This window comes from Castanea sativa, chromosome 3, assembly GCF_040712315.1.
Source record: "Castanea sativa cultivar Marrone di Chiusa Pesio chromosome 3, ASM4071231v1".
Lineage (NCBI taxonomy): Eukaryota > Viridiplantae > Streptophyta > Magnoliopsida > Fagales > Fagaceae > Castanea > Castanea sativa.
In genome coordinates this window covers 26,378,486-26,450,574 of record NC_134015.1, presented here as the reverse complement: position 1 = coordinate 26,450,574, position 72,089 = coordinate 26,378,486, and the positions used below count along the sequence as shown (strand labels likewise).

General features: G+C 36.8%; 4 protein-coding genes and 2 pseudogenes across 5 annotated transcripts in view; 3 read left to right on the top strand and 3 right to left on the bottom strand.

The window, feature by feature from the left end:
• LOC142627117 (transmembrane 9 superfamily member 2-like) overlaps nucleotides 1–5,933 on the top strand; it is a 7,554-nt pseudogene extending 1,621 nt beyond the window's left edge.
• A 9,657-nt stretch (nucleotides 5,934–15,590) lies between these two features.
• Nucleotides 15,591–16,244, bottom strand: LOC142628754 (uncharacterized). The gene has a single exon (XM_075802795.1). It carries the CDS (start codon nucleotides 16,242–16,244, stop codon nucleotides 15,591–15,593), a length of 654 nt encoding a protein of 217 aa, XP_075658910.1.
• A 10,323-nt stretch (nucleotides 16,245–26,567) lies between these two features.
• LOC142627432 (transmembrane 9 superfamily member 3) lies at nucleotides 26,568–35,847 on the top strand. Of its 2 annotated transcripts, none has more exons than XM_075801296.1 (7): nucleotides 26,568–26,857; nucleotides 27,099–27,139; nucleotides 28,509–29,094; nucleotides 29,189–29,326; nucleotides 29,428–29,584; nucleotides 29,688–30,172; nucleotides 35,191–35,847. In XM_075801296.1, the coding sequence occupies exons 1-7, from the start codon at nucleotides 26,706–26,708 to the stop codon at nucleotides 35,408–35,410; spliced, it is 1,779 nt and encodes a 592-aa protein (XP_075657411.1). In that variant the 5' UTR covers nucleotides 26,568–26,705; the 3' UTR covers nucleotides 35,411–35,847. The 2 variants fall into 2 exon arrangements, 1 of the variants encoding a protein (XP_075657411.1); XR_012842841.1 differs by lacking the exon at nucleotides 35,191–35,847 and adding an exon at nucleotides 30,756–30,909 and having other exon boundaries at nucleotides 26,579–26,857; nucleotides 29,688–30,457.
• Nucleotides 35,848–39,440: 3,593 nt separating this feature from the next.
• On the bottom strand, nucleotides 39,441–42,352 carry LOC142626658 (D-galacturonate reductase-like; annotated as a pseudogene).
• A 17,638-nt stretch (nucleotides 42,353–59,990) lies between these two features.
• Nucleotides 59,991–60,746, top strand: LOC142628753 (uncharacterized). The gene has a single exon (XM_075802794.1). It carries the CDS (start codon nucleotides 59,991–59,993, stop codon nucleotides 60,744–60,746), a length of 756 nt encoding a protein of 251 aa, XP_075658909.1.
• Nucleotides 60,747–66,213: 5,467 nt separating this feature from the next.
• The window catches only part of LOC142629613 (D-galacturonate reductase-like), a 5,941-nt gene continuing 65 nt past the window's right edge, over nucleotides 66,214–72,089 (bottom strand). The window contains exons 1-4 of the mRNA XM_075803625.1: nucleotides 71,691–72,089; nucleotides 71,303–71,546; nucleotides 67,018–67,197; nucleotides 66,214–66,606 (exon numbers count right to left, since the gene is read on the bottom strand). The exon at nucleotides 71,691–72,089 is cut by the window's right edge and continues 65 nt beyond it. Of these exons, the coding sequence (XP_075659740.1) occupies nucleotides 66,394–66,606; nucleotides 67,018–67,197; nucleotides 71,303–71,546; nucleotides 71,691–72,010 (957 nt within the window). The 5' untranslated portion in view covers nucleotides 72,011–72,089 and the 3' untranslated portion in view covers nucleotides 66,214–66,393. The remainder of the gene's footprint in view (nucleotides 66,607–67,017; nucleotides 67,198–71,302; nucleotides 71,547–71,690) is intronic.

Sequence of the window (72,089 nt, the reverse complement as noted above, 5' to 3'; positions counted from 1 at the left end):
ATATGGAGGATTCCCATTCAGGATTTTATGGGTTATATCGGTTGGAGTTTTGCTTATGTTATGCATATATGAGTATTGAATCAAGAAAACTATTTTTGTATCAATACTTGAAATCTGTAGGTTTTTATTTTTTTATACCAAAAATAAACCTCATATGCATTTGTGTGGGCTGTTTGGGTGGGTTGTGTTCACGATGATATGTGTATATTTGATTCTGTACACTGTTTTGAATTTGGCGTGGTTGAATCTTATACGTAGAAATAATAAATTTAATCATCTAATCATTATTCTAACGACTATAAACTTTAAGTTTATATACTAGATCTTTGCTTGCAAATTTTTGAGACAGAGAGAGCTTCTTACCATAAATTAGCTAATGCAACATAAAATAGATTGACCCCGGTTAATTAATTCAATTACCAAAGTTGATTAATTAGGTCCAATTACATGCAAATCATGGAGGCACTAACAAATCACCAAATAAACTAAATGCAGCTGAAATTAAATTGACACGGTGATTTGTTAACAAATGGGAAAAACTTTTCGCAAAGAAAAAACTTCATCAGGTGAATTTAATGTCACTACTTCCAAGAATCCACTAATCAATAATCAAGCGGTTATAAGAATGAGAAATCTTATCACTACCCTAGCCTATCACAAAATACCAACCTTCAATTGAACTTTCACTACAATACCCAATTGGACTTGATCTTGTAGTAGCATTCTTTCCTTTGTTGCACAAATCTCCAATCTGTGACTAACTCCATTGCACGGATCCTAGTACATGACTAACTCTAGCAACTTGAATGGTTGTTGTTGGCTGCAAAGTTCTTCACTTCATCAATAATGAAGATTAAGAAGTAATTGGTTACAAAATCCTATAGCGTACAAATGCAGTAGCTTCACATAGAGGAAGTATGAGTTTTAGGTCTCTGTATCTGTATATGATGGCTTTTAAAATCTGCCTTATATATGTCTAGGGTTGTGAGAAAAGAAACCCTAATATAATAAGACAGCATGGTCCAAATTTCATATCTGGATTCTGAAATCATAATCCTTGATAGATCGAGCTTGTGTCGAGCTACTTCATTTAACCTTGATAGCAGTATCTGTCGAGTTTCTATCAAGACTTAATGAATCAGCTTTTCTTCACTTGTTTCTTGGATCAATCTGTTATATATATATATATATATATATATATATATATATATATATATATATATATATATAGGTATATACAAGGATAGGTTGTAATAATGATGTTTGAGTTTAGAGAATATGGTTTCATAAAGTGAAAATTCAAGTTCTGGAATTTTCTAAGTGAAAATTCGAAAATCAGTATTTTCGATCAGTTGAAGCTTTGGCTTGATCGATCAAAAATGGTAAAGAAAAAATCCTGGAGTCACTGGATGTCTCGATCATTGTTCGATTCTTATTTGATCGATCGAAAAGAGTACTCAATTGATCGAAAGGAACTGTCGACCGATTGAAACTCGAAAAACAGAATTTTCTATAGAATTTTCTAGTGACTGTTCAGAAAGGTTGAAGATGTTTCAAGCTTTGTAAACGGCCTTATGAAACATTTAACTCTCCATATGTGCCTTTTGATGAAATATAATCTTATGGGTATAAATAAAGGTTTATATTCACTTGAAAGTTAGAGAGAAACACAAGAAATCCTGGGGTCATTCTCCAGAATTGCTATCTATAGAACCCAACATCTTGTTTGTATCTTGGGGACAAATTTGTGATAACCCTTTAGCAACAATAGTGTAGGGGCAAATATTGTCTAAGAAAAATGATATTGTGCTTTCAAGTTATTTATTTTCTGTTTATCTTTTGTGTTAACCTTGTTTTTCCATTATTACTTTATGTAATATCCCCAATACAATCTTTATGTCTTGAAAGATACCACTTGATATTTTTGAGCAACATACCTCTTGATATTTTTGAGCAACATACCTCTTGAGATATTAAACCCAACTTAGATCTACCCAATTACAAGTAGAGTGCGTTTTGTCAAATAGTTAACCAATTACATAGAAAATATGACCCTACCCCTTTTTCAAATACAATGAAACTTATTGTTACTTCGATCTTCCTTTCTGCTTCTCAGGTTTTCATCTTCACTTATGTTTTATGTTAACTAATCTATATTTTTACTACTTGTTCTTATATGTTATTTTTCCCTATACTTGGATTGATTATACTAACAGATTATGTAGAGGAGAAGAAGGAAACTCTAGGTGAGGTATTGAATGGAGATCGTCTTGTTAGTGCTCCATATTGACTTGAATTCCTGACAAAAAAAGATTATCAAGTTGTTTGTAGGAAGAAGTTGACAAAGGAAGAAGTTTCTCAATTCCGAAATGTTGTCAAAGGACATTATTACTACAAATTTTATATTGATGACATGCTAGTCTGGGGATTCATTGGATGGATCAAAATGCTAGACTCAAGTGGTCAAAATGAGAGATAGTTTCTTTGCAATCATCTTCATTTTGAGGTTCATTTTAATAAGGACCGTGTAATTTAGATCAATCTCACTACAGAGATTGTGATGGACTTGCCTGAGGACAGGGGATTACTTGTGGACTTCAATTCCGATATGATATGGAAGGAAACTGACACTAAATCACAGAAAAGGATGAAAATATACTTGCCGTATTTTTCATTACTAGACCACTTACATATCTGCTGGAATTCGGCCGAGAATACATTTGTTATGATTCTCATCCTAACTAGTGGCCTTGTAACATTTTACATGAGAATCCTTAAGAAAATTTTTATGGAATATGTATGAATGTATAAGTATTCATTTCAATTGGATGATTTTCCTTCTTTACTTTTAATTTATGTTATTTACTCATTCCTTGAAAGACATGCATACGATGAAGTATTAGCTGATGACCAAGAGGAGAAGGGATGGAAGAATATCCTTGGTGATGTGTTTCGGTACCTAAATCACAAGTCTTTGTTTGCTGCAGTCCTTGGTTCTAACACTCAATTGTTTACTCTGTAAGTATTTAAGTAACAAAGTCTTGTCTTGTAAGTATTTAAGTATTTAACTATGTCCTTAAGTTAAGATGAGTACAGTGATAATTTTTTTGTAACTTTTTTCTGTTTGCATTTTCAGATTTCAGTATTGTACTAATTTTGATACTCAGATTGGTTGGTATATTTTATCAATATGACTGAGGAAACCTATTGCAGCATTGGTGTCATATATGAAATTACATATGGAGTTGCAACATACACATCAACCTTTTCTTATTGTCAACTTGAAGGAACAAATTGGGTCTGTATTGATATTTTTTTTTAATGAAATTGCCGAAGGTACTTGCACCTCCTAAAGTATAACCTGCTGAATTGATTAGTTTTTATGAATTTTGACCTGACAGACAAGGAATCTATTGCTTATGGGATGCCTTTCTTATGGTCCTCTGCTGTTTACATTCTTTTTAATTAATATGGTTGTAATTTCTTACAGAGTAAGTGCAGCACTTCCCTGTGGAACAATCTTGCTAATAGTTGTTTTATGGATGTTTGTTGCATTTCTATTGTTCATTTTGGGTAAGAGTGTTGGAAAAAATTGGAAAGTTGAGTTTCAGGATCCTTGCCACACCACAAAGTGCCCAAGAGAAATTCCATCATCCTGCTGGTACAGTACAAAGGTGTTCTATGTTGAGCTTTACCACATATATTCTAGTATTTGGGATTACAAGTTCAACATCATAAACAACATCATCGTTGTTGTCTTCATTAATCTTTTGATTGTCATTGCTTTGGTTACTATGGCTTTGACCTACTTTTAGCTTGCTGCTGAAGATCATCAATGGTGGTGGAGGTACACATACATTTTTATCATATAGTCATTTGTTACTGCTGCAATTTTTTTTTTATTGAAACGAAAGTATAGATCCAAACAAGAACTTATCTTATTCATCAGTCCATGTATCTCTTTGGGGATACAACAACAGATGTAGCAAGGATCATGAAGAAATCGATAACTTAAAACAAATCTGCCCAAAATTTCTAGACCAATTAGCTAGATTTCGTGTACTTCTTGTGACACAGTAAAATGTAAATTCTTTTTAATGAATACGGTTTTATTCAAAACACTAAAAGTACAACTGTGGAAGTCATGCAGTTGCAAACTATTGTAAGTGGTAGATCCTTTGCCTCTTGAAATCTGTACGGTGAAGCATTTGTTTGCTCTTTCATAAGGGAATGCTAAGAATTGCACTTTGGTGTATAGGTTCCAATTTTTTTTACATTGCATTAGAAGAAATCTTATCATTGTAATAGTGTCAGCTAAACTGATATATAAATTATGAATGAGTGTCGATTCTGTTGTATCACTGATCTTTTTCAATTGAAGTCCCTCAATGCCTAGCTTAGTTTATATTTATAACTAGTAGTTCCTTATCATGTTTTGATTTTATGAAGTCTTTTGTGCACCCCTTATATTGATTAGTCACTAGATTATTGTTGGTATTTAATTGTACTAGGCCTACTGATGTTGTAAGTGATACTGATTTCTGCTAAAATAGTGTAAATGCCTAATTGAAATGGTCTTTTGTCGTACCATCAAATGTTGTCTCAACTATTAATATTGGTATTCTTCCTGTATCCAACTTAATTAATTAACCTAATTAATTAACCAAGTTGATTATTAGGTTTATTATTAATATCTAAGTTAAACAAGCATATATCACATAATGCACAAATGCAGAAAAGCTAAAAAACTGATGAAACAAACCATTTCAAGGTAAAAACCTGGGGAGGATTTGACCTAGCTATCCTTAAAGTAAAGTAAATCCACTATAAGAAAATCGAAATTTTTACAAAAGGTTTAACCCTAAATCTACTACTACCTCATGTAGTAACTTACTGACACGACCATGTGCAAGCCCCGAATCTACAGACTCCTTCTCTTCTTGGACTTACTGCAACACAAGTACCCATGCTTATGACTTTGAGATCCCAATCAAAGGTTTAGCAACACAAACTCTCCAGTTTGTGACTCCAATACCACCCTTGAAGGTTTAAATCATTAGCTATGTATGATCTTGTTGTAGCAACATCAGATCTACCGGATCTAATGATATGAGAATGATTTCCGGTAGTGACTTTGAAAAAGGAGGAACAATACCTTTTAGATCTCACAAGAACACCTCCAAAGTCTCTTCAAAACGTGCCTAAGGGTTTCCTTTATATACTATGTGAAATAGATCTGAAACCCTAATCAGATAATGGGCCAATGGGCTGTTGGGCTTAATTAAAATTCTGCAGAATCTGATTTCCTACAATTTTCAATCGGTTGGATCTAATTTTCAATAGGTCGGATTTCACAGAATTTGAATTCTTCTTTCTGCAGCTTATATGTTCTTGTATTCTGACTTGTAACACCTTGAGCATTGTCTAATAAACTCTATAGACTCTAAGATCCATACCTAGACAAGTTTGTGCTCACGGTTTGCCAATTGTTCTAGACTTTTAGAACCTAACATAACCTATCTCACATTTTGTTAATCTGGAAGTTGCATCTTTGGACCATAGGTTTATCTACTAATCTATTGCTTATGCTTTAGTAGAACCTTTAACATTTTAAAATCTTTTATGTCTATCTAGGAAATTTCTTGAGCTTGAAGGAGAGCTTTCAGTGCTAGTTTTATTAACTAATTAGAGTATGCATATGAATCTTTCTAAGGTCCTTTCTTTGTGGTGGATCAATAGGTTTGTACGTTTTTGGATACTGCATTTATTATTAATATGCACTAACAAATATGTCCATTTTGTTGCAAACCTCGTTCTTCTTTGGATACATGGCCTGCATCTGCTATAGTGTCTTCCTAATGCTTGGAATTGTGGGTTTTCTTGCCTCTTTGCTCTTTGTCCAACACATTTATGGGTCTATTAAGTTTGATTAGTGGGTCTATTAGTACTTGTGGGACTATGAGTAATTTAAGTATGGTTCAGCTGTGCCTCAAACTTCAAAGAATGATATGTATAATGGGTGAAAATAGCCAAATACCACGTTTTGGAAAAGTTTGTGACAATCTAGCACTGTTTGGAAAGTATTTAGCAATCTACCACTTTTCTAGTACTTGAGTTTTATTTCAACGAGTTTTATTTGGTACTCAAGTTCAGTGAACTCAAGTTCCTAGTGAGTCTGCCAGCATGGCACTAGTTGAGCTGGATTTTGGGCATTAAAAATTGCCATTTGGTACTCGAGGTTCTCAAACCTGAGTACTGTGTGTCTTGTACTCAATTTCAAAGGACTCGAGTACCGTGTAATTTTACATACACAATACCTGAATTACCCAAAGGTGAGTATGGCTCAGGCATCGTAGTTCCACATTCCAAACTCATACTCGAGTTCATTGAACTTGGGTTTGGCTCGGGTTGCAGTTCCACCATACTCGAGTTCAATGAACCCAAGTTTGGCTCATCGTTAATACGCATCTTTTCACTATTCTCAATCTCCCTTTCTCTCTCACTCAGTACTCTCTCAATCTCCCTCTCCCTCTCACTTTCTCAATCTCGCTCTCAGTCTCCCTTTCTCTCACTCAGACTTACTCTCTCAATCTCCCTCTCACTGTCTCAATCTCTCTCTCAGTCTCCTTCAAAATGACTCTCACCTCCGATCCAAAGCTTCCCTTCAAAGTGATCATTCAAATCAAACAATTACTTCATTCATTCTAATTCATCACCTTCTGAAATTAACTCTCTCTCTCTCTCTTAGCGTTCTAGAGGCAACACCTTTCACCACCGTTCTCAAATTTGCTGCCGAAGAGTTCAAAATGCCTCCTCAGACCTCTATTATCATCACCAACAATACTTCTTTATCTCTCTCTCTCTCTCGCTCTCTCTCTCTCTCTCTCTCTCTCTCTCTCTAGGGTTTGTCTTGCATTTCATTTATGATCTTAATTTTCGTTTTTTTTTTGGTATCTCGTAATCCAATTAATCAATTAGATTGTAAAATTTACACAATATGCAAAACCCATTCACTACGTATTTCATTATTTCTTGATCGGGTCATCATTACAGTGTTGCCTATTCCTAATTACTTTATGAAAGCTCGGATTTTTGTTAAAAACACAAGAGCTGCTTAGACCCGAAAATAAAAGATTACGGCTCGGTTGATTTTACTCTAACTTAAACAAAGTGCGGAATAGAGTAAATGCGAGCGAACAAACAATACAACTACTCTAAGCCATATTCAATAAAACACAGCAGTAAAATGAAATCTAAAAGAGTAGGAAAGAGAGATGCAAACACAAGATAACACACCGATGTGTTATCGAAGAGGAAACCGAAGAACTCGGAGAAAAACCTCTCCGTCGCCCTCCAAGTGGTAAATCGATCCACTAGACAATAAGTTGGGATACACGAATAGCAAAAGACCCTCCAAGCCTAGTCTACCCAATGCACCTAAGCCCTCCAAGCTCCTACTCCAACAAGGCTTCTTAGAACCGTGTTTTATCTAGCTTTCCGGATCTCGAAATACGCCCGATTGCATCCACCAAAGCTTGGCTTCTTCCAAAGCTTCCAAGCAGCACCAAAAACTCACTGAACACTCAATATGGGTGTGGTAAGTGTTTGGGCTAGCAACCTCTCACGGATTTGGAAATGGAGAGGTAGGAGTAGAGGAAAACCACAATGGATGTTGTGTAGAATTGTGGGTATGACAATCTCACACTCTTAAGGGTTTGAGGCTAGGGTTTTCTCTTCTGAAAAGCTCTCTACTCAATATGTGGGTAATGATGGTATATATAGTGTGTATGAGGATGTAGTGGAGTAGATAGGACAAAATAGCAAAACAGACTGTTTCGTGGGTATCTCGCGGGAAGGCCTTACCCGCGAGACACTTGCGAAAACCAGCTATCAGCATCTGTCATGACTCTTTGCATTCCAGTCATATGCAAGGCATATGCATCACTTCGCGGGATGCTTAGTTGCGAGCTACCCGCGAAAACTCTTCTGTCTTCAAATGCTTGAGTCTTCATACTCTCTCTCTCTATCACACAACTCTTACAATAAAATCCCACAATAAAAATACAGGGTATAAAAGATTGAATAAAATTACAATCAAATTTGGCACGGAATTAAAGCCAACACAAAATAATTGTAAATTACAACTTTACACTTTCTATTTTAAAAAACATGATTGAACTAATGCACATCATATACTTTCAACTTCTAATTGCGAACTGCCATATCAATTTCAAAGATCATGCTTGTAGTTTAGACACCCTACCCATTGTAATGCCATGACTCTGTTCACCTACCAGGCATAAACACATCCAAAACAAATGGCTTCACTTTACTCTAATGCAATTCTCTTTGAATCTTGTCCTAGTTCTTGGTGTAGAGTATGTGTGTGTGTGTCTATATATATATAGAAAACCACACTGCCAAAAATTCTCCTATTTCTCTATAGCCAAATCTTATAGATGGTAGCAACAAACACCACCTTTTTTATGGTATTTTTCTATCCTTTACCTTTTAGGTCATGTAAACCTCACTCCATGACTTCATCCTAGCTGTAAATCTGGTTCTTTCACAAACCCATCCTTAAAATATGCAGCCAAATTCTTTTAGAGTTCCCTTTTATCATTGAACTGAGTCATATTTCTAGAAATGAGTGCCTCCAATCCACTTAAACAGAGTTTTATTGGTAAGAAGACTAGTTAGTGACATACTCCCTCACTTTATTTATTAAACATACATTTACTATATCCCTAGCGTATTTGCTCAATTTTATGGCTGGCTGATTTTGGTCGGCACAGTTAAATTACTGCGCAATTTAGCTTGTTCATGGCATATAAGTATTGCTTTTCCAGATGGTTCATCTTTAATGCTTGCTAGGAAGCTTGCATTATTAGTGATGATGACGAAAAATCACCAGTTAGTCACACGGTCCTCACAAGCTTGAAACAACACCTGCACAACAAAAAGAAAAGACCTAACAGAGAGCACCGGTGTGGTGCCGGCCAAAAACCCTCTAAAAGTCAAGTTAGAACTTTTCGCAACCCTAGAGTGCCAGAGTTGGGTGAATTATGCGGACCTTGTATTCTGAGGGTTCATGGGTTTTTATAGTAGAGTCGGCCTCCGTTTCTTGCACATCAAGACGTTTCCTTCTTGGGAAGATCCTCCTTTACGAGCGTATATTACAGAATCCTTTTGTAATTAGAATTCTTCTCGTATTGGGATTCTTTAAAGTTAATCGTGATACACAAGTTAATTCCATTTAGGAATCCTTAGAGCCAAATCAAAGCAAATGAATGCCATGTTACTTACATCCGTCCACTGTGTATTCGTGCACCTTGGATCCGTCGACTATTATCCCATCAGCTTTACATCGTCATGTTTACTTAAATGGATCCGTCACCTACATCTTTCACTCCTCTTTAGTTGCCCCCTCATTCCATGGATCCGTCACCTATTTTACATGGACCCATGGAATGACGGTTTGCTTCTACCCTTGGTAAGCATGTTTTGGTTTGATAGTCTACCACAGAGTTATAAATACATTAGGGACACGAGGTGAATTTTGATTGACTATTTGCTGGGATCCAGGCGTCCCTTCGTCTTTCACATTGTTCCCTCTATATATACTATCCATTCCTTTCATTTTTACGTTTTGGAAAAAAATTTGGCTGATCTAAGCACGACCATCCACTCTACCCGATCCGTTGCTTCAGCAAATCATTATTACCATTCTTTTCGTTCGCATGTCGCTATCATCGTACCGTCAAGCTGTGAGTTTTCTTTTCTCTCAATTTTTTCTTTTTATCGCATATGTTGGTCCGTCGTCAATGTAGATCTAGAGTCTTAGGTTTCCTTTATCTGTCATTTGTAGGTGTCAGATGTCTAATGAGGCATCAAGTGGTCAGTTGTTTATCCATGAGGGAGCGGGCTACAATGAGGTGTTTTCGTCAGGTCGAGCAGACCCGGGCACCTCCAGCGAGGAGAGGGAACCGCTAGCCAACTCTCCTTCCAATGTGAAGGATGAGGGGCAGGATGAGGACGGGTCAGAGTATGACTCGACTGACGACTTAGACCCTCCCATCCAGTCCGTCATAGGTCCTGATGGATTCAGAGAATTCATCATGCTCCCTTTGTGGATGATGAATGACTTCATCACTTCCATCAAGCAACCACACTTCAATACACTTAGGCAGAAGTATCAGATACTTGATAACATACCCATCCGTCTACCCTTCAAGTTTGAGAAATGCTATTACAAGGGCCTTGAAGACGTCGGTGTATATGAGCAGATGCTCAAAGCGGGCCTGCGATTCCCTTTAAGTGCCTTATACCATCGTCTTCTCTAATACCTGGGTTTGGTCATCACCCAAATTTCACCAAACTCCTGGAGGGTTTTCTTGGGTGTTGAAGTCTTATATGGCGTGATATCTGACGGTGCGCGGCGGTTAACAGTGGAGGAGTTCTTTCACTGTTACCGTCCGTCTGAGACTGCCCAATCAAAGGGTATGTACAGCTTTGTGCCGAGGAGTCCAGTGCTTAGGTTGGTATGCGAGACCCCGGACTCCAACCAGAATTGGAAGGGTCGATATTTTTTCCTTCAAGGTGACAACTGGATGTGTTACCCTAACGACCAAGAATATATGCCTGTAGATAAGACCTAGGGCATTATGCCCCCGTCCGGTATGTGTCCATCTGCCTTAACTATTTTGTGTGTTTCATTGAAGTTACTCTAACCGTTACCTTTTGCAGCTCGGGACCGTCCGCTAGTTACTATCGAACAGCTTGGTTTCTTGGAGAAGATCTTCCAGACTACCAGGCTGTCGGAGAGAACGTGGGTCAAGCTAGTTACCTTGGATACTTTATATTGGTACTGTGACAGTCCTAAGCCAACCCATGCTGCCCGTCATTACGACAATCGAATCCGTCGTCGTAAGTCCCTTGCCTTTCTATTTATTTTTTTATTACTAATTACTGTCATTTTTACTCGACCTCTTTTTGTAGAAATGGAAGATGCGAGGAGAAAGGCAGTGATCAAGCAGCAGGCTGCTGCGAATAAAAAACAAGGTGGTGATCTTGCCCCCAAGACGGGCATAAATGTTCTGTTCGCTAAGAGACAACCGTCCGAAAAAATTGATCATCACAACAAGAAACAAAAAATGGTGACAAGGTTACCTGCCGGTCAAGGGTCCGACGCATTAAAGTTGCCTCCCAAGCTGGGGTTAGGTAAGGGCAAAGGTTTGATGGTAAATCTAGACCTTGTCAAGGAGAAACCTCCCGTCTTGCTCCGAGAAGACTCGTAGTATGCCCTTAATCAAGTGACCTCCATCATCAAAGAGGAGGACTACGAGGATCTGGGCAATCATGCTACGGAAGCAATGGGGGAGACGGCTCTCTTTAGCCTCACTCAGGTTGGTACCCATCACTATATGTTCCATTGTGTTTTTAGCACTTCATACATACTCTTTGATATTGGTGTAGGGGGTCCTCATGGCTAAAGGATTAATGGACCGTTGCCTTGCCCAAGAGAAGACATTGGAGCGTGTCCGTGCAAAGTCAAAGACGACGTTGGAAGAACTAGATGAATTGAAGGTCTGGAAGCTTCGTCATGAAGAGAAGCTAAAGTTGTCCGAGCAAATTCGTGAAAATTTGGAGAAAGAGGTGGAGTTATTGAGGGAAGCCTTGAAAGCTAAAGATGATAGTCTCCGTCAGGCAAAGGTTGAGGCTATCCAGGAAGATTGAGACTCCGATGCTCTTCTGGGAGAATTGGGTACCTCCTTTGCCGACGGTTTCGATGACTGTCTTCATCAAGTCAAGACTTCGTATTCTGACCTGAACCTTGCACATATCACCATCGATCCCGAAGGTTAGACTCCAGCTCGCCCCGTTGACACTGAGGGTACGGACGAGCTCTTTGGTGAAGACCAAAGCGACGACGAGGCCCAAAAAGTGGACACTAAAGGATTCGTCGAAGATGATGCCCATCAACCCTTAGCTACGGAGCTTGAGGGCAAGGAAACACCATTGTAGCCCTAGAGTAGTATATTCCCGGTTTTTTTTTTTTTTGAGTTATAAAATGTATGGGAGAACATCATATTTAACCGTCATCTTTTGTAGACATTTGTTGTGTTTATATATTTTCAAGTTGGACTCTTCTCTTCCTATATTAATCCGTTGATTCAAATTTATTCTTCAATCAACTAACCGTCCAATTTTTACTTGATAAACTCCTTAATGGGATGATTCATCCAATCTATGTGGACTTAGTAGATTTCATCCTGATCTGTCCAATCTATGGACTTAATAAATTCATCCTTCATGGGATGATCCGTCCACTTTGTGGACTTAAATAAATTTCATCCTTCATAGGATGATCCGTCCAATCCATGGACTTAATAAATTCATCCTTCATGGGATGATCCGTCCACTTTGTGGACTTAGATAAATTTCATCCTTTATAGGATGATCCGTCCAATCCATGGACTTAATAAATTCATCCTTCATAGGATGATCTGTCCAATCCATGGACTTAATAAATTCATCCTTCATGGGATGATTCATCCAATCTATGTGGACTTAGTAGATTTCATCCTTCATAGGATTATCCATCCAATCTATGGACTTAATAAATTCATCCTTCATGGGATAATCCGTCCACTTTGTGGACTTAAATAAATTCATCCTTCATAGACCTCCCTTATAACGTAGTCTGACTCTTTAGAGGCGAGGCATCTCAGGTAGGGTCGGGAGAAGCCCCTCTTGTATAGAATGTTTTTAATCAGGACGAATCGGGCCGCTTTAACCTTTAACTTCCTTGCGGCCTCCTTGTCGTTTGGTAGCTTGCCGTCCTTTAGGTATGCGGCTATTGGAGTCATCCAACCATGTTCATTGCTTACCTCCTGCACCCCTATACTGACTATAAGTGATGAGAGTTGAATGAAGGATAATACCTGGTTGGGGACGATCATAGGTTCTGCGGAAGCTGCTTTTGCAAGTCGATCGGCATCTTGGTTCTCTTCCTTTAGGATTTGAACCAACTTAATCTGGAGGTTACTTGTTCGACCATTCACTTCCTCGAGATACCTCTTCATTCATTCATTCTTGCACTTATAGCTGCCATTAACCTGACTAGTTAGGATTTGGGAACCAGAGTAAACAACCACACTCCTAGCTCCTGCTGCTATTGCTAGGTCTAGTCTTGCTATCAAGGCTTCGTATTCTACTTCGTTATTGGTTGCGGAAAAGTTCAGACGGATCATGCACTCAATCTTATCTCCCTCTAGGGTATGGAGTACTACGCCGGCCCCGCCTGCGTGTCTATTGGAAGATCCGTCTGTGTAGATGTTCCACATGGGAGTTTCCTCTGCCCCTTGCTCCATCATGAGAGTGAACTCAGCTATGAAGTCTGCTACTACCTATCCCTTCACAACAGTTCGTGGTTGGTACCAATGTTGAACTCACCCAGCTCGACCGCCCATAATGCCATCCGTCCCGCAGCTTCAGGGCTACTCATCGCTTTTCATAGGGGCTTATCCGTCATGACATTTATGGTGTGCGCTTGAAAGTATGGCTTGAGTTTTCGTGTCGCGGTCACTAATGCGAAGGCTAGCTTTTCCATCTGAGGGTACCTCTCTTCTTCTCCTCTGAGCGCTCGGCTTATGAAATAAACAGGCCTTTGCACGTTATCTTCTTCTCTAATAAGAGTCGCACTGACGGCCGCTGGGGAGACGGCTAGGTATAGGAACAACTTTTCTCCCGACTTGGATGGGCTGAGTAACGGTGGAGAAGAGAGATACGTCTTCAAATCTTCAAATGCCTTTTGACATTCGTCCGTCCATTCAAACGATCTCCTTAGAATGCGAAAGAAAGGGAGACACTTGTCCGTCGCCCTTAATACAAACCTATTCAGGGCTGCTATTTTGCCATTCAAGCTTTGTACCTCCTTTACCGTCTTTGGGGGAGCCAATTCCATTATCGCCTTCACCTTCTTCGAGTTGACCTTAATACCCTTTGGGACACCATAAACCCCAAAAAATTTCTTGCGGTTACTCCAAACACACATTTGCTCGAATTTAGTTTCATGTTGTAAAACCGAAGAGTGTTGAAAGTCTCTTGGAGGTCGCTTAAGTGGTTGGACTCTTGAACGCTCTTCACCAGCATGTCGTCTACGTAAACTTGCACATTTCTTCCAATTTGGTGCGCGAACATCCTGTTCATCAATCTCTGATATGTGTCTCTTGCATTCTTGAGTCCGAAGGGCATTAATTTGTAGTAGAAGAGCCCTTGACTTGTAACAAATGAGGTTTTCTCTTGATCAACTTCATCCAACTTGGTCTGGTTGTAGCTGGAGAACGCATCGATGAAGCTTAAAAGTTCATGTCTTGCGGTCAAGTCTACCAAGGTATCAATACGCGGGAGCGGGTAACTATCCTTAGGGCAAGCCCTATTTAGATCTGTGAAGTCTACACACATTCTCCACTTTCCATTTGCTTTCTTGACCATTACCACGTTTGCCAACCAATCTGAATAGTATACTTCACGTATGAAATCTGCTTGCTGTAACTTCTGTACTTCCTCGACTATGGCTCGATCTTGCTCAGGGGCAAACACACATTTTTTCTATCGGACGGGAGAGAATGAGGGTGATACATTCAACCTGTGGACTATGACTAACGGGTCGATCCCCGGCATGTCTTCGTGACTCCATGCAAACACATCCTTGTTTTCTTTTAGGAACGTTGCAAGTGCTTGCCGTGCTAACTGGCTGGCTAAAGCACCAATTCTCGTGGTTTGTTCGGGCCTATAGTCATCGAGGGGTACTTCTTCTAACTCTTCCACCGGTTTTGCTACCGTTCGCTGTTCTTCTATGTTCATTGTTTATAGGTGGACGTCCATCTCCATCATGGCCACGTAGCATTCACACGCGACTACCTGATTTTCGCGCAACTCTCCAACTCCATACTCGGTTGGGAACTTGATCATCAGATGGTAGGTCGAGGTTACAGCTTTCCATGCATTGAGAGTAGGTCGTCCGAGGATAGCATTGTAGGCAGATGAGCAATCGACCACAAGAAAAGCCACATCCTTAGTGATCTGCTGGGGGTAATCTCCTACCGTCATAGACAATGTGACAACGCCAAGGGAGTAGACCCTTGTCCCTTCGAAGCTAACAAGTGCAGCGTTTGTCAAAACCAGTCGCTCTTTGCTAATCCCCATCTGCTGGAATGCGGGGTAGCAGAGGATATCAGCCGAGCTTCCGTTATCAACCAAAACTCGATGCATAATGTAGTCTCCTGCTCGTATGTGGACGATAAGCGTGTCGTCGGATGGTGAAGGTGTCATGCATCCTCTTCCGAAAACCCAATGATTGGGTTATCAATTCGTGCCATTTTGGGTGCAGAACCCATCAGCTGAACGCTCTGAACCACCTATAAATAAGTTTTGCGAGCTTTTTTGGACGATCCTGCAGTAGCGGTGCCCCCAGCAATCATTCTTATGTCTCCTATTGGTGGTTTGGTACGCTCGTTCTCCTGTCGAGGGGCCTGGTCTTGTGGTGAATTCATCTTTTCTTTGCTAATGAACCTTTGCAGCTTTCCTTATCTGATAAGAGCTTCAATATGTTGCTTCAGGTCGTAGCAGTCAGCCGTATCGTGGCTGTGGTCACGATGGAAACGGCAATATTTGTCCCTTGACCTTTTGTTAGGATCCCCTCTCAATTTGTCGGGAAAGGTCAGGGCTTCTTTATCCTTTATCTGCATTAGCACTTGGTCGATCAAAGCCGTCAGAGGGGTGAAGCCCGTGAATTTCCCTGTAGGTGGTTTGGAACGTCTGTCCTCCCGTCGTTCTCCAGTCCTGGCTATCTTCCTTCCTCTGTCTAGTCGTGTATCTTCCTGTCTCTCCCTTTTCCTAGGCTTCTCTTCCCTGGCCAGTAACGCGTCTTCCACGTTCATGTACTTGGTTACCCTGTAAAGTATGTCGGACATAGTCTTTGGGTCGTTCTTATACAGAGAAAATAGGAATTTACCCTTCTGCAGCTTGTTGGTGAATGCTGCCTCGAGTATCTTGTCGTCCGCTTCGTCTATCGAGAGAGCCTCTTTGTTAAAGCGAGCTATGTACAATCTTAGCGTCTCGTCTTCCCGTTGCCTAATGCTCATCAGACACGCGATGGATTTCTTATACCGGTGACCCTCGATAAATTGTGACACGAATTGAGCGCCTAACTCCTTGAAAGTGCTAATGGAGTTGGACATCAGCTTGTTGTACTAGATCCTCGCAGGTCCCTTCAGTATAGTGGGGAAGGCCCTGCACATGATCTCATCTAGTACCCCTTGAAGATGCATTATGGTCTTGAAAGATTCCAAGTGGTCTAAGGGGTCCTTGGACCCGTCATAACTCTCCACCTGAGGCATGCGAAATTTTGGTGGAAGGGGGCATGAACTGATGGGCGCTGTGAAAGGCGAATCAGTTTGCTGGACCAGGTCATCGAGGTCGCTGGATACTCGACCTCTAAGGGCGTTCGTCACCACGTCTATCCGTTCCTTCATCATTTGCATCTCAGCGGCTATGTGAGGTGGGAGAGTGTCAGAGACAGATGGCCGGCTGGTGTCCTGCCGTTCCGGTCTGCTCGGAGCGTTGCTACCCTCAGGTCCTTCTTGGTTCCTCCTCTCAGAGCTTGTCCTTTCCTGGTCTTCCTCCTGTGTGCCGAGGTATGCATTCTTTTGACGCAATTGCTCCTCTAAATCATGATTCTGCTTGGTTAGGCATTCAACTGCCACCACGAGCGTTTGGACTTGTCTCTCCAAGGCCGTAGTGTGTGGTTCATTGCCCTGATTGTTGGTTGTTGCCATCGAACGAGTGAGTACCATGCAATTTTTTGTCTGAGGGATAAAGCAAAGGCTGATTACTCTTTCCCACAGATGGCACCAATTGATGATGATGAAAAATCACCAGTTAGTCACACGATCCTCACAAGCTTGAAACAACACTTGCACAACAAAAAGAAAAGACTTAACAGAGAGCACCGGTGTGGTGCTGGCCAAAAACTCTCCGAAGGTCAAGTTAAAACTTTTTGCAACCCTAGAGTGCCAGAGTTGGGTGAATTATGCGTACCTTGTATTTTGAGGGTTCATGGGTTTTTATAGTAGAGTTGGCCTCCGTTTCTTGCGCATCAAGACGTTTCCTTCTAGGGAAGATCCTCCTTAACGAGCGTATATTACTAAATCCTTTTGTAATTAGAATTAATCGTATTGGCATTCATCTTCTCGTATTGGGATTCTTTAAAGTTAATCGTGATACGCAAATTAATTCCATTTAGGAATCCTTGGAGCCAAATCAAAGCAGATGAATGCCATGTTACTTACATCCGTCCACTGTGTATCCATGCACCTTGGATCCGTCGACTATTATCCCGTCAACTTTACATCGTCATGTTTACTTAAATGGATCCGTCACCTACATCTTTCACTCCTCTTCAATTAGTATATTTTATTTGCATTCCTTCGTTTAAGCAAAGACTGATATTGACATATTCAGCTCCTTACCTCTTGCCCCGTTTTAGAAACATGATGCTTCTTTTGTAAAATTCGTTACTGACTGTTTGATTATATTCCTTTTACTATGTTTACAGAAGTTCTCTTTACGAAGATTACTCCATTGAAGGCGAAAGTGGAAGTGATTGAAGGAGGAGATGCAATGGAAGAGTGAAATCCATCACACAGGAGCAATTCAAATGAGTAAGCCGTGAGCAGTACAAAAGACCGTGTCAGTTGCATTGTTTTTCACAACTTCCATTATAATTGTTGTATTAAGCAGAATGCTGATGTAGTTTTCAGTATTCAGCTTCAATATCTCAATGTCTCGACATTAACTTGTTATGGATTATACTTTCCAAACTCACATGTCGGCTGGCAAGATAATTTGGTCATTTGTTCTATATGTGTCTTGTATCCTGATTTAAGATCCTGATTGCTTAAATCGTACCTTAGATTCACACTTGGTAGAAACTCAATTTTATTGAGTAATCTCTATTTTAAACTGTTGTGTTTTCCTTAAAATGTGATTTTCATTGATTGAACGCAAAAGCAGAGATTAAACTATGAAGGTCTATGGCTGGGTGATTTTTATTATATAACATTACAACCTAATAATTTAAATCATGATTTCATCAGTTTGGGTTCACTGATAAAACCATGACAGCTATGCCAATTGGAAAAATAGGCCCAGACTGTGATTCCTGCATTCCTTTTAATCTTGGTATGATGATTATCTTAAAGCAAAGCAACTAGGGCCATTTTGAGGGAGTTTACTCAAATTGTGTTGTTAATTTGTTATAGAACATGGAATCAAACTGATATTGAAGAAAACAATGTTAAACTAATACTGGAAACAAATATTTTAATAAGGAGACTGATCACGATGGATTTCATCAGGTCATCTCTTGGTTCCTGTTGCTACATTATCCTTTTTATAATTTTTTTTTTCTTAAAAAAGAGAGTAATGTAGGTGGGATATGATTTTATGGTCAAACCTAAAGTGATAAACATATAGTAATTGTTAACATTTGCAATTTGCATATCAAATTACAAAAACCACCAATGGAAATCCTACTACAATACTGCTAGTGCTAGTATTGTTTCAAATTATGTTTTTATTCACAAAGAAACTATTACAGTGGATTCATAAAAGATAAAATTATAAAGATAAAGATAAAGATAAAGATAATCTGAATTAACTAGTCTTCCAAAAGTTATTTTCTATGATTCTTAAAAAAAAAAAAAACAAAAAAGAAGTTACTTTCTCTCATACATTTCTTCTCCCTCATGTAAACAGAAACACATGCGTACGATATCCTCTGTACATTTTGCTCAAACATTCAAATTAAAAGTCCCAAAAGAAGGATAGGCCTTTGTTTGAAGGACAAAGATCCATTTCAGCAACTAACAATAAAGGCAAATGTAGAGAGGTGAGAGACAGTACACTACTTGAGTTCATAGAAATCGAGTATCGCGGAACCCGATCCAAACCTGAGTTCAATGAACTTGAGTATGAGTTTGGATCTTAAAACTACGATATCCGAGCCATACTCGCATTTGGGGAACTCGGGTAGTGTGTATGTAAAATTACATGGTACTTGAGTCCTGGGAAATCAAGTACAGGACACACAGTACTTGAGTTTGAGAACCTTGAGTACCAGGTGGCATTTTTTAATGCCCAAAATCCAGCTCAGCCAGTGCCACACTGGCAGACTCACTAGGAATTCGAGTTCACTGAACTCAATTATCATTTAAAACTTGAGTTTGTGAAACTCGAGTACTAAAAAAGTGGTAGATTACTAAATATTTCCGAAATAATGCTAGATTGCCACAGACTTTGCCAAAACGTGATATTTGGCTATTTTCACCATGTATAATGAGTATGCTTCAAGAATGCCCCAGATTTCAAAGCATGATATGTACTATGGATATTATTAGTTGGTCATTGATGCTCCCTGCATCAGTCATATGTCAAAAACCAAACAGCAAAAACGGAAAAAAAGAAAAAGAAAAAAAAAGAGGTTGTTTATTGAGCCTTGGCCTTGTTAAGGATTCTGCTGATAACTCCTATGCTAATTTACACAATATATATCAATACAATAATAGCAATTAAAGACAATGTTTTTGTGCATCTCATTGGAGGGTTGAAATGGGGAAGGAGAGAGGGTGACTTGGAGAATATCCACCCAGACAAAACTACCCATAACTTGTGAATTATTCCTGGAAGACGCACACTGACTCTACAGAATGAATTTTGAGATTGACCAAGTTAGGAAGTAGCAACTAGCAACAAACCAAGCTACCATCTAAATGGCCTTACACTCCCTATCCCCTTCTCTTTCTCTTGTCACAGGGTTGATCCCACCTCCTCCTATTAAAATTAGCAACACAAATGAATAAATAACACAATCTTACATGACTGCAATGACTGTCAAGGTCCTCAAGGATATGGATAAGGTTGTCATGGGCAAACAAGGTACTTGGCAAGAGAACTTTGGGTTCAAAATTCATGGTTTAATGAATTTATCACATAATTCATTAAATAGGTTACATTTTTTTTTGAGTCACATTAAATAGGTTACATGAAAGTATATTTTGATGGTTTTATTAATTTTCATGAAGTGGGTTGGAGGGCAAACATGGTAATTGGCAAGCGAACTTTGGGTTCAAAATTCTTAATTTCATAGATTTATCACATGATTCATTAAATTGGTCATATAATTAAAAGTACTTTTTTATTTTTTATTATAGTTTTATTAATTGTCATTAGTAGGTTGAAAGAAATCTTCTTCCAAACCATTTTGAAGGTAATTTTTTCCAATTGGATATTCTTCCAAAACTTAAATCTACTGAAAATTAAAGACTAAATTTGTATACACAACCTATTACACAAGTCTTTTTAGGTATGAACGTTGGAAAGTAAAGCTTCTGAAATTTAAATCTACTAAAAATGAAAAAGAATAAATCTATGAATTTTAGATAGTAGGCAGCCATGGACGTTATAAAGTAGAGCAGGTTTAGGTGTGTTCCTGAGTTATTTTGTTTTTGCCCTATTTTCTTTTATATCAAATCTTTCACGTCAAATAACGGAGAAGGTATTTGGTGCCCATATTGTACATGTTTTCAGAGTCGTGATCATGGAGATTGATGTAAGCGTGATAGAAATTAATATTCTAATTTCTTGTGGATTGGTTTGTTGATTGGTGTAAGTAATTTATGATTTCTATTCATTTGTTTTTAATAAAAAAAAAAAAGTAACTTATAATCTGGCTCCATTTACATCAAGGTCAGGACCTCGGTATATAACATCAAATTGGTTAGTTAGTTTTACAATCGTAACAATTAAGATCAATTTGCATCAAGTCAGTTCTTATAACCTCAGGCTATTATTATAAATGTTGGGTCATTTTATAGTGGTACTTTGGTTATATAATGTTTATAAGTCTATTTAAAAAATTCTATGTATCCGTTTGAATACGGATTAAATTTGCTACGTCTAGCGTTTTCACTTCTTTTTTTTTTTTTTTCTCTGCTGCTACACGCGTCAGGGACAGATGCTACTGTTCATGCTACGTACTGTAGCATGAACAGTAGCCGCATATGTGGACTTTTCAACCCTTTTCATTTTTTTTTTCTTCAAGATTTTCAGCTTTTAACCGACAAATGGCATTGTATATTACTGTTCAATACTGTTCATGTACTGTTTATGGGACCCACAAACACTTTATTCAAAAAAAATATTAAAAATGGGACCTACAATACTATTCACACATTAAAAAATTATTTTGCTACAGTATTTTCAGTTTTCAGCAATAAGTTCTATCCAAACGGACCCTATATATTACTTTCGTTTTTGTATGTTCTAATAAGTATTACTGTTTCCTAAAAAAAAAAAATTTGCATCAAGTCTTTCACCTTGTTAGTTGGTACTGCATAAGTCAATCTAGTCAATATAGACTATAGCTTTGGGGTTTAAGACTATAACTTTAAAGTTAATCTTTTATATAATAATTTTTTAATATTTAAAATTCATAGTTCTTAGTTTTTAATATAATTAATTTACTTACTAGATCTGCTCAAAAAAAAAAAAAAATCTACTTAATAGTTGTGGCAAGCAAAAAGTGTTGCTAACCGTTGTTAACATATTGCTTCTTACTCACACAATAGATTCTAGAGGTGGGGTGTAAGATCACCTTCTTAGTACCCACACTTTAATAATTAATGACAATTAGATGAGTTTATACGGTAAAAGTATATATTGAATTAAGAAAAAACCTTGAAATAGCTAAGTGTTTGTCCTCGAGTTTAGTTCAGTCTGAGGATTTGGTTACAATGATATACTCTCTCTTTTATACAAAAAATTTCTCCCCTTTGATTTAGGTGCTTCTTGGCTTTATATAGTTAGCCACAATACATCTGGGCTCTACATTTGGAGAGTTCAGATCACACTGCCTTGATATTTGTCCCATCAAGGCCTTGCTAGTAGGTTCTACACCAAAGGATGAGCTGTGTGGCATTGTTTATGATTATTTCTCCATTAATGCAGCCAGTTAAGTGGTTGCAGTACATTAAATGCGGAGGAGATGACTGTTTTGCCCTTCCTTCTTCTTCCCTCTCTTGTTCAATGCCAAGTTGTTCCTTTCCTCCCTCGGGTTGTGTTATGCTCCCTGCACCCCTGATTCTTGTCCCTCCTAGTTTAGGCAGGAGTCCTCAGTGCTCTTATCTGTTGTATTAGTTCAACCTCTTCATAAGTTATATAAGCTCTTTTTAAAGACACTTCACAGAGTTCACCTCCTTAGAATTGCCCTTGCCCATTTCATTAAATATTTTGGGTCTTCATCACCCCACAATAGTGATTGGGTTGGATTTACATCAAACATATATATATATATATATATATATATATATATATATATATATATATTGTGTGTGTGTGTGTATGTATGTATGTATGTATGTATGTGTGTAATTTTTTATTTAGAAAATGCTAAAGTTACTATATAAAATTTACAAACTAATGTGGTTATAAATGTGATTAAAGACACTTCAACAAAAAAGTATTTAAATTACTTATCATGATTGATAACATATTAATTTATAAGACCTATGTAATAAAATTTGTAACTGTTTTAGCATCACTTAATTTTTGGGCTTTCTTAAGAGTAGAGGTAAAATGTACAACTCACATGTTTTTCTCTAGTACGAAGCCCAATTTCATGGCCTAAGTGACACAGACTTAGAGCTGAACTTAATAGGGCGTAATTTAGGTGCAGTCTTTTAGTTACTTTAAATTAGGTTCTTCAAATAATTTTGAACACATGATATATTGCTTATATCTAATGATGTATTGATTTGATCGGTAGATTTACCTTCAAATTTTTGTGCTGCCTTGGCAACTAAGGTAATATATTATACTTTTCTTTATTATTTTATTGTTTATTTTTATTTTTATAGAAGAGTAATATCTTGAAGTTAATTCAATAAAATTTCTCATCTTCAACTCCAAAAAAAAAAAAAAATACAAACAATATTATCTTTTTCAAGAGTAATTAAATTTAATGCAGTTTTTATGTTTAAATTTAATTAGAAAATCTAATGTATTGCGCCTAAAGAACTATACAAACATTTGCCTTATATATATATAATATCCAATTGTTACAAGGAGGGGATTTGAACCTATATCCTTATAAAGAAGATCATGCAATATCACTAAACTACAAGACTCTTGATCAGTACAAACATATCTAATTAACTTAGAAGTGGTTGTTTAGGACTATAAGTGTTGCATCCTGTGCATGTTAGTTTAATGTCATTGGATAGAGTTGATGCCACTATATGGACTCAATGCTGCTAGGAAATTTGGAGACATATATATGAGTGGATAACATTTTTTTTTAAAATTTTTTTTACATGATTTCCTATATGGAAAAAGAGAATATGGCGCTATTAGGATCGTAGAATAATCCTGAGTCCTCTTTTATACGTAAAAATTTTATATGCAGTAGATGCATGAGATACCATCTCTTTTTATACATGCTTGAAGACATTAGATTAGGATGGTGAAGCCATGTCATGGATAGGGATTAGGACTTTACATTTTATGATTAGCATTTCATGTTAAGGAAATGACGTGATGATAATGACTTAGAGGGATTATGGAAACAAAGGATGTGTGTAGAATGAGAAATATTTATGGACATGTGCCTTAAGTTAAGACCCTAACATAGACTTGCTTGCAATATAGCTTGACCATGGATAGGGATTAGGACGTTTACATTTTATGATTAGCGTGTCATGTTAAGGAAATGACATGATGATAATGACTTAGAGGGATTTTGGAAACAAAGGATGTGTGTAGAATGATAAACATTTATGGACATGTGCCTTAAACGATGACCTAAAGTGAGGTCACATTTGTGACTATTCATGCCTAAAGTGAAAATCTTCGATTTTAGGGGGCAAGTTGTGGGGAGAAAGAGGAAAATGTGTAAGGAATTTAATTGAAAATCTTCGATTTTAGGGCAAGTGGGGGAGAAAAGGGAAAAATGTGAAAGGAATTTAATCTAGGCACAAAGGTGGAAAAAATTATTCATGCATGCAAGGGAGGTATCTCCCACTCTTGTCATGTTGGACTTCTAACTCGACTTAATGTCTTTTTTTTCTTTTTTTTTTTTTGAGAAACTTTTTTTTTTGTTAGAATAACTCAACATGGGTGGTTCAACAAATTTGGAGGCCTAAGGTGATATATTTAAATGAGACATTTTTTTATAACTTAATTAATATTTAACTAGTGTTTAATATCATAATTTTTTTATAACAAAAATTCATTCTTTTTATTTTGTAATATGCATTTTTTTTTTGTGTAGAAAAAAATGCTAAAGTTATAACAAATTTTATTACAAAAAAACTTACAAACGATGTAGCAATTAATGTAATTAGTGACACTTTAAGAAGATAATAAACAAGTATTTGAATAAATGATGTTAAATATATTATAAATTTTATAACATTTGGGTTACAAAGATATATCACCAATCACAAAAAAAGTAATTCAAAAATGCATTTAATAGGTTGTTGACATCCACAAATCATATTAATTGTTAATTTGTAAAGGTTTTGAAGTAAAATTTATAATATTTTTAGCATTTTCCTATCTGAATTATTTCTTGTGAGTGACACATATATTTGTAGAACTCATGTATTTAAAGTTGTATTATCTCTAGCATTATTCAATTCTTTGGGACCTCTTAAAAATAGAAAAAAATTGTAAAATTAAATTTTTTTTCCTATATCACCCAAAAAAAAAAATTCAAATATATCAATTTTTTTCCCCAAATTTGGGGGTCTTTCTCTAGTAGAGAGCCTAGGCGATTGCCTAAGTGGCTTAGGCCTAGGGCTAGCCTTGCTCGACATAATGTCACAACTTAGTTTTCTTTTCGTGTATCATTCTTGTTTGGCGTTATTTGTCTTGTTTTTCTTCTTAGCGTCATTCTCTTGACATGCTTTTACTATATAAAAAATTATATCATGTATTTTGTGTATGTTTCATCCTTCTTTTAGAGCATCCACAGCAGTGGAGCTAAAATTTTAGCAATTTAGCTCCACAAAAAGTTACTTTATTTATTTTACCTATTCACTTTACAAAACATGCTACAGCAGTGGATCTATTTTAGCTTTCAACACAATAAAATAACATAAACATCACAATAAAATAATATTTCTACTACAATAAAATAATACATCTCACAAAACAAAAAAACACCACAAACCGATCCACCACCACTGCCAACCAACCAAGATCAACCGCCCACAACCATCCAACAAAAACTAACAAGCCAACAACCACCCACAACCACTGCCAAAAATCCAAATTAGCCAAAAACCACTACACAAATTACAAAGAAACCCACACCAACAAACCCACACAAATCACAGAGAAAAACCACCACACCAACACAGCCATAGAGAAACCCACGAACAGGTCGGGGGTGAGACGGACTGGGCGAGATGGGTCGGCGGCGTGGGACAGTGACGTGGGCGATGAGAATGAGAATCGGCGGCGAAATGGAGGACTGGGCGAGATGGGTCGGCGATGAAGGTCGACGATCCAGAACTTATTGGCGGCGAGGCTCGACGATCCAGACCTTATCGGCAGCGAGGCTCGACGATCCATACCTTATCGGCGGCGAAACTCAACGATCCAGACCTTATCGGCGGCGAGGCTCGACGATTTAGACCTTATCGGCGGCGAGGCTCAACGATTTAGCAAGAATCGACGGCGAAGTAGAGAGTAGATGAGGGGGAAAAAAAAAAAGAAAGGAAAAACTATGAAAGAAGAGAAGCCAGAGAACGAAAAAGAAAGAAGAAAAATATTTTTTAAAAGATAGAAGAGAGAGAAATTTAATAAAATAATATATATTTTTTTACCTTTGAGCTACAGTACACATCTATCTTTAGATGTGTACTGTAGCTGGAAGCAAAATTTTTTTTGCTATAGCTCCACTGCTGGAGTACACTTTTTGGTGGTTGAGAAGCTAAAATATAGCAATATAACAATATACCACCACTGCTGTGAGTGCTCTAATAGAGGTAGATGGAGGTGGACTCAATATGTGAGGTCTACCTCCATGTGAGGGGATGAACATACACACTAGATGCATGAGTAGCCAGTACTGCTATGACACTATCAAGATGGGGCTAGGAAGAGAGTGCGAGAAGCTTGCCGTCACCCATTTAGGACAAAATGCGTCAAAAATTCACAAATTTTGTGCAAAGAAGCAAAAGGGTGAAGTTTTTACTTTGTTTGAATTTTTCATTTATGCGTGGGTCCCACGACTATAAAGTATTTCCTTGAATCTTTAGAATAAGATAAATAATTTATTCTAACTTTTGTAAAAAAAAAAAGAAGTAATTTAATAAATCAATAGGGGCGTGAACTGTAGTGAATGTCATGGGCCCAAGTCATTCACCATACCTTATTAAAAAAAAAAAAAAACTCTATAATAATAAACTACATTTAAAAAACATTTTGTCAAATTCTCTCTCTCTCTCTCAAACAAAAAAGAAAAAAAAGAAAAAAGCTGGTACAATAACAATAAAAGCTGGTTGGTTTCAGTTTTCTCTTATCATCGAAACCCACAGAACAGAAAGAAAGAAAAGAAAAAAGAAAAAAGAAGAAGCATGAAGAAAACGATTGTTATCGTAGCGGTTTTAGTAATAATCAGCTGTTATGGAATTACCGAGGTGAGATCCGACGCTTCCGATCACCGATACAACGAAGGTGACCCAGTTCCTCTCTACGCCAACAAGGTCGGCCCCTTTCACAACCCCAGGTTCGTCACTTTATCATTTCCCTTCCCCCCCTTTTAGATCTGATCTAATTTTAGAAACAGAAAAATGAAAATCCAAAATTGAATTGCGAATTTAAATCCAATTTTATCTTTTTCTTATCTGAAACCTAATCATGTGTTAGTTTGGAAAATAGTGGGGTTTTTTTATTTTTTATTTTATTTTATTTTAATAGAATGTGCTAATTCATTTTTTTTTTTGATTGATTTGATTACAATTTTGCAGTGAAACGTACCGCTATTTCGATCTGCCCTTCTGCTCTTCAGGTTTTTCTTTCTTTCTTTCCTTATGCTTTTCCACTCTTTTTTTTTTTTTATAATTTCTTTTACGACAGACAGTTGAGTTGACAAGCTTTTACCGGGATCTTATCTCGATCCACCACTAACAATCTGTCACATTGTGTGTACGCGCGAACTAATAAACAAATACCCCTTTAATTGAATGTTGTATGACGCGCCCAAAAAGAGTTGATCCATGCACTTTGGTACTTGCAATCTGGATATATAGAATTCTATGCTATGCACTTTATATTTTTAATGTACAATAAATGCCTAATCTTAACTATTAATGTAGGATTTTGCCTTTTTTGATAAATATCTTATTATAATAGATGAACGGTTACAATTAAGTATAATAATCCATGTACATACATATATGTACATGGTTTGCTGAAAAGTTCTACCAAATGTTCATATTTGGAGCCGAGAAATGCGAAAAAAATTCCTTTTTAACTGAAGTTTATGCAACTTTTGATATGCATTCATTTGAAGCTAATGCCAATGTGGGGTTTTTCTTTTATTCCCTTTTAAGGAAAAAAAAAATCCTTTTAAGAATTGGTGGAGGGTGAGGTCTCACTGATTCAAAACCCGTTGTGTCCGTGTTTAGGCTAGAAAACCAAGATGGGGCTAATCTAACTTTTTATCTTAACTGCATTTAGTTACTTATCAAAAAAAAAAAAAAAAAAATCATACCCGCATTTAGTTATTGTATGCTTTGGAAGCCAATGTTACCGAAATTATAAGATCTGATAGTTCTTCATTTTTTTTTTTCTTTTCATTTAGTTATTGACCAAACATATTGTTGCCCTTTATTTGTTTCAATTGTGATAATTGTTATTGGGCTTATTCTTGAGAAAAATGTAAAAGAGTTTAGGTATTAGGACGTGTCCATTTTTATTTTCAGTCTAAATTACTAATTATACTCTCAAACTTTGATCTGTCTTCAAGTCAGTTCTTTAAGTTCCATTACTTATTAATTTCAGTCCTTTTATTTCCATTGGTTTTCAATATGGTCCTTCCATTCAATCTGCACAGTTAAGCACACTAAAGACTGAATTGAGAATAAGCCAAAGTTAGAGGCTGTAATTTGTAGGTAAGCCTTATTTTTATTTTTCTGATAAGTGGACTAAAAGACATTGTTAAATTTTTATAAATTTATGAGAAAATTTTCATTGAGATAGTAGCTCATCTGATCCATATGTTTTGGTGTTTCTAATAGAGATGTCCAGGGTTCAAATTCCTCTTCTCCCATAATTATTGAATTATCAAAAAAAATTTACATTGAGATAATTGACCCCAAAAGAATTGTTTCTTTATTATCTCAAATTCTCAATGGTTGAGCGAATGCCAATGTCAGGTCATGTGACGGAGAAGAAGGAAGCGCTAGGTGAGGTCTTGAATGGAGATCGACTTGTTAGTGCTCCCTATAAACTTGACTTTAAGAAAGACAAAGACACTGAAGTGGCCTGTAAAAGGAAGCTGTCTAAGGATGATGTCGCTCATTTCCGGAATGCAGTGCAGAAGGACTATTACTTCCAAATGTATTATGATGACTTGCCAATCTGGGGTTTCATTGGAAAGGTTGAAAAGGAAGGCAAAGTTGACCCCAGTGAATACAAATATTTTCTTTTCAAGCATATCCAATTCGAAGTTTCCTACAATAAAGACCGTGTGATTGAAATCATGGCTCATATGGATCCTCAGTCTCTGGTGGACCTGACTGAGGACAAGGAAGTGGAAGCTGAGTTCATGTACACTGTGAAGTGGAAGGAAACAGAAATTCCTTTTGAGAAGAGAATGGAGAAGTACTCACAGTCTTCTTCTTTACCGCATCACTTGGAAATTCATTGGTTTTCAATTATTAACTCATGTGTGACTGTTCTGCTTTTGACTGGTTTTCTTGCAACCATTCTCATGCGAGTCTTGAAGAATGATTTCATGAAGTAAGAGTTATGTTGTTAGATGTTGATACTAATAATAAAGCTTTGATGTTCTATTAATTTTTTTAAACTTTTGTACTGCTTAATTTCTGAAAAGGTATGCTCAAGATGAAGAAGCAGCTGATGACCAAGAAGAGACAGGATGGAAATACATTCATGGTGATGTTTTCCGGTTCCCAAAGTACAAATCCTTATTTGCTGCTGCCCTTGGTTCTGGCAGCCAATTGTTCACTCTGTAAGGATCTTTTTATTTTTATATTTTGTTCAGATCCGTGAAGCTTAGTTTATAGCATTACTGTCCTAAATGCCCTCTTCATTCTTTGTTTGTAATTCCAGCACGGTCTTCATTTTTATGCTTGCGTTGGTTGGTGTATTTTATCCTTACAACCGAGGAGCTTTGTTTACTGCACTGGTAGTTATATATGCACTCACGTCTGGGATTGCAGGATACACAGCATCCTCTTTCTATTGTCAGCTTGAAGGAAAGAACTGGGTTAGTCTAGATGAATTCTGTCTGTGAATTTAGCTTAGGCCTTGGTGCTTCTTAGGGTAAGACCTGGTGAACTTAACTGATTTTTTTCCATTCTCTGGTTCAGGTCAGGAATCTTCTGCTGACAGGTTGCCTGTTTTGTGGGCCTCTGTTCCTCACATTCTGTTTTCTCAACACTGTTGCAATTGCCTACAGTGCAACTGCAGCACTTCCTTTTGGCACCATTGTGGTGATAGTTCTCATATGGACATTGGTAACATCACCATTGCTTGTGTTGGGTGGTATTGCTGGGAAAAATAGCAAGGCTGAGTTCCAAGCTCCTTGCCGCACCACAAAATATCCTCGTGAGATTCCACCGCTGCCTTGGTACAGGAGCACCCTTCCTCAGATGGCAATGGCAGGGTTTCTCCCTTTCAGTGCTATTTACATTGAGCTTTACTACATTTTTGCCAGTGTCTGGGGTCACAGGATTTATACCATCTACAGCATCTTGTTTATTGTCTTCATTATTCTTTTGATTGTCACTGCTTTCATCACTGTGGCTTTGACTTACTTCCAACTTGCTGCTGAAGATCATGAATGGTGGTGGAGGTAAGATTTTTCTCGCGTTAAGTGTTTTCGTCACTTTGTTGCTGACCTTTTGCTTCACCATGTTCTGGTTTTCTGTGTTACATTCTTGCTTAAAGTTTGATAGTGAAGAATCAAGAATGTTTCAAGCTATTTGATATGTTAATCTCAGCATTAGTTTCTTTTTTTTGATAAGATTGATCTTTCCTGTAGTTCTAATATAAAAAACTATCTGATAACAATCAATAAGGAAGCAAGAAAAAATGTTTATAGGAGGGGGGGGGGGGGTGTGAGCAGTATTGTTAATTAGTGTAAATATGGAGGCAAAGATCTCAAATATTTAGGGCTCGTTTGGTTTGGTCATGACTCAGTTTTCATTACTTATAACTCAAACTCAAAACTCATAATCCAAACCTCACTTTATCTCAAAGACTCTAAAATTCTTGTTTGGTCACATAACTCAATTACATAACTTACCTTTTGCCACCATAACTCATATTTTAAAAACTGAAAACACCAAAATTCTTTTTTCAGTTTCCATCATCCATCACTCAAATTTTTGATTTTTAAGCGATGGAAACGGCACCCAAAAACCAAGCCAAACAAGATTTTTTCGGTGGGACCCATGCGTTTTTGTTTTTGATAGGTAATAAAGATATATATTCAAGAACACTACTTTATGCAAAAAAACATAAGGCCGAGAGAAAAATACAAAAGGAATAGCAAAAGAAAAAAGAAAAAAAAAGAAAAAAGAAAAGAAACTAAGTACACAGAAGAAAGCTGAGGAACATAGGGAGAAAATCACTAAAGGTGAGTCCCCAAGCCCTAGACCAGTCAAATGAAGTGCCACTGAAAGAGGCCAAAAGCTGGTCATCAGAACTTTCCATGTCCTCAAACGTCTTCCTATTACGCTCCCTCCAAAGACACCACATCAAGCATAATGGAGCTAAATTCCAAATGCTAGACAAATGCTTTCCAGGCCAATTCTACCAACCAAATAGAGTATCCGCAACCGAACCAGACAAGACCCAACAAAATCCAAAAGATCTAAACACCAAACTTCACAGCCGATGAGCCTTCCCACAATGAAGTAACAAATGATCCACTGTTTCCTCATTACTACGGCACATGATACACCAGTCTACAAAATCCAACCCTCTACCCCTCAAATTATCACCTGTAAGGATCCTATCCCATACAGCAGTCCACACGAAGAAGAAAACACGCCGAAGAGCCTTAACCTTCCAAACACCTTTCGAAGGAAACATAATGGGAACGGGGCTTCTCAACTTATTGTAAAACGAACGAATATCAAAGTCCCCATTCTTTGTCAACTTCCATCGCATACGATCTCCGTTTTTAGTAGGAGGAAGATTAGAGCCCAAGGTACGGAGAAAATCATCCGTTTTCAGTGGGACCCATGCGTTTTGGAAACTCAGTGATGAAAACTGAGTGATATCACTCAAAATCATGGTAATCCCAACAAGCCCTTAATTAGTGTAAATTTTAGATCTGCTGTAGTAATTGGTAAAGAGGGTAAATATCTTAAAATATCATGGAATTTATGATATGTATTATCTTGTGGAGATATTAGCCATGAAGGCACCAGTCACTGATTAGATCAATAAATATCTAATATCCTGGTATGCATCTTGATATTATTGATTATTGCCTAGACCTCGACATTTGCATCTTTAACAACAAATAAGGTGTTGCAACCCTTGTGTGGCTAGAGTGAAAATATCCTATTTGGAAGCCTAAGATTAAGGAAAGTCCAAGAATAAGTATCTGTGATTGTTAATTATGTTATTAGTATTTTATTTCATTTCATGCCTTTTTTGGTTTTCTCTAGAGTCTAGGTAATTTCATAATTCTGTAATTTGCAGTTGTGGGTCATAGTTGTGAGCCTTGGGTTTTATAATAGATAAATCTTATTGACTTTATGGGATTTTATGTGTATTTTGGTCCAGTTCAATTCTGAATTTTTTTATTGGTCAAAATAGGAGTTTTAATCCTTTTAGGAAGAGTTAAGAACTAGAGTCTATTTTTTTATTATATGTATATATAAGCACATGTCTGGAAACCACAACCATTCTCCACTTAGCTCATACTAGGGGAGAATGTGCCATTTGAGTCAAAGTTCATTGGAAGAATGTGCCATTTGACTCAAAGTTCATTGGAAGATCTAGAGTCTATATAAGAATGTCATTGTAGTTAAATAAGAGAAAGGAAGGGGTGGGGGGAGTTGATTAATGAAAAGGGCAAAACTTAGGTACAGTATTTTAGATGCAATATCTTTGGTTCCCTTTTTATAAAAAACTGTGCCACGTGTCTCGTTAACATTTTCATTAAACCGCGTTAGAGACCAACTATCTCCTGTTAGAAAATTCATCTAAAGCACAAACCAATTTGCACAGGACCCAGCATAAACCCATTGAATTATTGAAACCCAAACATAGACGGTAGACCCATTGAATTATTGAAAGAAAATTTAGCATAGAAAAGATAGATCAAAGAGAGAGATTACAGGATCTAAGAGGGTTAGAGAGAGAGAGAGAGAGAGAGAGAGAGAGAGAAGTGGAGATAGATCAGGATGAGAGAATGAAAGAGCCACTGATCCACCATGGCTAGCTCCCTCAAGCTTCTCTCTTAGCCTAGACCCAAAATCGAGACCATCCTTCACTGCCACAGCCGCTCGCCATCGCCACCCCAAAGTTTCTCTTTCATTTTCTCTCATCTCGATTTGTCTCTGCTTCTTTCTCTCTTAAAGATAGATCAAAGAGAGAGATTACAGGATCTAAGAGGGTTAGAGAGAGAGAGAGAGAGAGAGAGAGAGAGAGAGAAGTGGAGATAGATCAAGATGAGAGAATGAAAGAGCCACTGATCCGCCATGGCTAGCTCCCTCAAGCTTCTCTCTTAGCCCAGACCCAAAATCGAGACCATCCTTCACTGCCACAGCCGCTTGCCATCGCCACCCCAAAGTTTCTCTTTCATTTTCTCTCATCTCGATTTGTCTCTGCTTCTTTCTCTCTAAAACCCCCTTGAGTTCTTTGATTTTTCTCTCTTTAATCTACCCAAATCTCTCTTCGATCCAACTCATAAAATAAAATAAAACAAACTCAAAACAAATCAACCTCAAAAGCCAAGAATATCACACAAAACTGAACCTTGGGCTTGAGATTGGACATGTCACCAAAGATAGTAAGGAAATGAAGGGGGAGTGCTACAAGGGTGAGAGGGAGGAGGTTCGCTAGTGGTGGGACCCTGGTGGGGCTTAGCTGGTGGTGGGCCATTGGAGGACAGGAGCCAAGGCTGCCAAAGTGAGAGGGAGGTCGCCGGAAACCCTCTCTCTGACTCCAGTGCTGCCGTTGCTCAGTTGTGGTGATTTGGTTTGCAGAGAGGAGCGTGAGAAGCTGTCCATGGTGGGCTGAAAGAGCTTTGGCATTCTGCGTTTCTTTGATTTCAGGGGAATAGAGTGTTTTTTTTTTTTTGGTGTAATTAAAGCCATGATTATTAAATAGCCATGTGTCAGAATTTTAAGAGGAGAACCTAAGGTACTATACCTAAGTTTTTCCCTAATGAAAATATTGAGTGTTTTAGTTTAGAGGCATGTTGGCCTTATTGTGTGTACATGTGTGCTTTTTATATCTTTTTCTAGTCTTTAATATTCTGTCAATATTCATATAATTAGGTAGACTTAATATTTATTTCCCACAAATTGATTGTAGTTTCAATAAAATGTAGATAAACTAGTACATATTCACATAGTTTGGCACACTTACCATTTACTGCCCAAAAATTGATTGTAGTTTCAATAAAATGTAGATACACTACTACATACAAGCACGAGATAATCCATCATGAATCTGAAGATAATTAACTTTTTCATCTGAATATGATTCCTAGTTGCTGTTGCCATGGGAATACTGTGATGTGCCTTGACCTATTGGCTGAAGGTCAAAGTCTTCTATGAAATCCACCTTCAATGTTGATTTCGTTGGGGGTTTTTTAAACAACAGGAGGGTTTTTTTTTTTTTTTGGGGGCTCAAAGGGCATTATGGATCACTAGTGTTTTGATCTTACCTGCATCTTAAGCCCTCTGCTTGTAATTTTGTAAAGCATCCATTCAACAAGTGAAATCAAGTTTAAAGCCTTTAAATCCATATGTTTCCCGAACTCACAAGTTTCTTTACTTGTGTATGACCCATTTTTACTTTGCATCTTGTAGTTTCAAAAGTGTTACCTCTAAGAGTGTATTTTGTTGCATTTTTCTGTCAAGATAGGTGGCTGATATTTTTGCCTTCTCAACCAATGCAGTGTTTATTTTGTATTTTACAAATTGTTGTCTTTGCATAAGTCCTCAACTATTTGATTCCTTTCACCCATCCCCACTGTCCTCGTTTAGAACTTTCTTTAGAGGTATGATTTTCACATTGACCGAGACCAAATTTGTTGCTTTAGCTGAGCTCTAAGGGGTTTTTGTCTACAGTGATATGTGTCTTTGAGCCAGCTTTTAGTGCCTCCTATAATTGCTGTTTTTTAATTCAACAATTGGCCAAATTTTGGATGGTTGAGGATTCAGGAGATGATTTTATTCTTTGGTGCCATTAGTAGCATGGGTGACTGTATTTTGTAGAGGTCATATTTAGGACCGTCTTCATTTCCTTGGCCATATGTTTACTTTTGATCAGTTATAAAGTGGACTTGGTTAATTTGTGGTTAGTCTTCCTCTAGTTTGGTTGCTGGCCTGCATTGAGGTTAGTGACTTGGCTATTAAGGTAGGTTCTTTCTTCATTTTCTGTTTAATTTTTTTTGGAGGGGGAAGGGGAGGGGGTGGGCCTTCATAAGCTAATGAAAATAAAAGTGAAAGAGAATCTGTATACGGATAGTAGTTTCCTTCCTTTTAATTATATATATTTGCATGTCCTTCTCCATGAGACATGATATGTCTTGTCATTTCAAGTTAAAAAAACTCCCTAAAATGAGCTTCATTGCATATTTATTTTCCATTTTCATATACTAATCATAGTTAAGTGCAACAGGTCTTTTCTTTGTGGTGGATCTACCGGCCTGTTTATCTATGGCTACTGCTTGTATTATTACTATGCACGATCAGATATGTCCGGTTTTATGCAGACCTCATTTTTCTTCGGTTACATGGCTTGCATCTGCTATGGCTTCTTTCTCATGCTTGGGGCTGTGGGTTTTCGTGCCTCTTTGCTCTTTGTCCGTCACATTTACCGGTCAATCAAGTGTGAATAGTGGCTTGATTGGTCTTGTAGGTAAATTCTTTCTTGCCTCTTGTTTGTCATAGAGAAAGGTCTATGAATTTTGTGATAAGTAGGTTTGTTAGTGCCTCCAGAAGCAAAGGAAGCAAGCCTTAGACTAATTCCCGAAATTCAGTTACTTCAGATTCTGCTGTGTTCACTCATGCCTAGGGAAATTATGGGTATTCTGGGATTTATTGATATTTGGCATATGTATCTATGAGACAGATGTATCTGGGGAAGCTGCTTGCTACATTCACCTTTGCTCTTTGGAAATAACTTCTTTTTATATGATAATACTGAGAGTGACCCAGTATGTAAGTTCTTACTGTTCTGTACTCAAATGTGTCTTTGCATCCCTAGTTGAGCTTATAATCGTGTTCACCTCTTGAACAGTGGGTTAAGTCTTAAATGCCATTATTTATTTTCAGATTTTGTTTCTTTTACACAAATATTGAAAGATGCTATCACACATACAATCATACTCAATTTGATGGAATTGTTTGATCTAAAGTTTTAAAAACTACATGTGGCTCAGTGATATTATTATCTCTCTTCATGGAGAACTTGAGTTCAAATCCCCTAAGTATATAAAAATCCTTTTAGGCCTTGGGGACCAGTTCCTTTATACATGACCATGTCTGTAATCTGTCCCCCTTTAATTTATTTTATCCTGCCTACAACAAACGGTATAAGCTGATGGCTGTGTGAGCTAAACATGATTCCTTCCCATAATTTTATGAAATCAGGTAAACTTTTAAATTTGTTGGGATATAGTTGATGAAAAGCTCTGAGCTGTGGCTATCGCCACATGTTTGAAATGAATAAGGTACTCGTTGGTGTCAGTAGGTATATCTGAACGGTCGAGGTATCATGCGGCTAATGGTTGAGTATAACAGGGTTGGACTTGAGTCACTTGAGTAGCTGGGTAGTGTGGTATCTGAGGTTACAAGTAGTTCCCTAGAAGGTGCTAATGTTGGGAGGTCCTGGACTCCTGTAGTGAATTTTGAAAGGTTTGCATCACAATAATGTCTTAAACAATGTGCATAACAGGGTCTAGTCATCCAAAAGAAAGGGGTAGATCTTCCTATTTTTATTTATATTTCTTGAACTGACTAGTAATCCATAATGTACTAAAAATAAGTCGCAATAGTGAGATCACAATAATACCAATCCAATGATAGGAATAGGATGAGCATCTAAATAATATAAAAAAGAGACGCACCAGCAATTGGTTTGTCGTTTCTGCTGGTAGCCTGGTGTCAAGAAGTCTTCATTGGAAATTCTAAGAGGTGACAATGGCAATCCTCCGTTTCTATTTCGGAGGAGTTTGGTCTACCAAAAGGTCATTCGGAGGAGTTTGGTCTACTAAAAGGTTAAAGTGACTGGAGCTCCTCGTTCAGTTCATAGTATTATCACCTGGATGGCCCTCCACTTGAAGCTTCTTACAGCAAATCGAGTTAGCAGATTATATCCCGACACCATAAGTGTATGATGTATCTAAATAATAATAAACGGTGAAAATTAAGTACAATATTTTATGTGCTGTACTCTGGGTTCTCTACTTAAATTTTAGCCATGTGACCAATTAATTAAGTCAGCAAATACCATTAATCCCTTTCGTCAGGCGGAGAAAAATTTCTTTTTTTTTTTAATTATTTTTTTAACCATTGCAGAAAACTCCACCTGGGGTGTTGCCAATCTTGTTGTGGTGTTAAACCCATCCGTTAGGCTGAGAAAAATATCCTTTTCTTTTTGGCAAAACACCATGGCAGAGAGACACAGTTGAGGGCGCCTTTGATCTTGTCGCAGTGTTTGATCACAACCTACAAAGGACTCAACAGCGCTTCCACCTTTGCTGGAGTCTCTGATGATGACAATCTGATTGACGGCGACTTGGTTGAGAATGAATTGAGTCAGAGGATGTACAAAAAACAAAAAAACAAAAAAACAAAAAAATAGTAGCTTTAGTGCTTTACCTAATGGGCCGCAGCTGTATACTGCAGTGAAGTTTCCATATAGTAATAGGTTGTTATGTTTCAGTCTTTGTCTTGGAAGTCATTTCATCACCGCACCGCACCTTTAACTAATCAAATGCGTCCTCATTTTTTTATTGAAGCTTCTACTGACCTTGAAGTTGTATTATATGTATATATATATGTGTGTGTGTGTTAACTAATCAAATGCAAGTCCTCATTTTGTTATTGAAGCTTCTACTGACCTTGAAGTTGTATTATATATATGGGTGTGTGTGTAGAAATGTGCTAGATAGACGAAAAAGTTTCAGTTGGCTTGGTGTAAAGTTTGATTGACAACTGAAATAATAAAGCTATATATACCATCTCCTCAAACTTTTCAGTATTCCTCCTTGCTATTTCTTTTATGGGTCTGGTTAATGTGTGTCCTAATGGCATATATTAAACTATCTATTTTTAGAAATATTTTCTTGAAAATTGAAAAAACTATCAATAATTTTTCAATTCTTGAGAAAATATTTCTAAAAGTAGTTAATTATTGTGTGCCCTAAGGCACACATTAACAAAATTCTTCTTTTATTTTACAACAAGTTTATGCTTTTAACTTTCTATCTTCTATTTCTCCAAAATCAACTTTGATGCCTATAGCTTTTTTGCCAAACCATTTACGATGCCTAAAAGAGCCCCATTATCAAGCTACAATTGTGACTATTTAGATTTTAGAGCATCTTTGGAGGATAAAAACTGGAAGTTGCTTCGCCCCAAAAGCAACAAACTAGCTGACGACACAGTTATTGCAAAATCAGTGAGCTTTTAGGCCCCGTCCATTTGGAGTGAAAATTGGGAGGATATAAAACTGAGGGAGGAAAATAGGCATTTTTCACTGTTCGTTTGGAGAGAAAAAATAGGAAGGATAGAAAACCGGAAGGAAAATTTTCCTCCCGGGCTCGCATATATTTTCCTCCCAAATTGGGAGGAAAAAATTGGGGAGAAAAGTGTCATTGGATGAGGGCTTTTGCACTTTTACTAAAAAGCCCCATTCCACTTGATGCTTCTCATCTCCTTCTCATCCCCCTTTTTTTTTTCAACGTTACTGAACGCTTTTTTTTTCAACATTACTGAACGTTTTTTTTTTTTTCAACATTATCTGAATGTTTTTTTTAATCGTGACCTAATCTAATTTTTACATTATAATAATAAAAATAAAAATAAAAATTTATATATATGATGTGATAAATTTTATATTATGTAATGAGTACAAATAAATCTATTTCTTACATATTATGTAACAAGGGTATAATAGTTAATTTATATAAATTACATTTTTCACCCTCCCACTTTTCCACCCCTCCAACCGGACACACAAGAGGGAAAACTAAATATTTTCCATCCTCCCACTTTTCCATTCTCCCATAATTTTCCATCCTCCCACTTTTCCACTCCTCTAACCGAACAGACCCTTAGGAATTTAGGGCTCTAAGAACACTATTGAGTGGCAGTGTTTCTCGGCCGAACTGCAAGTTTGCTTCGCCCAAAAAATAAAAAGGTTTTTTCTCAACCTCACAGATGGGATTAACAGTGTTTGCTCACTTAATTAATTAGCCATGTGGCTAAAATTTAAGTACAGAACTTAAGGTATAACACATAATAAGGTACTATATCTATAAGGTTTACCCAAAACAAAATCACATTATTGAAAAAACTAGTCGCATTCATGTTTATTTTCTAACTCATGTATCCATGTGAGAACATGTTGAATAGCGGTATATAATTTTGTCTTCCAAGAAATAATAGAACTGCAAAATGAAGCCTATCATTTGTCTCAGTCAAAGCATTAGATAATTAGACACAAAAACATAGACAGTTGTAAGAATTGGTTGTTTTTTTATTATCCCCTTTGATATATATAGACAGCCTTATCCCATTTGTAGTAAAATCCATAACTCGAATGAAAGACAAATGACTCGTTTACTTTTGGCATGCCTAAGGTCCTTTTGTCTATCATACAAGAGATTATTAATATTATTATTTGCCGATTCATGCAACAAATTATATTTCTGCTACAATCTCCCTCATTAGGTCATTCGGTTCCATAATCATGCTAGGGGGAACCCCTTTGCGTTGTGGAAGCTTACTGATCTTGTTTAGCTCCTCCTCTGTTAATGACCAATCAAAGATTTCGAGGTTCTGCTTCATCCTATCCTTGTTGAAGCTCTTTGGTACAAAACTCACCCCTGGCTCATACACCCATCTTAGAGAAACCTACAATGCATATACCAATTACCTAAGAGTATTGCAGCGTCAATATTGGGCTAATAAACCAAATTACCCTATAGGGTTACAAACTCGTTTAAGGACAATGTGTCATAAAGCAAGTCTGTGAAAGATTTTGAGCTTGAAGCTTGGTTAACAATGGCGGATTAACAAGTAACAAAGAAGAGAATGAAAGAGAGAGAGATTTTCTAAAGGAAACTGAAAAATGAGGAATTCTATTTCATCAAGCTTAAAGATTACATTACTACAAGTCTGTTTATATAGCTTAATCCCTGTACAATAGAACCTTCTCGAGGTTAACCAACTCTAACTGAATAATGACCACCTTGCGATCTTTGCTCCATGAAATAAGGGATGACAGCCTGGATGACAGTTACTCGTTGAGGCTTGAGTCTTAACTGTTCATTGAAGATTATGACCAAGAGCATCGTGTATACTAAGAAGTAGAGCCAGAGTGTTTCCGGAACCAACACTACTAAAAAGAGTGGAGATAAACACCTATTTTTTACTCTATAGGTGTTTAGCTCACTATAGTGAGCTAAACACCTCTTTTTAATTTGAATAAAATCCTATTATTAAAAGTTTGAAATTTTATAAAAGGATCAACTTTTAATATTTTTTGAAATTATTTTATATATTATGCTTGTATCATATAACTCAAGGTTTTTGTTTTTGTTTTTTTTGTTAAGTATGTTATTGTTCAATAAGAATAAATTTGTGTATGGCACACGAGCGTACCACTTATAACATCTTTCATAAGTCATATTTCTCTAGCCAAGAGAGCATATTCTATGAGAATTTATCTACATTTATTATATCTATAATACTGGCGGAGCCAGAGGGGGGCGAGGGGGGCACCTGCCCCCCCTGACTCCTAATTTTTTTTTTTTTTTGGTATTAGTAGTCACATGGAAGAAAAAAAAAAAAAAAAACTTCTACTTGTTGAAACTTGAAAGTGACCAAACCACCTATTTCACTATTTTTTTTTATTTTATATCATTATTTACACAATTTTTAATATTTATGATATTTTTCACAGCATTTTATCTTTGAATGATGCTAGAGATATTATAAATTTTACTACTTATGTCTTACAAATTGGCATATTATCAATCACAAAAAATAATTTTAAACATTTATTCATTATATTTTTTAAGTAACACTAATCATATTTTTACTCCATTAGTTTGTAAATTTTTTAGTAGCTATGAATTGGTTGTTTTTGTTTATTTATTTTAATAATATGAAATATATTCATATTTGCTTACAATCGTTTATTTATTTTGTTATTATTGTTGATTAATATTTTTTAGATAAATTTTATTTTTAATATCGTCTTTTAATTTTGCCATCTCTAGACTAAAATCCTAGCTCCGCCTAATCTATTTATTCTATTTCTTAATCAACAAAAGATCTTACATCTCAACAACCCATATTTATTGGATAAGCTTCCCTCTAGTTAAAATTATTAACTTATTAAGAAGTTGCGGTGTATCTTTTTGTTAAAAACTCATTTCTCTCTCCCTTGTATGTGTGTAAAAAAAAAAAAAAAAAACTTATTAGGAAGCTGGTTATTGACGTCAACTCATGTTAAGGCCACGCAATGCTTATCCGATAAAACAAGATAAAAAACGAATCTATTGGTTGGACAGATATTACACACAGTTGTTTGTTAGTCTAATCTAATCGTACCTCTCAACTTCATAAAGGTGAAGGTATTCTTTTTTTTTTTTATTTAATTATTGGTGAAGGTTCTTATTCATTATTGGCATCGAAGATCATGGAGTTAATTTTACTTTTTTAATTGTTTGAGAAGAAAAATTAAAACTATCTAGACTTACTTGGTTGACTGATGGCGAGATTTTGGCAAAGGAAAGGAGTTCATCAAGCCTCCTGGTCGAAAAGTTGCTTACACCAATGGCTTTGGTTAGGCCAAGATTTTGACACTCTTCCATAACTTCCCAAACTGCCTTGATATCAATGGGAAATATAGTTTCTTTAGGAATTGGGAGTCGTTTTACCTCCCCACTAATCTTCAATGGCCAGTGTACCAAAAAAAATCAAGATAGTCCAGTTGGAGATTCCTACATGCAAACCATCACAAATAACTTATAAATGCAATAAATAATTAACTATAAACAAACGTATATATGTGCATGTGTGTGTTTGAAAAATGATTTCTCTACATGTTATCATGTAACAGACATAATAGATTCAAGTTATATGTACTTGAGACTTGTCTTAATTGCGGGCACGACAAGTTCTGAATTGGCAAAGCTGCACCATAGCTTGGAAGTAATGAAGAGTTCATCTCTGGATTTGATAAGACCTGTTTTGATGGCCTCAGCAATTGCTTCTCCAAGTGGTTGCTCCGACCCATATATAAAGGCTGTGTCAAAGTGGCGATAACCGGTTTCTATTGCATCAAGAATGGCAGATTTTGTAGTCTCTGACACTTGGGGGTGTGTTGCTGTGCCCAGCCCAATTACTGGCAGTGGCATAGTTTGGCTGCCATTGCTTATTGTAACCTTTGGGACATCTGCAGCCATTGCTAAAATCTTTTTGCAAATTCTTGGCAAATTGTGTTTGCCTATATATGAAAAAATGTGATTGCTTTGCTCTATCTTGGACAGACTTTTTTTTTTTGGATGAAGTAAAGTATATCTGGGACAGACTTCACTAAACTTAGGCATAACTGGCATTTGAGGAAATAGCTATAAATACAGTAATTTCATGCTCCCCAGGTGGGATCAGATCACCTGCAATAATTTCTTCTGCAATGTGGTAACAGAATAATTTAATTAGAAAATGACAGCTCATCTTTAAATGCAATTATCATAATACCATGGGTCCGGTTAACGTGTGTCCTAAGGGCACACGTTAAGTCATCTATTTTGAGAAACATTTTCTCAGAAATTAAAAAAGCTGTCAATACTTTTTCAATTCTCGAGAAATTTTTTTCCAAAAATGAAAATTATTGTGTTCCCTTAGGGCATATATTAGCAAAATCCTAACACTATTTACCAACCTTATTTTGATTTTTTTTTTAAACAACGAACTTTTTTTTTTTTAAATCATAAACCTAACACAGCAAAAAGTATAACAAAAAAATAAAAATAATAAGACCTAGAATACATAGCCTTAGGCGAGGTGCTCCTTTGGGCTGGACCTGTCAAAATTGTAAGATGTGCTCAAAAGTGGATAAGTGTCATAATCTTGATGCGTTTAATATGCAAGAACACTAGATCCAATCTTTACCTCATGAGGATGGTGGAGAAAGATAAAGGCATTTGCAATGTATTCCATTAGATTTTAAGGGTAATAATGTCCATCAGTCCCTATTATCTTTTTGTAACAATAATTTTATTATTTACCATATTTGTAATTATTTATCAACAAATTAATGAAAAATTTAAACTACAAAAAGTGTCTGAAAACTTTTTAATTTTTTTTTAATTTGATTTAATGAAAAATATTAAGAATAGGGGTAAAGGGCTTGTGGGGGGTAAAAATGCTTAAATGCACGTTTGAGCCTTGGGCCTGGTAAGTTGGTATAAGTCTATTCAATCAGAGTCTTTGAGGCCCACAGGTCAGTCTGCGCTACAAGGGCCAGAGGAGTTGTCTGAGGAGGAGTACCTCCTCGGATGGGCCTAGTAAAGGCCATGGGACGTGCTAAAGGGTTTAGAGACAGGATTCTGGAAGATCTGTTGGGTAAAGGCGTGATCCAAACACCCGTTAGAAGGAGGAACGAATGAGAAATATCTGAGGAAAAAGCTGCAACCACCACATTAAAGGCCCTGCATCTACCTCCTTGGCCGCATTAATGGAGAAATGACCTCTGAACAGTAATATTCAGCCTTTCAGCTATTATTTGAAGACTTTAAGAAGATGGTGGATGGGACAAGTATCTAAGAGGAAAATCTGTATTACACATAGATGAAAGAGGGAAGAAGAAGAAGGTTATACGAAGACGAGAGAGGAAAGAAGAAGGGGGACCTCTTTTGAAAACCAAAAATTGTAATATTTTGCTTAGAAAAAGAAAGGCTATACAAGTGGTCCTCGGCTTACATCCGAGGAGAGTTTTTTGTCATATTCATCTATTATTTGCATAGATTGCGGCCTTCTAACCCGTTTATCAGTTCCCTAATATCCCTAACCTAAGTTTCAAACCCATACTCTACAAATTTCATTGTATAAGGCTCTTTGGGCCTGAGCCCATCACTCGTTTGGGTCTGGGTACAAATTGTGCACTTACAATTGGTGCCGTCTGTGGGAAATCTAGTGTTGAAGGAATTGGAACATCATGGTAGACTTAGGTTTGCATCATGCAGAGTCTCAGGGGTCCCAATGCGAAGATCATTTTGAGCGTCGGAGGGATCGAGAGGAAAGTGTGCATATAGTACACCTTGATGCAAGCCATTCGCACGGTGGAAGCAGGGCCACCCATGAGGATGATGCCAAGGCCATGCAGAGAGAGATTGACCACCTTAAGAAAAAGCTACGCCGTGTCAGACGAAGGCGGGCTTCACCTCCATCCGACCCTTCCTCTAAGGGGTCCCAGGGAAGCAGTTATAGTCCAAGGTCCAAGACTCCCCCTAGCGAAACCTTCTCTTACGAGAAAGATGAGCTTCCAAGTTGTAAGCATAAGAAGTTTCCTTCTAGGGGCTTGGGAAACAATGCTATGAGCTGAGCGTTGCACCAACTCTCCAAGTCACCCTTCTCACGCAAGATCGAGAAGGGAAGGCTCCCACGGCGGTTCACTCAACCCACCTTCACCATTTATAATGGTAGGACAGGCCCAGTTGAACATGTGAGCCATTTTAATTAGAGGATGGCAGTACATTCTCATAACGAAACCTTGATGTACAAAGTCTTTCCCTCTAGCTTGGGACCTGTTGCTATAAGATGGTTTAATGGACTAAAGCCGGGGTCTGTCGATTCTTTCATGGAACTCACCAGGGCATTCGCGTCTTGATTCATTACATGCAGCAGAGTCCCTCAGGCTTTGGACTCATTGTTATCCATGGCCATGAGGGAGGGTGAGACTTTGAAAGCGTATTCTGACAGATACTGGAAAATGTTTAATGAAATCGACGGAGATTTTGACGAAGTGGGGATTAACACTTTCAAAGTGGGCTTCCCAACTGATCACGATTTAAGAAAATCTTTGACCAAAAAGCCCGTGCGGAGTGTACGTCGTCTCATGGATTGCATCGACGAGTACAAAAGGGTTGAGGAAGATCAACAACAAGATAAGGGTAAGGCGAAGGTTATCCCCTAAGAGAGAAAGGATTTCAGGTCGGACAAGTACCATAACAATAAGCCAAGGAGAGATTTCTCTAGGCAATCTGGTTCAGCCACTCCTTTAGTAGTTAATACCGTATTCTGAGAACCAGTGCACCAATAGCTGGAGAAAGTCCGTAAGGAACCCTACTTCAAGTGGCCCAGTAAGATGGTGGGGGACCCTACGAAGCGGAATCAAAACCTCTTTTTCCAGTATCATCAGGATGTGGGTCATACTACCGAGAATTGTCGGACCCTTTGGAACCATTTAGAGTAGCTTATTAGCGAGGGAAAACTGAAGCAGCACCTGTATCAACCCAACGGACAAGGAAATCATTCGGGTTTAAGTAATCAGAAGAACAACTCATCTCGGCCGCCCTTGGGAACGATTAATGTCATCTTCGCTGCACCTAGCAGGATCAGTTCCTGTCTTACAAGGGTGATGGCGGTATCACATTCCCAGGCCGAGGAGTTTGGCTCGAGGGCGAAGAGGATCAAAGGGAGTACGCCTATTTTAGGATTCTCTGATGATGATAAGGTTGGGACTATGATTCGCCGTTGATAAGCTTTGAAGGGAAGGCTGTCATACTGAAGGGACAAATTCGTTTGCCCGTATAGTTGGGCCCGAAAATGGTCGATGTAGATTTCATTGTGGTTGATGCATATTCTCCATACACGGCCATTATCGCCAGGCCTTGGCTGCATGCTCTGGGTGCTGTCTCCTCAACTTTACACGTTAAAGTAAAATTTCCCTCAAGTGGATTGATTGAAGAAATTCTTGGTAGCCAATCAGTAGCAAGGCAATGCATATCGGCCGTAATGCTGCATCAAGCCGAATCAGAATCCTCGACCGGCTGTGGAAGACTTAAAGCAATTAACAACTCTAGATGCGGTAGGTGCGCTGACAGCAGAGGAGGCCACGTGTGAAGAGTTGGAAAGATTTCTTATAAATGATGACCCCGAAAGGTTCTTTCAAGTTGGGATACGGCTACCACACCAAGAGAAGATGGAATTGGTGATGTTTTTGAAGAACAATATTGATGTTTTTGCATGGGATCCCTATGAGGCTCCGGGGGTTGACCCAAATTTCATTTGCCATCATTTGAACGTCAACCTTGTCGTTATTCCTAGGAGGCAACCACCTCGGCATTCTTCAAAAGAGCATGCCAAGGCCGTCAAAGAAGAGGTGCTCAAGCTCAAAAGGACTAGGGCTATTAAAGAAGTTTTCTACCCAGAATGGTTGGCGCACACTATCGTAGTAAAAGAGAAGAGCGGAAAGTGGAGAGTATGTGTAGACTTCACAGACCTGAACAGAGCCTATCCAAAATACTCGTTCCCGATGCCTCGTATCGATCAGCTAGTTTATGCTACGGTTGGGCGTCCTTGGATGAGTTTTTTAGATATCTTCCAAGGTTATCACCAAATACCTTTGGCATTGGGTGATCAAGAGAAGATTGCCTTCATTTCTCCTACGTGGAATTATCACTATAAAGTGATGCCATTCGGTTTGAAAAATGCAGGAGCTACTTACCAAAGGATGATGACTAGGATGATCGAATCGCAGCTTGGGAAGACCATTGAGGTATATATGGATGATATGGTAGTGAAGAGTAAGACAATACCTATGCATGTGAAAGATTTGGACGACACCTTTCAAACACTTAGGAAGTACAAGCTGCTCCTTAACACCTCAAAATGTTCTTTTGAGGTGGGCTTCGAAAAGTTCCTAGGCTACATGGTGACTCATAGAGGAATAGAGGTAAATCCAGCACAGGTCAGAGCCATTCAAGGCTTGCAATCTCCTTGAAATCCGAAGGAAGTTCAGAAATTGACCGGGATGACTGCTGCTTTAAGCAGATTTATCTCTCAATTCGCTGATAGGTGTAGACCTTTTTTCCAATTGTTAAATAAGTGGAAAGGATTCCAATGGATCAAGGAGTGCGCCTTAGCTTTTCAGCAACTTAAGGAATATCTTTCCCGGCCATCCATCATGTCTCGGCCGGAGGTCGATGAAATCCTGTTTGCATACCTAACTGTAGCTATCCGTGCAATCAGCTTGGTTCTGATAAGGGACGACGGTGGAGTACAAAGACCGGTTTATTATATTAGTAAATCTTTGAATAAAGCTAAGGTGCGTTATTTGTCTTTGGAGAAGGCAATTCTGGCCGTAGTCCATGCTACACATAAGCTTCCTCACTACTTCCAATCCCACACTGTCGTGGTTTTGACTCAACTGACTCTCAAGTCAGTATTGCGAAGTGTTGACTACTCGGGGAGGGTAGTCAAGTGGGGAACTATTCTGGGAGCTTTCGATATCAAATATATGCCGTGCACCTCGGTGAAGGGCCAGGTTCTCGCTGATTTGGTGGCAAATTCGCTGAACCATCGTTAGAAGAAACTTCAAAGGAATTGCACATGGATGAAAAATCAGTTGGCATGATCACATGCAAAGGGCCTCCGATTTGGAAAGCGTATGTTGATGGGGCAGCAAACCAGAGTATGGGCCTTCCAGGCTTCTTTCCAGGAGGCCATCATTATTTCCCAAGCTGAAAGAACGCTTCCTTACTGTGGGAAACCCAGATTCCAAAGGTATCACCACCTCGGCCTCGTAAGTCATGGAGAAGGGTGTTTCTCTAATGGATCTTCGAGGCGTAGTCTGATATGTCCACAAAATGTGTGGCAATTCCTTTACCCATCTACCCTTTGCATCATCCAGCCTCTTCTTAAGTCCACTAACTATAACTTTGTTAACGGCCTCGGCCTGCCCATTTCCCTGAGGATAAGCGGGAGTAGAGTATCTATTTGTGATGCCCAAGTCATTATAATATTTCCTGAAAGCTTTACTATCAAATTGCACACTATTATTTGAAATAAGTGTGTGAGGTACCCCAAATCTAGTGATAATGTTCTTCCAGATAAATTTCTTGGAGTCCACATCCCTAATATTTGATAGAAGCTCAGCTTCGACCCACTTTGTCGTTCGTTGTTCAAATTATCATTATGCAGTTCGATTTACTTATTGCTAAATATCAAACAAAAACTTGGTCATGCATGGTCCTCGAACCACATAACTCGTGGAAATTGATATCTTATTGATTGTTAAACAGAACCTTAGTTATGTCGGGTCCTCGAACCTTCTACTTTGGAGAAATTAACATTTCAATTCGCTACTCATAAGTATCAAATAGAAACTTGGTCATGCATGGTCTTCGGACTACATACCTCGTGGAAATTGATATCTTATTGATTGTTAAACAAAACCTTAGTTATGTCGGGTCCTCGAACCTTCTACTTTGGGAAAATTAACATTTCAATTCACTACTCATAAGTATCAAACAGAAACTTGGTCATGCATGGTCCTCGGACCACATACCTCGTGAAAATTGATATCTTATTGATTGTTAAACAAAACCTTAATTATGTCGAGTCCTCGAACCTTCTACTTTGGAGAAATTAACATTTCAATTTGCTACTCATAAGTATCAAACAAAAACTTGGTCATGCATGGTCCTCGGACCACATACCTCGTGGAAATTGATATCTTATTGATGGTTAAACAAAACCTTAGTTATGTCGGGTCCTCAGACCTTCTACTTTGGGGAAATTAACATTTGAATTCGCTACTCATAAGTATCAAACAGAAACTTGGTCATGCATGGTCCTCGGACCACATACGTTGTGAAAATTGATATCCTATTGACTGTTAAACAGAACCTTAGTTATGTTGGATCCTCGGACCCTTTACTTTAGGAAAATTAGCAGAAACCATACCACATGAGTGTTGATGTGTTGATGAGCCACAATAAGTTTGATGATTGCTTTATGCCCCAAACTAAATGCTAAATTAAATTTTAGATTGTGTATTGCTGTATTGCATATATTATGGTTTTGAGGCATAATTTACATATATATACTAAGTATATGTACTTTTGTTTGAAGTTACTGTTAATCAAAATGTTGTAAAGACTTTACTATTTATTAAGGGGGTGGAGTTAATGGTTCCACCCATGTAATTTTGCGCTAAGGAGAAGCAAAGTAGTATTATTGTGCTGAAGGTTGAAAGCCTGTTGAAGATCAAACCTTTCAAATTTCTCATTAATTTTTGTCAATGGATACATTGGAAATAAAATTTTGAAATAAAAAGGTTAAAATGAAAGTCCTAAATACAAAAAACTTATCACGTATGGAAAAGGGGTCCTAAGTGGCCTAAGCCTTAAGCCTTGGTAGGGGGTCCTGCTTGGATGTGCTGGCAGCCCCTTTTTCTTTACTGTCCTCCTCTATTTGTTTTAGCTCTGCTTCGAACGAGGCATGAACTTGTTTCCCTTTGTCTTTGGCCACTAGTGGAGGAACATTGGGCTCGGCATTCTTGCTTAGAGGTTTCTTGGCTTCGTCGCCTTATTCCTTCTCTTTGTCAGAACCAGCAGGTTCTTTAGGAGTTGGAATGGGCAATAGAATCATAGATGGATGCGTTGAAGGTGTTGTTTCGGGGGTATGTGCGATAGGAGGAAGCTCTTCGAGCACTTGGATGTCCTGAGGAAGCCAAATGTTCTCAGGCTTCCTCAACTAGGAAGTTGTGGAATCCTTGCCACATTTAGAGCTTCTGCCCACACTTGTTGGCAGTACTCCCGGCATAGCTCAGCGAACTCCTCTGTTAGTTGATTTTCTGTCGCCTCAACCCCTTCTTTGTAAGCAGCCTTCTTCGCAGCCTCCATGCTTTCCTTGAGGGTACGTGCCTCTTCCCTCATTCGAGAAAGCTCCTTCTTTAGGTCGGAGTTCTCTTGTTGAGCTTTGGACAAATCCTCGTCCTTTTGACATAGAAGTTTGCGTTGCCCTTCCACCTGAGTTCTCATCGTTTTTAGGCTGGCCTCGGCACCATCTCTCCCCCTCTTGTCCTCTGTCAGCTGCTTGGTTAGGTTCTCATTTTTCGCAAGGGCTTGACCTAAGGACTGTAGCAAAGACTTCTTGAATGGCCTGCGTTAAAGTATTAAAATAGATGCATTATTGTTAAAGCAAAATTCAAAGTACATGTGAACAATTTTTTCATTAAAGTGTAGTGAAAGCAGTAAGGCGGGGGTAAACATGAGACACTCACTAAAGCCAAGTCCCTTTTGAGAGAAAGAAAAAGATGTGGTTGGGTCATCTTATCTAGGGCATCCATGTCCTTTGGTAGGAGAAGGGGCCGTTCTAAAGCCTCAGCCAGGTGATGAGCGTGTTCTTGCTGGAACGCCCTGATGCTGGATTGGCAGGAGATGGGGGCCTCATCTAGCTTCAGTTCAGGAGTCCAGTTAGCCTGTGTACGGCGTACCTTGGCTAGGTCACGGTTCTCCCCACTCTCTACCGAAGAGGTACGTCCCTTACCTTTGCTTGCTTTCAGTTGTTGTTGTCGTTGCTGCTTTAGTTTTTTCTACCTCTCCATTTCTGCTTCCTCGGCCTCAATTTTCCTCTTCTTCTTAGGCTCCGGAATAGGAATCTTAGGATTGGAGGGAGGAGGGGGTGGTGGCAGAGGGGGAGGGATCTGTGACTCACTCGTGTCCTTTTTAGAGGCTTTCGTGCCCCTCTTCGACATCAGCTTCCTAAGAGTGGACATGTCGTCTTCTTCGGAGCTAGAGTCGGGTTGTGCTACTATTAAACCTTTTATGCCAGAAGTTTCTTCAAGCACGTGCTCTTCGTCCGAGAGGATGATGAGTTGATCCTCTCGAGGTCTCTCAGCTTCTTCTAGGCGAAACTGGCCAATCTCCTCGTCCAACGATTGTTGCGAGGACGCAGGTTCTTCTCGGATGGCTGTTGTTTGGGAATGTACCGAGAGAGGAATTGCTGCGAAGGGCCGAGAGTATAGGATGATGGAGGGGTCGTCTAGGAGGTCGTGGTCAGAAAGGAAGCCTCGTCGAGAAATATCTATCCTTTTGCGTTGTTTGTTTCCTGCGGTGATTGCATTGTCAATCTCTTGAAAGTAGTCTGATAAAGGATCGTATCCTAATATCAGATGGGATGCTCTCACTTGTAGGTCCTCGCTAACAAGACTTCGGATCGAAGAACGCGATTGAGGTCTGTGATGCTGCAAAGACTTAGACGTTGTCGTACGTGTTGTTTATCTGTGGAAAACATCCAGGGAGACGAGCATGGTTAAATCAGCAATAAATATCAAAGAAAGGTGTAGTAATATGCAATGTAACAAAAAAAGGTAAAGTTAATGGGACTAAGTCATAGGTTAGGGAATCTAACTCCTATGGAGTCACACTTGGGTCTCCTCATTCGACAGGGCAGTGAGGGCCGTCAGACCAGTTTCCCAAGGCGATGAGATAGTCGTCTTTCATGCCTTTGTTGGATTTGGGAAGACAGGATATGAGCCTAACAATGCTAGATCAGGATTTAAGATAGTATCCTACACTTTTAAGTTTATGGCACTCATACATGTAAACGACGTCATGCCATGTGAGGTTCAGATCCATTTGTTCATTTAAAGCGTCGACACAACCTAAGACTTTAAATACATTGTGTGTGCACTGATCTGGGCATAACCAATGGTTACGTAGGTATTCGCTGGTTACGTTTTTCATGGGGAGGGTCATCCCACCTCTAGGAATGTGATGATGGGGATGATAACTTCTCCCTTTCTTCTAGCGTTACCTAGCTTCTACTGGGCAATATCTTAAGCCTACGTCTTAGAGAATTTGATATTTGGACCGAAAACCCTCCATACCGGCGTCAGTATCTACTAAACACTTAAATCTACCCATTTGGTGGGAGTGAGAATGAAAGTTTAGAAAAGGGGAGGGGTTTAGTTGGTGGCCGAGGACAGAAGCCGAGGAGAAATGAGTAAAGGACGTTGAGAACTTATGGGAAATGATTAGGCGATTCTTCACGAGCTTCTTGAGAGAAAAGATAGTGATTAACTCTTAGATTTGATTGATTTCTGAAAGGATGGATGGAGATACGGTTTCCTAGGCGTTTTGGCGAGTGGGTGGTGGCCTCGAATCATTATTATCCCGCCCAAATTTTTAGAATGAACCTAGACCATTGGATGCGGATCTCACCATTGAACGTGGGGAACAAGACGTAACTTGCAATCATAAATGCGAATGTTCCGGGTTTCAAAGCGTCAGGGACGGTTTTAAAGGAACGAAGGGACCCCTACACGTGTGGCGGTTTGCAAAGTGTGTAGAGGGTGCGCTATTGGTTCAAAACTCCACTTCTCTCCTCGGATGGGGGGAAAAATGAAATTTTGAGGGGATATTGTGGGGGGTAAAATTGCTTAAATGCACGTTTGGGCCTTGGGCCTAGTAAGTTGGTATAAGTCTGTTCAATCAGAGTCTTCGAGGCCCACAGGTTAGTTCGCACTACAAGGGGCAGAGGAGTTGTCCGAGGAGGAGTACCTCCTCGGATGGGCCTAGTAAAGGCCATGGGACGTGCTAAAGGGTTTAGAGACAGAATTTTGGAAGATTTGTTGGGTAAAGGCGTGATCCAAACACCCGTTAGAAGGAGGAACGAATGAAAAATATCTAAGGAAAAAGCTGCAATCACCGCATTAAAGGCCCTGCATCTACATTACTGGCCGCATTAATGGAGAAATGACCTCTGAACAGTAATATTTAGCCTTCCAGCTATTATTTGAAGACTTTAAGAAGGTGGTGGATGAGACAAGTATCTAAGAGGAAAATTTGTGTTACACGTGGATGAAAGAGGGAAGAAGAAGAAGGTTATAAGACGACGAGAGAGGAAAGAAGAAGAGGGACCTCTTTTGAAAACCAAAAATTGTAATCTTTTGCTTAGAAAAAGAAAGGTTATACAAGTGGTCCTAGACTTACATCCGAGGAGAGTTTTTTGTCATATTCATCTATTATTTGCGTAGATTGCGACCTTTTAGCCCGTTTATCAGTTCCCCAATATCCCTAACCTAGGTTTCAAACCCATACTCTACAAATTTCATTGTATAAGGCTCTTTGGGCCTGAGCCCATCACTCGTTTAGGTCTGGGTACAAATTGTGCACTTATAGGGTTCATTAGGAAAAAATAAATGTGAACATTACTACATATTAGGGTATTGAAAATTTCCCTTTTAATTGTTTTTTACTTGAAAATAATAATAAGTTAAGTTAGAGAAATATTTAATATATATACCGAGGCAACAAAAATGAATTTTATTTGATTTTGTAAATTATGGGTAACTATAATATTTGACTTCTCTACTTTCTATTGATATGACAAAAAATATTAACAATAAAGGTAAATTCCTTATTAGGAAAAAATAAATGAGGACTTTATCACATTTTAGGTACATTAGGTCTACAGTATACTTACGCTCTATTTGTTTTGCTGGAAAACTTTTTGTAAAGATAGTTTTCCGCATTTTTCAGTGTTTGGTAGCACAAAAAAAAAAAAAAAAAAACTGGTCAACGAAAAACTATCTTTAGTCAATGGAAAATGCTAATAAAAATAAGGCTTGTTTTTTATAAGTTGTTTTCCCAAAAATTTTTTTGGAAAACAATCTCTCTCTCACGGTACGCTCTCTCACTCTTTCTCTCTTCCCTTTTCTTTTTCTTTCCTCACACCCTCACTGTCACTAACTCTGGTCTCCCCTCTCTCTCTCTCTCTCTCTCTCTCTCCATATTTCTCTTCCCTTTTATAACACAATTCTCTGATTAGATTTTTTTCCCCCCATTGCTCAGTAATTATTTTGTTCCTCTTTACCAACTTGCAAAAGAGAACATATTTGCAACGGTAATTATTTCATTTCTCTTTACCAAAATCCCAACTCTTTACTTTGAATTTCAAACTTAATTTTATTTTTTCTCTAAGAAATTTTTAGATTGATGGATTCTTGGTAGAAGTTATTTATGCACATAAAAGTACTAAAAAAGAAAAGAAAAGGAGAAAGAATGAAGTAAAAGACGAAAATTTTAAACATAGTGCCTATATGGCTCTAAATTGCTTTTATATAGGATAATCTTTTTTGTTGATAGATACATTATGCAGTTACTATGTAGTGATGATATATTATGTAGTTACATTATATAAATACATAATTTTGAGTAATATTAAAGACTTGTGGTTGACCATAGTAGACAATTAGTGTACCAACAAAAAGAGTAGACAATTAAAAGTTATTCTTATTTGTACTTATTAAAGATGTATTCCCCTGTCAATTTTATGTATATAGACAAATGGTTGATATATATATATATGTGTGTGTGTGTGTGTGTGTGTGTGTGTGTGAACGTTCTTGTCCATGTATATGGCAAGATGAGTGGTAGAGATCATGAAAATTTGACAACTAATTTTGATTGTATCTATTGTCAAAATTTTAGTATGAAAACCAAATTTATTCTTGGTTTTTTTATTATTATTTATATTGATTACATTAGTTGGTTTACATAATACACATGTTAAATTACACAAGAAATATAAAAATAAAAATAAAAATTTGCATACCAAACACCAGAAAAACATTCTCAAGCTCATTTTTAAAGTTGTTACCAAATACTAGAAAATGATATAATTTTCTAGAAAATGCTATTTGAAAAATGAACCATTTTCCAGAAAACGTTGATACTGAAATAAACAGAGCGTTAATGGAAATACTAATTAGTTTTTTAGGCGGAGGATTTTTTTTTTTTGTTGATAAGATTAGCAAGAGGAATATTAGATATACAGTGAGGCAATAGAAATGAATTTTATTTGGTTTTATAGATTATGGCAAATAAACATAATATTTGACTTTTCTAGCCATGAACATTATATAAAATTAGTATGTAGTCCTATGCAAATACACAAATATAATTAAAAATGACCACAATTATACAATTTAAAATATACATATTGTTTTAGAAGAGGTTCAAATTGTACATGGTGTGGACGCCTAAAAATATTTCCCATTGGTGGGTGTTTGGGGAATTCCTTTTTTAGGTTGGTCACATGTTAAGTTCTTAATGACGTGAGTCTTATGTGCTTGTGATTCTAAGATGGGATGGGTGTATGTGACTCTATTTTTCTTATTTTTATTTTAGGAGTCGCAACCAACTATTGGTTTTGTGTTAGAGCATCCGCACTAGTAGGTGCAAAATTTTCCTTCTATTTTACAATACAAATCTACTTTTTCTATTTTACACAAACAATTTACAAAAGATTTTGCTAATGTATGCCCTTAGGGCACATAATAATTAATCATTTTTGGAAATATTTTCTAGGAAGTTGAAAAAGTATTGATAGCTTTTTCAATTCCCGAAAAAATGTTTCTAAAAATGAATTACTTAATGTGTGCCCTTAGGACACACGTTAACCGGACCCTTACAAAAATACCCGTGTTAGATTATCTATAATACACATTCTTTTATATAAATAATACTTTCTCACATTTTTTATTATTATTTCACTTACCCATGGGACCCACCACTTTACCCCACACACACTCCACTTGAACACTCTCTCTTTCTTTTTCTTTTTTTCCTTCTTCTCCTTCTTTCTTCCTCTGCCTTTCTTCTACTTCGGCATCTTCTTCTTCTTCTTCTTTTGCTATTCTTTCTTTCTTCTTATTCTTTTTCATTTCTAAGAAAAAATTTATTTCTCTTTCTCTCCCATCTCTCTCTATCAAACCAGTGCTCTCTTCAAATCTTTAAAAAAAAAAAAATTTACTCTCTACCAATCCTCCATGGCCAAATACACACACTCTCTCACACTTTCTCTCTCAAGGCGGCGGCAAGCATTCCATGGTTGTGGTGGCTTGGGTTTGGGTTGATTTGTATTTTGCCAAATGGGTTTTCTGGTGTTTTATTTTGAGTTGATTTTAAGTTGGGTTTGTGATGATTTTTTCATTAATTTTGGGTTGATTGTGTTTGGATTAATTTGATGTTGTAATGAGTTGGTTGTGGTGGTGGTGGTAGTGGGTTATTTGTGATGGTGGGTGGATGTTGGTGGTGGTTGTATGGTGATTGGTTGTGATGTTGGGTGGATGTTGTGGTTATCTTCTTCATCTTCTTCTTCTTGATATTGAGGAGAGGGTGAGAGAGAGTTTAACAAAAAGAGGGAGAGGAGAGAGAAAAAAAACATATACAAAGCTACAATAACTGTGCATATATGCACGGTTACTGTAGCAATTTTGGATATATATAAAGTTATGTAAAGTTTTACAAATGCTGATGCAGGCTATTTTATGCTATATTGTGCAAAGTTTTGCACATTTTGTATTTTGCACCCATTGGTGCGGATGCTCTAGTGTGATTGGTCACCTAGGAGTCTAATTTATTTTAGTTTGCCAAATTAACTAAACCAGTAGGTTTCAGTTAGCTCAACTGGTAATGTCTTTGATGGTTAAATAAAAGATTTGAGGATTAATCTCTACTTACATCAAAAACTGATTAGTGTCTTGGTCTGATAATAAAGAGTTATCATTAGGAGCAGAAGTCATAAGTTGAAAACCCTCTAAAAAAAAAACTAAACCAAATTTTAAGAGTTCATTAAATAAGGCAAACAAAAATGTCTCGAACCAAAGATCTTGGACTTGGAAGTTTGGTTATGTGTGGAGAAGGTGTTAGGCACTCTACAATGCTTATACGAAAATAGTTTCTTATTTAATTTATCTCAATTTTTATTTTTTTGTGAATAAATATAACACTTGGCATTTTGATTTTAAAAAAAAGTTTTGCAAAAAATATGTACATATATACGCATGTGAGTAATTATTTACCATATAGCTAGCATGTGAATATTAACTTTAATGAATATTTACAAACAAAGCATGTGAGGTATATACATAAGTAGCATGTAGGAGAGCATACAAAAATAATCTACAAGAGCATGTGAATAAAATACTTAATAGGTAGGTAGCATGTGAATGTTAACTATGCATGAGCAAACTATAACACAAAAAGAGAGAGAGAGTTAGAAGAGTATCACCTTGTTTTCATCCACAATTCTCATTCATTATCATGCAAATAAGATGACAAGTAAAATACATTAGTGCCAAAGATATGAGAGGGACAATATAAGCTTGATTGGTGTTCAAGGATTCAAGAAAATGAACCATGGACACAAATCTTTAACAACACTATTCTAAGGAAAAGTTTGAAATTATAATGTATGAACAAATTTTACAACGTTAACTTTTTATTATTATTTTTTTGAAAGGAAGATTGGAAAAGACACATTTTTTTGAAGGTGGAATTTTATTAAAAATTTTGAGAAAACATTTTCAACACATTTTTTTAGAAAAGTTCCTTTTGAACAAGCAAAGTTGCAAAGGCAAAATAAGTTTTCAAAGATTTTTTTAAAAAAAAGTTTTTGAAAAGTGACATGATTTAAAAAAAAGATTTAAGTTAAAAATATTTCTAAAAAAATGGTTCATGGGTTTATATTTTTGAAAGAAATAGAGTTTTGGGCTTCAAGAAAAATCCCATGATGTTATGTAAAGACAAGCTTCAAAAGACTTTACTTGTTCAAAAGATTTTTTTTTAATGAAAGAAATTCCAATGTAGTAAAAACATTTTTGAAATATTTTTATTATTTTGAACACAGTTTTTCGGATTTGGTTTGAAAAATCAAACATTCTTTTTAATAGCATTTTTCACCTAGGTAAAAACATTTCTTTTAAAAAAAAAAAAAGAACATTATTTTTGGATTTTTTTTTTTAAAAAAAAGAAGAAAACACATTTTTGAAGAAAAAACTAACATGGTAAAAAAATTTTTTGAAAACAAATTTTTAGACAAAATTTTTGGATTTTTGCAAAAAAAATGAGAATACATTTTGTTTTAAAAGCATTTTTAGAAAATGGCTTTGTTTTTTTTTTGAAAGAAAAGGGGATGTTTTGAAAGAAACCTTTTTTTTTTTATTAAAGAAAGACCTTTTTTGAAAGATCTTTGTTTTGAAGGAACCTTTTTCTTTGAAAAAGGGTAGAAAAAGAAACTTTATTTTGAAAAGCATTTCCTTAGAAAAGTGGGAAAAGAAATTGTTTTACCAAAGCAATTTTATTTATTTAATGACAACTTTATTTGATGAGAAAGGTAAAGGAGCAAAAGTAAAGTGCAGACAAATAAATGACATAAAAATAGAGAGCTGAAATTTAAATGATAATCCTCCATTTCTATTTCAGAAGGGATTCAGATTTTCTAGGGTATTCTACTAAATAGATTTCTGTAAATCTCAACCATTTTTTAATGATTTAATGGTCTTGATTCTGCCATGTCAGCATTCTACTAACAATAATCTTAATTGTTTTCTTTGCAACATTATTTTATTATTTTAAAAATATTGTTAGTAAAATGTTGACATGGCAGAATCAAGACCATTAAATCATTAAAGAATGGTTAGAATTTAAGGAAATTTAGTAGTAAAGTACCATAAGAAATCTAGAGGATCTGAATCATTTCAGAAGAGTTTGGTCTACCAAGAAGTCATTCGGAGGAGTTTGGCCTACTAAAAGTTTGGCCTAATAATGATATACACCTAAAAATTAAGTATAATATTTTATATGCTGTATTTTAGGTTCTCTACTTAAACTTTAACAATGTGGCCAATTAATTAAGTCAGCTAATACTGTTAATCCCTTTCATTAGGCGGAGAAAATCACCGTTGTAGGAAACTCCACCTAGGTTGTTGCCAATCTTGTTGTGGTGTTAAACCCATCCATTAGTTTGAGAAAAATATCTTCTTTTTTTTTTTTTTTTTTTGGCAAAACATCGTGGCAGAGAGACACAGTTAAAGGGGCCTTTGATCTTGTCGCAGTGTTTGATCACAATCTACAAAGGACTTAACAGCGCTTCACCTTGGCAGGAGTCTCTGACGAGACAATCTGATTGACGGCGACTTGATTGAGAATGAATTGCGTCAGAGGATGTACAAAAACAAAAAAAGAAAAACAAAAAAATCAATAGTTTTGTTGTGAAATGGCTCCTAGCATAAAGTGCCACACCAGCTGTACCTAATGGGCAGCAGCTGGAGTATTGCAACGAAGTTTTTATATAGCAATATTTTTTTTTTAGAGTCAAGTTTTTATATAGCAATAGGTTGTTATGTTTCAGTCTTTGTCTTGCAAGTTATTTCATCATCGCACCGCACCTTCAACTAATCAAATGCAAGTCCTCATTTTTTTATTGAAGCTTCTACTGACCTTGAAGTTGCGTGTGTGTGTGTGTCTATATATATATATATATATATATATATATATATATATATATGTGTGTGTGTGTAATGTGTTAGTAAATGTTAGAAACTAAAAAGAATATGGATAGACACCCAAAGTGAGCATGTCTCTCTATTTATCTCAGATTGGTTGTAATGTCCAGGAGTTATGAAGTAATGGTATTTGATCGTTACTCTATCCTACTAAGTCTACTATCTCACTCAATATTAATGGAGTGGTGTGTATATAAACACCAAGAATGGTACCCATTGAACAGTGTGAACGAATTTTGCATTTCTCAAAGTATTTGCAGAGTATTGTGAAGCTTTTATGTTGTGAGTTATGTTTGCATTACTCTAGTAGTGTGTAACACCGTCGGAGAAACGTTTTTGGTTTGTGGGTTACACAAACTGAAATTCAAAACGTGTTTGGATAGCTAGTCTTTGTGGAAACTGACTCTAAACAGCGCAGAACAATCTCAAAACTTCTGTGTGATCATCGGTTTAGATCAAGAGATGTATGCCGAAAAACCGATTACTTATATTTCGCTGCAAGTTTCTACTTCTTACAATAAATTTGTACAATGCGCTAGATAGACGAAAAAGTTTCATTTGGCTTGGTGTAAAGTTTGGCTGACCCCTTAAATAATAAAGCTTTATATACTATCTCCTCTTAAATTTTCGGTATTCCTCCTTGTAGTTTCTTTTATTTTACAACATGTTTATGCTTTTAACTTTCTATCTTCTATTTCTTCAAAATCAACTTTGATGCCTATAGCTTTTTTGCCAAACCATTAACAACGACGCCTAAAAGAGTCCCATTATTAAGCTACAATTGTGACTATTTAGATTTTGGAGCGTCTTTGGAGGATAAAAATTGGGAATGTTTTGTTTATCAAATACTACTTGTTTTAATTGGATTTGACTTTGGCATGGATGAGGAGGTGAACTTAGATGAAGAGGATGATAAGTTATGTGAAGGTATGGTTTCACTTAAACATTCGAAAGATGAAAAAACAAGGATTCAAGCTCCCTGGGAAAAGGCTATCATTGTTAAGATTTTTGGTCGTAGCCTTGGGTATTCATTCTTGGCGGAGAGATTGAGGTCCATGTGGAAACCTGATGGTAGGATGGATTGTGTCAATGTGGGTCACGATTTTTTCCTCATCAAATTTGAGCTTCAATCTGACTTGGATGAGGTGATCAATGGGGGGCCCTGGTTTGTTGGACAGCAATTCCTATCTATCTGCCAATGGGAACCTAAGTTCAAGGCATCACTAGCTTCGTGTTTGTTTGTTGTAGTGTGGGTTAGGTTGCCTGAACTTCCTATAGAGTTTTATGAACTAACCATTCTCAAGAAAATTGGAAAGACCATTGGTCCAATCCTTAGAATTGATTCTCATACTTTGAATGGGGGGAGAGGACGTTTCGTGAGAATTTGCATTCAGATAGATGTCAACAAACCCCTTATCAGGTTTATAAAGATTGGGCGGATGATACAACCAACGCAATATAAGGGTCTTAATTCTTTATGCTTTGCCTATGGGTGTTTAGGTCATAGGAAAGATCAATGCCCAAATGTGATTAAGAAACTTAAATCACCTATGGAAAACCCAAGGAGCTATTCTTCGAATCCTTCTATGGGGACAACGCTGAGCAAGGCGTGTATGGGGAGTGGATGGTGGTGAAGTGGAAGAAGAAGCCACCGATAAAAGCCCAAGGCCCACGTAGAGATGACACCATTACGGGGGCAATGCGCAAGGAAGATGCGTAAGTTCGTCATACTCCTCGAGCCTCAAACATTAACACTAGGAAAGATATGAAAAGAAAGGTGGAACCCTCGAGAGGATTTGATGGGACCAATTCGTTTATCCCCAACTAAACTTTGGTTTGAGAGACCAAAATAGCCCCTAAGTAAGTAAAAACAAAGACGATCTAGTTAGAAACCATGGTGGGGCCCTTAAATCCTCACAAAACCACGGTTTGAATTCTATTTTCTTGGGCTGGGAAAGTAAACCACGGCCTTCAAAACCCACTACGTGTTCCTAAACTCAAATCCTCCCTCTCCTTGCCTCTGATTTTCATTTCGGTGCTAACTCAAGTGCAGATGGATTGGTCAATTGCGAAGTGGGAAATCTTCCTCAGAGGAAAAGTAAGACCAATTGGAGACAAAACGATAGAAGCCATCTAGAGAGATCCAACAAATATAATGGGGTGGTACGATGTGGAAGCAATGGAAGCTTGGAAGAACCTCTTTCTACTTACAGAGGTGAGTGCTCGTCTGGGCTATCTCCCAATGGAGAACGAAGCTTGGAATTCGACCCCAAACCCATTCTGGCACTTCCTCATGGACAAGTCGAAGTTCCCACCTCTAATTGTAACTCCCTCGCATCTACAAGAAAGTCCCTCATGGAAACCCCTTTGTGAAAAATCTATATGCGTCCTGGAGAGGATTCATTCGGAACCAGCCATATCTTAGAGGAAGGTGTGTTAGACAGACCCATAGAACTAGCGCTCATGGGGAATTTATTCATGGTGAAACTATTGCAGTTCTCGATGACTCCTATAGCATGCACACTAAACATACGTAGCAACCAGGCACGGTTTGGGATTTCGAAGCACGTAGTGAACTTGTTTTCGAAAATTATTGGGGAGAAGAACCTGCTGAGGCAAGCATGGACAGTGAGGGAGATAGGGGAAGAGCCATCTCTTACGTGGTTTGACAAACGCACTACCCCCACTCCAATTATGAATATCTTCATCTAGAATTGTAGAGGGGCTATAAAGCCCACCTTCAAGAAGACTGTCTTGGATTTGGTTGAATGGCATGAACCTATTATCTTCGTGATCACAGAGACCCGCATTGATGGTCCGAGAGCTGATGAGATTATCAAGAAATTTTCCTTTGATGGAGCTTACTCAACCGAGACTATTGGCTACGCTGGCAGGATTTGGCTTTTGTGGCACTTGGACTTTGTTTCTATGGACATTCTTCCTACCACTAAGCAGGAGATCCATGCCATTGTACAGGTTATATCTCTTTCCCAACCTTGGCTTTTAAGTGCAATTTACGGTAGTCCTTGCTTTAGAGAAATGTGTATTCTTTAGAACAACCTTAAAGTTTTATCTGTGAGGCACAATCTCCCTTGGGCTGTTATGAGGGATTTTAATGATGTCACTAAAGTGGAGGAGAAAAAAGGGGGTAATGGGATTTGTAGGAGGCAAGTGTATGAATACACTAATTGTATGGATTTTTGTAACTTGCTTGACCTTGGATTCTTTGGGTCAATTTTTACTTGGACCAATAAAAGGGATTTTACAGGGTTAATTCAGCAGAGATTTGATAGAGTTTGGGCTAATTCGGATTGGAAGGCTTGCTTCCCTGAGGCAATGGTTAAGCATTTAACGAGGACTAATTCTGATCATTGCCTTCTCCTTCTCTCCCTTGTCCCTACCTGTGTCGTAGTGGGGATAGACCCTTCTGCTTCCAGCCCATTTGGCTTAGCCATGAGGGATTCCCTTCCATTGTTAAGGAAGCTTGGGAAGGAAACCATCAGAGCATAAATAATGCTTTTCTTTCATTTATCCAGAAAGCAAAAGTTTGGAACAAGGATGTATTTGGGAATATTTTTTAGAAGAAAAAGAATCTAATTGCCAGAATTCTTGTTGTGGTAAAGGCCTTAGGCCAATATCCCTCTCAAAGATTGATTAATCTTCATATGGCCTTGTCTAAGGAATTGGGGCATATCTTGGGTCTAGAAGAAGAACTTTAGGGTATTAAAGCCAGAACTGGTTGGCTTATACAAGGTGAACATAATACAAAATTCTTTCACATGTCCACCCTTGTTTGTAGAAATGGCAATCGTATTCACTGCATCCAGGACTCTATTGAAAATTGGGAGGAAGATCTTGAGAGAGTTCAGAGGATTTTTCTAAATGGTTTTTCTAATCTTTATAGAACTGAGCAAATTTGCTGCCCCCTAGAGCCCACCACCATTTCTATTTGGGGCAATTGACTTTCTGATTCAGAAGCTCTTAATTTGGCTGCCCCCCTTCTAATGTTGAGATATTGTTTGCACTCAACTCCATGAAACCCTTTAAAGCTCTCGGATCCGATGGCCTCCATGCTGGGTTCTTTCAAAGGTTCTAGATGGTTGTGGGGAATTTTGTGAAGTTTGAAGTCAAACGTATGTTTAGATAAAAAAAAATTCCTTTGCACCTTAACAAAACTCTCATTGCTCTCATACCTAAGCAGTCTGGGCCTGAAACAATCAACCACTTTTGGCCCATTAGTTTATGTAACACCATCTACAAGATTGTCACCAAAATTCTAGTTCTCGTTTTTCCCTCCCAAATAGCCTTCATCTTGGGTCGAAAACGCATAGACAATGTGATTGTGGCACAAGAGCTTGTGTACACCCTCGGGAAAAAGAAAGGGCATCAAGGCTACATGATTATAAAAAATTGATTTGGAAAAGATGTTTGACTGCATGGAATGGAGTTTTGTGAGAAGCATGCTTTTTAGTATGGGGTTTCATCAGGACACTATAGACATGATCTTTAGTTGTATATCGTCCATTGATGTGTCTCTGCTCTTTAATGGCTCTCAGTTGGAGGAATTTCAGCCTTCTCGGGGACTGAGACAAGGGGACCCTATTTCCCCTTATATTTTCACTGAGGCTGTTAGTGAAGTTCTGGATGAGTTTTGCAGTCTCACGGGGCAGAAGGTTAGCCTAGCCAAGTCCAAAACATTCTTCTCTGTCAATACTTCAGAAGAGGATAAGGAAACGGTTGTCCAACATCTTGGCATTGTTGAAACCTCCAATCTTGGAAAAGACCTTGGGTTCCCCATACTTCATAATTGGAGGAGAAGAAATGATTTTCAATTTGTGGTGGAAAGTGTCCAATCGAAGCTTGCGGGTTGGAAATCAAAGTGCCTCTCTCTTGCAGGCAGATTGTTTTCTTAAAAGCCGCGATATCTCCCATACCAGAGTATTTTATGCAATGATGTAAACTCCCTGCTAGAGTCTGTGATGATGTGGATAGACTTGTGAGGGACTTCCTATGGGGGTCAACTTCAGATAAAAAGAAAATCCACTTGGTGGGATGGAACAAAGTAACTAACCCAAAGGAGTTGGGGGTCTGGGGATCTTCCAAGCAAAGGCTCGGAATTCTACTCTGTTAGCTAAACTTTGTTGGAGAATTGTCTCTAGTCCTGATAAGCCTTGGGCCCAAATGCTGATCAGCAAATATCTTACCGCTGCTAGACTCGGTGAAGGTGGTAGAAAGCTCCCTGCTTCTTGCATCTGGGCTGTTAGCAAGGTTGGTGGGGTTATTTTCAATAAAGGGTTAAAGTGGTCAATTGCAAACGTGGAAATGGTTAATGTTTGGGAGGACTTCTGACTGCCTTTTGGGCCTCCTAAACACCAAATTGAAGGACCATTGACTGGAGGGGAGCAAAACATCTTTGTCAAAATGTTTTTGGGCAATCGGGCTAGCATTTATTTTAACCTCCCTGATACCATCGTTCAAGAAATTCAAGGCATCCCAACTGTTGTTAACCCGAATCAAAAGGATATTCTTGTGTGGGCATTCTCCAAGGATGAATCCTTCTCTCTAAACTCAGCGTACCTCTTAGCTAAAGGTTTAAACCTTTTGAACCTCAAGACTACTCTCGGCCAATGGGTATGGAAATCCAGCACAACACCAAGAATAAAATTTTTTGTGTGGCTTTGTGTTCATCGTAACATCCCAACCCAAGAAGTTCTTGGTTCAAGAGGTTTTAACTTGAACATTACTTGTGAATTGTGTGGCTCGGCCTCTGAAACTATCCTCTATACTCTACGGGTCTGTGTGAGGGCAAAAAGTATTTAAAATGACCTTGGTATTGAAGAATCAAACATAGAGCTTTTTAATCTTCCCAAATACTGCGGCTCAACAGAGTTTTTCCCTAGACCCTGCATTCCTTGGAAAGTTCTGTTTCCCCAAGCCCTCTGGAATATTTCGCTTCAATAGAACATGGCCATATTCCAGGATAGAAATGTTGAGAGAGGGTTAAGTGCTCTTTGTATTAAGAAAAGTGCCGAATTCTATGCTATAGTGCCAAACAGTCCCCGCAAGCCGAGTAGAATCCAAGTTCAAGTGAAGTGGAGTAAGCCCTAACCCTGGTGGGTGAAGTTGAATACAGATGGCTCAGTGTTTGGGGACCCAAAGAGGGCTGTTGGTGGAGGAATTATTTGGAACAACGAGGGGGACTGGGTTGTTGGGTTTGTGAAGAAGTTTGGGAATGTTTCTAGTAACACCACAGATCTTTAGGCACTTAAGGAAGGTCTTCTGATGGCCAAACATTTGGGCATTGATAATTTATGTGTTGACTTAGATGCTGCCTTTCTTATATATCTTATCACTAACCCAACTGTTGTCAATCTTAACTTGGAACCACTATTGTTTGATTACAGGAACCTGACGAAGTTGTCCCTTAACTACTTGGTGAAACATATTTATAGAGAAGCCAACAGCTGTGCTGACAGACTAGCAAAGATGGGGGCTGACCTCTATACTGACCATCTCTTTTTGTATAATCCACTACCTATGGTGGTTGATTTGCTAGTAATGGACAAAGCTGGCCACGCGTTTGTAACAGACTTATTGTTCCTTAGTTAATATTATGCGATGTTTAACCAAAAAAAAGAAAAAAAAGAACAGTTTTTATTTATTTATTTATTTAGAATAGTTGGTTCTCATAGAACCAACTATTTACAAGGATGTAAAAAAAATTATTATTTTAATGAGGAAAGAGAGACAAAAAGGTAAAGAGGAAAGATAGATGGAAGAGAAGAGAGAGAAACTAATTTTTTTAAAAATATTATTTGTTAGAGAGAAACTAGTTTTGAGAATGAAAAATAGATACTAATTTGCATCCTTGGACACTAATGCTCAAGGTACTATATTTATAAGTTTTACCCAAAACGAAATCACATTATTGTCAAAAGTAGTCGCATTCATGTTTATTTTCTAACTCATGTTTTAATGTGAGAACATGTTGAATAGCGGTATATAATTTTGTCTTCCAAGAAATTGGAGAACTGAAGAATGTCTAGCCTATCATTTGTCTCAGTCAAAGCTTTGGATAATTAGACACAAAAATATGGACAGTTGTAAGAATTAGTTATTTTTTATTATCCCCTTCGATATATAAACAGCCTTATACCATAAGTAGTAAAATCCATAACTCGAATGAAAGTCAAATGAGTCGTTTACTTTTGGAATGCCTAAGGTCCTTTTGTCTATCATACAAGAGATTATTATTATTATTTTTCCGATTCATACAACAAATTATATTTCTGCTTCAATCTCCCTCACTAGGTCACTCGGTTCCATAATCATGCTAGGGAGAACCCCTCTTCGCTGTGGAAGCTTACTGATCTCGTTTAGCTCCTCCTCTGTTAATGACCAATCAAAGATTTCAAGGTTCTGCTTCATCCTATCCTTGTTGAAGCTCTTTGGTACAAAACTCACCCTTTGCTCATACAACCATCTTAGAGAAACCTACAATGCACATACCAATTAGGCAAGAGTATTGCAGCATCAATATTGGGCTAATAAACCAAATTACCCTATAGGTTTACAAGTTCATTTAAGGACAATGTGTTATAAAGCAAGTCTGTTCTCGATTCTACACAGTTTGAGATGAATAAATATTTGGTATTTCAAAAAGAATGTTTCTTACTTTTATATGATAGTGGATCCTATTAATTAGGTTTATAATAAGGTTCATCATTCGTATGAGAAGAAAAAACATTATTTCAAAATATTGAATATTTCTATTTAGAAAAAGCGGTTATAGCCTTACTCTCAAAGTTAGAAGAGACTAATTACCGACTACTTATTCACATGTATCCTTACAAGTATTTCAATTTAAGTAGAAATAAAAAAAAAAAAGCATTAGAGAAAATAAACCTGGGCAACAGTTTTCCCTTTAGCCTTGGCAATCTCTTCTAGCACTTTGTACTCAAGGCTGTCGCTGTCTCCCCATTTTGCGCCTCTCGAACCCAGTGGAGAGTAAGCAGTAATATGAATACCCTTTGCCTTGCAAAACTCCCTCAGATCCTTTTGCTGCCAAAGTGGACTCATCTCCACCTTTCATTTGAACCACAAGACAGTATTTGTTAGTAGCTAGCTTACCTATCTAGCTAGAACGCTTTATAGTTTTTAGCTCTTTTTGATTTTATTAGGGACTTAATACTCCAATCCTGCGTTTCATTGCTGTATTATCAGTTTTTTCTTCCTACACATCCTCCTTTTATAATGTGAAATCATGGCCATTGGGTTTATTTTATTTCATTTTAAATAGTTTGATAGTTGGAGAACGGGGGTTTTGAATTGTGGATATTTGCGTTAGAAACAATAGAAAGTATGAGTTGAACTACAAAACTCTTGACGAATTTATACTCATTATACGTTAACTTTATCTAGAACTTGGGTAACTGGGTCACTTATCAATCGATTTTTCATAGGTTGAATTGCTTGATTAATCAAAAAATAAAAATATTTTTATAAAAATAAAAAGTAAATAAATATAAGATTGTATTCAACACACAGAGTTCTTGCCTCCGCTGGGTTTAAGAGAGGTAATTTGTATTGCTATATTATAGGCATTGCTCCTTTTTTTTTTTTTTTTGGTTGAGAAATTGATTCTTGAACTTAAATCACCGACATCTCCCTTCGGTTGAAAATAGTTATAATTGCACCAAGGCTCAAGAGGATTATATATGTATATATAGACACACACCACAGCTCAAGAGGAATATATATATATATACACACACACCACATAATATGATTATTATAATTAAATATAATGGTTATTTTTTTCCATCATATATAGACACTCACACCACAGAATATGGCTATTATAACTAAATATGATGGTTATTTTTTTCCTTTTTTTTTACTATATTCGTATAGATATTAGAGATTAAATAAAGCAATATAAAAGAAAATTATAAAATTAGCTCAAGATGTAAAATAAAATATTTTATAAACATTATATTTATGACATTTAATGTTTATCAATCTTAATAAACATTTTCTTAGATTAGAAAAAAGAAATTAGACACTATTTACAAATCTTTGCTCAATTATTAGTGAGTTATAATGAGTATATACAAAAGGAAATAAAATCTCGTAAATTATTCAAAGGGAAATAAAATAAAAAAACTAAATATTTCCGATCAAAACTATAGCTAATGAAGTATCAAATTTGTAATAAAATTTTCATTAATTTCTCTTTTAATATATATTACCAAATTATCTAACAAAAAGTATCCGTGGATATTCTTAGGAGGGTAGTTAGAAATTGAAACTTTAGTAATATGGTATAATCTAAAGATTGGCTTGACCATTCGTCTCAACTCTCAACTCTCAACTAACAAAAGTAAAGCATAAAAGAAAAGTCAACTATTTTGTCTTGGGAAATGTATCTTACACCTACCGTACACTTACATACATATGCACTTTTTCATGATTTTTAACTTGAAAATCGTGACTTTCGGTACAAAAGCAGCATGTGTGTAAGTGGGTGCGTCAAATCCTAGCCTCCCAAATGTAAAAAAAGGTTGATTTTTTTTTTTTTGACTTTTTGGTTGAGCTGATAAAATCAATTTGGTTTATTGTTTATATATTTTATTTGTTAGAAGTGAAAAGTTGAGATTTGAAAAGTTGAGATTTGAAGCAAGATTGAGGGTTGTGCACGTAATCTCATGCATATGTGTGTGTGTGTGTGTGTGTGTGTGTGTGTGTGTGTGTGTGTGTGTGTGTGTGTGTGTATATATATATATATATATATATATTTGAAAGATATATATTAAGATGTATAGTATAATAATTATATATATATATAATTTAAATATTATTGATAGTCAGTTTTATATTTTTTTAAACTCTTTAAAGAGTTATGTAAGAATGTTATTAGGTAGAAAATGTAAATTGTCCATTTTTAAAATATTTTTATGTGCATTAATTCTAAATTTTTTTATTTATGTATACAATAACTCACTTGAATGAATATTTATGATATAATCTCACATTTGATTCCAAAATTACAAATAAAACTCTCTAAAAATAAATAATTTAGGACATATGACGCAAAATTGGATTTTAATTTTTCTCTAAACTTTACCTATTAATATATATATATATATATATATATATATATAATTTTTGTGCCAAATGAATTGTTTTTAGTTATAAAAAAGGCCCATAAATATAAAATCATTCAAACTCTTTTTTCCTTTAATTTTATATATAGTATTAGATATATAATTATGTTTTTTAGGATTTATTTGTATTGGACTATTTGTTTTCTACTCTAAATTAACTTATTTGGTATAAAAATTAAAAAATTTCGATTAGAGGGAACACGTGCCGTAAAATTAAACTCAAATTGAAATCCAATTTTTACACTGAACTAACTAACTTAGTTCAAAAATTTAAAAATTTTGGTTAAATGAGACACATGGTGCAAAATTAGACTCTAATTGAATTTTAATTTAAAATCTTATTGGATTTTCTCCCAGCTTTACTTATATATATATGTGTATGTGTATATATATATATATATATATATATATATGACTTATAAATTTGAATTGTTTTTAGTTCTATAAAAAAAGGCTCATAAATATAAAATCATTCAAATATTATGTTTTTTATGGTTTACTTATATTGGACTCCTCTTTTTTTACATTGAATTAACTCATTCGGTAAAAAAAAAATTTAAAAACTTAGATTAGATGGGATACATGTCATAAAATTAAACTCTAATTGAAATCCAATTTTTATATTGAATTAACTTACTTGACACAAAAATTTTAAAATTTAGATTAGATGAGACACATGGTGCAAAATTAAACTCTAATTGAATTCAAATTTGAAATCTAATTAGATTTTCTTTCAGTTTTACCTATTATTATATATAAATATATAAATTGTTGAGAGGAAGAGAGAGAGAGAGAGAGTTACACAATCCCATAACTTTTTATTAGATTAATATTTTTGAAAATTTACTATTGGATTAATTCTCTTTGTTATTAACATGTGTACCAAAGTTTGTGACAATATGATTTATTTATATATATACTAAATTCATGTTTTGTGTAAAATTTTAAAGTTAAAATACTTGAAATTTAAATATTTTATGATGATATAATTATTAATATCAATTTTTTGATATTTTACTAGCATGAAGATTATAATAAAGAAATGTAATTCAATGAGTGATTTGTCAATATACTTGTTTAATATAGAGTGGTATAATAACTTAGTAAGACAGTGTTACACTAGGTATCCATTTGGCAACAAATCATAGTTTTTGGTAAGACTTTTTGCCAAATGGACACTAGTTATAATTTGAATTTGACTATATATATAAATAAATTTTATTTATTTATTTTTTACTTTAGGAAATATGAATCTTTCAAATTAAACAAATAGTTCATCTTAGGTAACGGTTCATTAGATTACAGTACACTAGTTTGATTTAACAACTATATATATATAGTCCTCACTAGTCACTACACTATAATAGATACGTTAAAATTATTAAGCTAATTTTACTCTAAATGAAAATTTATCACCAAAGTTCTAGTGAGCTAAATACGTATTTTTGAATAAAATCCTATTTTTAAAAGTTAGAAATTTTTCAAAAGAATCAAATTTTAATATTTATTTGAAATTATTTTATATATTATGCTTATCTATGAGAATTTATTTATTATATCTATTTATTCTATTTCTTAATCAACAAAAGCTCTTAAATCTTAACAACCCATTTATTGGATAAGCCTCACTCTAATTAGAATAATTAACTTAATAAGAAGTTGTGGTGTACCTTTGTGTTAGAACAAATTTCTCTTTCTTTTATATATGTGTGTTTATTTCTCCAAAAAAAAAAAAAAATATTAAGAAGCGGATTATTGACTTCAATTCATGTTAAGGCCACACAATTCTTATCCAATAAAACAAGATAAAAAAACGAAGCTATTGGTTGGATGGTGATTATACACAGTTGTTTGTTAGTCTAATCTGATTATACCTCTCAACTTCATAAAGGTGAAGGTATTCTTTTTTTGTTTTTTTCAAATTATTGGTGAAGGTTCTTATTCATTATTGGTATCGAAGATCATGGAGTTAATTAAACTTTTTTAATTGTTTGAGAAGAAAAATTAAAATTATTTATACTTACTTGGTTGACTGATGGAGGGATTTTGGCAAAGGAAAGGAGTTCATCAAGCCTCCTGGTCGAAAAGTTGCTTACACCAATGGCTTTGGTTAGGCCAAGATTTTGACACTCTTCCATAACTTCCCAAACTGCCTTGATATCAATGGGAAATATAGTTTCTTTAGGAATTGGGAGTCGTTTTACCTCCCCAATAATCTTCAATGGCCAGTGTACCAAAAAAAGATCAAGATAATCCAGTTGAAGATTCCTACATGTAAACCATCACAACTAACTTAAAAAAGCAATAAATATCTTAACTATAAACAAACGTATATGTACATGTGTGTGTTTGAAAAATGATTTCTCTACGTGTTATCATGGAACTGACGTAATAGATTCAAGTTATATGTACCTGAGACTTGTCTTAATTGCTGGCAAGACAAGTTCTGGACTGGCAAAGCTGCACCATAGCTTGGAAGTGATGAAGAGTTCATCTCTGGATTTGATAAGGCCTGTCTTGATGGCCTCAGCAATTGCTTCTCCAAGTGGTTGCTCCGACCCATATATAAAGGCTGTGTCAAAGTGGCGATAACCGATTTTGATTGCATCAAGAATGGCTGATTTTGTAGTCTCTGACACTTGGGGGCGTGTTGCTGTGCCCAGCCCAATTACTGGCAGTAGCATAGTTTGGCTACCATTGCTTATTGTAACCTTTGGGACAGTTGCAGCCATTGCTAATATCTTTTGCAAATTCTTGGCAGATTGTGTTTGCCTATATATGACTAATTGTGATTGCTTTGCGCTATTTGGG

What these genes read in the sequence shown, in the direction of transcription:
- LOC142628754 (XM_075802795.1), bottom strand. Translation starts at nt 16,244, where the DNA reads ATGTCCAACTCCATTAGCACTTTCAAGGAGTTAGGCGCTCAATTCGTG.
- LOC142628753 (XM_075802794.1), top strand. Translation starts at nt 59,991, where the DNA reads ATGGATGAGGAGGTGAACTTAGATGAAGAGGATGATAAGTTATGTGAA.
- LOC142627432 (XM_075801296.1), top strand. Translation starts at nt 26,706, where the DNA reads ATGAAGAAAACGATTGTTATCGTAGCGGTTTTAGTAATAATCAGCTGT. An exon ending in TCTGCCCTTCTGCTCTTCAG is followed by an intron (nt 27,140 to 28,508) that starts GTTTTTCTTTCT and finishes TGCCAATGTCAG; the next exon opens with GTCATGTGACGGAGAAGAAG. An exon ending in GATCATGAATGGTGGTGGAG is followed by an intron (nt 30,173 to 35,190) that starts GTAAGATTTTTC and finishes TAAGTGCAACAG; the next exon opens with GTCTTTTCTTTGTGGTGGAT.